This window comes from Equus przewalskii, chromosome 25 (assembly GCF_037783145.1).
Source record: "Equus przewalskii isolate Varuska chromosome 25, EquPr2, whole genome shotgun sequence".
NCBI classification, from domain to species: domain Eukaryota; kingdom Metazoa; phylum Chordata; class Mammalia; order Perissodactyla; family Equidae; genus Equus; species Equus przewalskii.
In genome coordinates, this window is record NC_091855.1 from 42,686,627 (window position 1) to 42,758,715 (window position 72,089).

General features: G+C 46.8%; 2 long non-coding RNA genes across 2 annotated transcripts; both read right to left on the reverse strand.

Moving 5' to 3' along the window:
- Positions 1 to 9,278: 9,278 nt before the first annotated feature.
- On the reverse strand, positions 9,279 to 11,012 carry LOC139079269 (uncharacterized). The gene is made up of 3 exons (XR_011532730.1): positions 10,754 to 11,012; positions 10,149 to 10,575; positions 9,279 to 9,541 (listed from the first exon to the last, which is right to left on the reverse strand). It is a non-coding gene; the product is annotated as an uncharacterized lncRNA (long non-coding RNA).
- Positions 11,013 to 39,034: 28,022 nt separating this feature from the next.
- Positions 39,035 to 57,862, reverse strand: LOC139079221 (uncharacterized). Its single transcript, XR_011532599.1, has 5 exons — positions 57,394 to 57,862; positions 51,208 to 51,524; positions 46,683 to 46,769; positions 41,937 to 44,666; positions 39,035 to 40,814 (listed from the first exon to the last, which is right to left on the reverse strand). It is a non-coding gene; the product is annotated as an uncharacterized lncRNA (long non-coding RNA).
- Between the last annotated feature and the right edge of the window lie 14,227 nt (positions 57,863 to 72,089).

Sequence of the window (72,089 nt, forward strand, 5' to 3'; positions counted from 1 at the left end):
CTACATGAACCTCTTTGTCGAGAATCAACTGCCAGTCTCTTCCTTCAGCTGTCCATCACACCAGGTCATTCTTTCTAAGATGGAACTAAGAACATGTTACGCTCATAATTACAAAACAAAATAAGAAGGGAAAACCCAGCAAGTTGCCCCCTTGCCTACCAGATAAAGTCCAAACCCCTTAGTTAAGCATTCAAGGCCCACCATAACCAAGCCCCATCTTGTCTACCCCATTTCACCTGCTGCCACTTCTCCAGAACCGCACACAGGGCAATCTTGTTTCCCTAAATAAACCACATACTCTCACACTGCAACCATTTTGCTGAGGACCCTTTTCATTGCTCTGCTTTCTAGAGAACTCAAGAGCTCATTCTATGCCTCCAAGAAGGACCACAAGCAGTCAGCGCACACCTGCCGCTCAGCCACTGCCGCACTGATCCACGTAGACTGGTTTCCTGTCCGTCTCAAGGAGAATGTGTTCTAGAGGGCAGGAGCCAGGTCTTCTCAATGTGTGGATCCTCAGCCTCCAGCCAGGCGTAAAGCAGGTGCTCATGGAATATGGAAGGAAAAGGCAAAAGCAGAAGTGCTGTGGATTGAGTGTTACCCCAATCCGTATGTTGAAGCCCCAACCCCCAGTGTGATGGCATTTGGAAGTGGGGACTCTGGGAGGTGATCAGGGTTAGATGAGACATGAAGGTGGAGCCTCCATGGTGGGATTGGCACCCTGATAAGGGGATGAAAAGACCAGAGCTCTCTCTCCATCACGTGAGGACACAGCAAGAAAGTGACCATCTGCAAACCCGGAAGGGGACCGCACCAGAATCAAATCTGCTGGCGCTTTGATCTTAGACTTCCAGCCTCCAGAACTATGAGAAATAAATGTTTGTTTTTAAGCCCCCTAGTCTATGGCGTTTTGTCACAGCAGCCCGAGCTGACTAAGACAGGAAGAAGATGTCGTCCAGCGCGCTGAGCTGCCATGAACACCTGTCAGGAGACAGGAGATGGAGCACATCCAAGCGTTCAACTCCCAGCTTCTCAGGAGCAACACAACAGCCCACTGGCTCGTCTTTCATCATGCCCTACATTCACCAGATATTAATTGGATCCCATTATATACAAGACTGGTTTCACAGAGACAATTTTTCTCCATTGCCCCGGCTCAGTTCTCTGCCCACTACCTGTGTAGGAATCCTCAGTCCGTGCAGCCTCAGAAATTCCTGCTCTCAGCAACTTGAAATGAATCCAAGAGCAGAACAGACAACGGTTGGCAGCTTCAGAGACCAGGCTCTGAAGCGAGACATGGCATTAAATAAGCGTATCCAGAAAAAAAAAATTATATAATACATGGAAATTAGTCCAAGAAACAGCCTATAGTCTTCGCACCATGAGATCCAAGGAACAGCACGAGCCTGGGAACTACCAAATCTGTCCATCGCAGGCGCTGGAATTTAGCTAAAAGGTAAACTGGTATTTGTCAGGGATTTCAGTTGTCACTTTAAACAATTAGCTCCTAGTAAAAATGAGTTTCATCTCCCATTTCACTCCATCTTTCTTATTATCACTCCATATTTCTTATTTCTCCATCTTTCATCTTTCTTATTTGAGGGTCTAGCTTTATCTTTAAATATCAAGCATCTTAAATACTGAAATGATTTAAATACTCATGGTGAGATTAGACCGATAAAGTAATCAAAGTCCTAAGGGAGACAGTCTTCTCTCAGGGCCCCTTTAGCATGTGATCAGTTCCGGACAAGGCTTTGTAGACAGGTGAGACCTGGTTTGGTGGGAGGAAATGGGGAGGATTTTCCAAACGTCAGAAGATCCACAAACACTGAATTCCTGAATTAGAAAGAAACTTGGAAAGAAAAGCATCCCAACCTCTCATTTTAAAGCCTCAGGACTCAGAGATGGAGAGATGCTTAATAAATGTGTGAGGACAGGAGGGCATTCTCGGACACGGGTACCAATGAAAAGACGGACGATTTCATCACTCTCTAAAGCTCTCTGCCCTTGAGCCCACTGGGATCCTGCCGAATTGTCCCCATCTTAACAGCTCCTCTTAAAAGGAAAAGAATGGGCATGTCCCATTTGGCTAAAATGTGGCATGGGATGACTTGCCATCAGGTAACGCCAGAAACAGGACAAAATTTTCTAAAAGGATGTAGCCAAGGACCTTGGCCCGTTGAGGACACGTTATAAGTGGAAAGAAGTGCTTCTGCCTGCTTTTTTAGTTCATATTTAGTTTCAGTAGACATTTTGTATTGTTTTAACATGTTTTTTGAAAGAGTGTAAAAGAGAAACTTACATAAGCCTTTGGATGAGTTCCCTAAGGAAAGAAGAAACCTTAAATGTCAACTTGCAGTTAATAAAGAGCAGATACTTCTTCAACAGGACGGCCCTTCACAGGCTGGACCCCGGAGGGCTACCACCGAGCGGCGAGCTGGCTGTTCACGAGAAGAGGTGCTTGTCTCCCCAGGGTACTATGTCAACTTTTTGAGAATCAGATTTCAACCATTTTGACTTTAAGAGTATCCGTTGATTACCAGGAAGAGTTATGCCTCAGGTGAACCAAACCAGGATTTTCCACAAGCTATGTTAAATATTCTTGACTTAAGTCTCAGCCTACACTGTCTATTTTTGCAACTTCTCGTGAGTCAAATTACTTCAAAACAAAAAACACGTATACTTGAAAAGATTGGTTATGTTATCCCTATCTTTTCCAATATGGATATCAAGTATCATGGAAGGCAAGGGGCTTGCTCAAGGTACTGACAGTGTATTAGTCAGGATAAGCTTGACTTTGCTGCAGAAAGACAATCCCCCAACTCAGTGACTTGCAACAACCCAGTTATTTTCCCTCACTCTGTGGGGCCATCGTGGGTGGGCTGGGAGCTCTGTTTTGAGTCGTATCATCTTTAGTCTGGAGAACTGACTGAGAACCCCATCTTGGTCATGGGCAGCCCGCATCTAGAGTACTGCGGGTGACTGGTGGTACCCTGGTACAGAGGGAGCATGGCCAATGGTGCTCTGGCTCACAGTCCACCCTGACGTCACGGCCGCTCACAGTCCACTGGCACAGTCGTCTAACTAATATTGGGTGGAAAAAGGCAATCCTACCATGTGCCAAGAGAGAGCCAGGACACCACATTATATAGCAGGTGTCTTAGAGCCAGAAATGGGACCTCTGTCTATCTGATCACACAGTCTGTGTCATTTCCACTATACCACGCAAACTCTGCAGTTGCGCTATTGTTTTTAATTAAAAAGTTTCAATATTATATACTTCATCCTCTCCTGTAAGAGACTTATAAATTGAGAAGATTGAGGCATAAAACCTGAGTATCTCTTAATCCACACCTGGCTTTAATTCATGTCTCCAGAGCCCCTCAGAGAAGAGCTGGCAGATAATACACTAGATACTCAGTTAAATTTGAATAGCAGATAAACAACAAAAAAATTTTAGTATGAGTATGTACCAAATAGCATCAGACCTACTTATACTAAAAAAATTATTCGTTGCTTATCTAAAATTCAAATTTAACCAGGCATCTTCCTGGCGGGAGGGTATTATTTTTACTTTGTTTTGTTTTGTTCTGTTTGCTAAATCTGTCAACCTTACCTCAGAGGTAGGGCCACCGTCCTACCAAACAATGCATGAAAGGATAAGAATTAAAAAGCTAAAACCATTGGAAAATATGTGAGGCCAAGGGAGGGCTGATACCTGCTGGGGAGCCAGGAGCATTCCCCAGATAATCCCACAGACCTGGAGGAATTCCCACTGGAACAATATCTGTGTCCCCACCGCTCCTGGCTCACCATAAACCCTCAAAGAACGCTGCCTGCTGGGTCTGCTGAGACCACTTCCGAATCAAGCATCAGCTTTGATGGACACCTCCATTCCACATCGTGTGGCCTTTCGGAACCCAAAGAGTTGGGCCTAGTTTTACTTGACTCGGTATTTCCCAACAACCAGCACATGACCTGGTACAATGAAGACCTTGTGAATGTTCACTGAATAGGATTGAAATGGAAGGAAAGATGGAAGGAAGGAAGGAAGGAAGGAGATAGCATGGGATCCCATTCTGATTGAACATTTCAGAAAACCCCTATATGCCCACCAGGGCCCTCAAGACGGCGCTCAATGAATGCTGATCGAACCGACGCATGCTGCTTCCCTCGGAGCCGCTGTTAGCCCTTATAGCACCTGCATGGGATCAGTAAGTGGCATCCCCTTCGGGCAGACACAGCGCCCAGATAAAGGGGTCAATGAGAGACACAAGCTTTGACTTGCGCCAACGGGGCCAGAACACGCCCCCCATCCTCCTTGGATAGCCGCAGGGTGCCAGGGCCCACAGCCTGGCTGATAGCATGAGGGGTGGGGGTTTCAGCCTCTATTCACTTCTCAGCCAGGCATCTGTGTGCACCGCACATCTGCACGCGGGTCAGACATCCCTCCCGTCTCTCTAGGTCAGTCTCCGGTTTCTGGTGGAAACACTGGAAGGTGCCCTCAGATGTGGACTTTCACCCTTTGAAGGACATTGTTTCTGCTCATGTTTTCCACACTCACCAAACGAGACTCGGAATTGAGAGAGAAAGAGCAAAACAACCACACACACACACACACACACACACACAGAGTAATTGCTGGGTGTGAATTGTATGTAAGGTAACAATTCCACTGGAGTGGTGTCTGAATGGAGCTAATCCAATTAAATATTTTCCAGATGGAGCTAATGGAGTATACATTCTCCTCACTTATTTTCACTTTTTTACTGTCTTCTTGGTGTTTTTGGTGCTGCTTAAAAATGATTTAATGAAACAAAAAAAGACATTACAGGGTTGAGTATAACAAAATGAGGAGGATTGCAGCTAAGGCTGACACTGACTCTTCAGTTAATTCAGTTGCACCTAATTATCTTGTTGCTTTGCAATCCAGCCCTTCTCTCCACCAACACCAGCTTCGGGAACACCCCTGATAATTGCAGAGCAGCCGCAAGCCGATATCTTAAAGATAAGATGAGTAATCCTCAGCACTCTAATTTTTCTGCCATGTCCCTGAATGCCTGTAAGTGTGTGGAAGAGAAAACTTCAGAACCCAGCCTTTTTCTCTTAGGTTTGTGAGAAATCTGTGACTGCATTTCCCATCATGCATCTCCATAAATAAACAGTGGACGCTCTTTGTCCACTTAGGAGGTGACGGCCAGTTTTAGAGGAACCACTCTGATAACTGGACAGAGATGAGAAGAGCCATCTTAGAATAACTAACCCCAAAATCTCCACAGAAAAGAATATACACCGAGACGCCTACCAGCCTTGAGCAACTCTTGGTTTGGGGAAAGTGATTTGATTGTTTGATTTCTCTGGCCAGTTAGTCCAGGTTTTTACAAATTTTCCTCTGTGCCTATGCTGCTTTCTGTAACTAGAAATGTTTTGAAACACTCCGAAACTCCTCTAAACTTCAAAATTATACCCTAAAGTCAAATATGCAAGAAAAGCGGGACTTCTTTGTTTTACCTTCACTGCAGTTTGGTTTGGGAAAACGTGGTTTTCAGCCATAGCAAAGAAAATTATCTTCAGAACTCGAGCTGTCTTTGGTGAAATGTTTTTCTTTCACCAAATATGTTTCCATGAAATGTTTTCTAGCAGCTGGCGGAGTCAGCCGGCTCAGCTCTGAGTTTGAACACACCCAAGTCTAGAGTGAATTCCTGGGACCCTCACTTCTGGGTCTTAAGAGTGATCTGGTCCTGAGCTGTCAGAGGGACCGGTGCAAACTGCCCAGTGAGCAAATAGAGGGAAGAGTGGAGGTTTTTTTTCCAGACAGCAGCGTATGAGCAGAGCCATAAAATGGCAAAGGACAAGAACCCTCTAGGAGAGGCACATGCGGTACCAAGGAAAGAGAAGAAGAAAAAAGGTACCTAACCCAGGAGATTTAAAATTAGACTGAATAGAACAGAAAGCTGAGCTGGGATGTTTTGAAGTAGTACGAATATGTATTTACCCTCCTCTCTCTGACTTCACAAATCCAGAATTTTCTGTTATTGGATACAAGAGTGGATCAAAATAGAGGGAAGTTATGGAAGGATGAAGCTCTCAGCCTTTCGCCCACCTGACGTAAGGCTTGATGATGCAAACCCACTATGGCTGATGCACTGGCATGAGGAGCGTGGCTCCCAAGCCAGATGGCCTGCATTTGGATTCTGGCTCTGCCGCTTAAAAACTGTGTGACACTGAGCAACTCCTTAACCGTTCTGTGCCTCAGTTTCTTCATCTGTAAAATGGAGCTAATAAGGACATCCTACTTACTCTCCGTTGTGAGAACCAAATGAGTTACTACCTGTAACGTGCTGGGAGTGGCCGGTGTGTAGAAAACCTTCATTTAGATTCAAGTATCCATACACCTTTAGGTCACGTCCCAATGTAAATCGTTCATTAGTAGGATCTCGCTTCTTTCATCGACCTAGAATCATGCAGTATTAAGATAAATGAGACTGGAGTTCTTGGAGCCAGGCATAAATGCCCCTGGTAGTGGGAGTGTCCCGGCACGGTTAACCATTGTGAGCACGTGTTGAGTCCTTTACACACAAGTCTATGAAGTAGGGTTATTCTTCTCATGTCACAGAAAAGCCAATGGAGGCACAAGGATGTTCAGTAATTTGCCTACACAGCCAGAGTCACAGAGCCAAGGTTCAAATGCTTACTGGTCCAGAGCCTGCTGTCTCTACTGCACGCTCTCCTGGTTGCAGCTGGACACATCTGCTCTGGGAGGGCGCTGAGCACACGGAACACCGTGATTTATCAGACAAGAGGGATTTGCAGAGGTTTTGAAAGAACGGAGGTCTGTGAACAAGAGCAGTGATTTGCACAAATAATGGAGCCATGTGCATTCTGAATATTCCTCTTAGAGAAGCCCCGGGGCTGAAACCAAGCAGCAGCCCTTCTGCGCCCTGGCTGGAGCAGGGGGCACGGGCCCTGAGCTCACCCTCAAGGGACCCGAGGCGAAAGCCCCGGGGACAGCGAATCCGCGTGGGCGCCTGGGACACAGGGCCAATCTTCTCATTCTGGGGATGACACAGTGGGGCCCGGAGAGAGCAGAGGCTGAGATCCCAAGGGGCGCCCTTCCAGCTGATGCAGAAGGAAAGAAAAGCAAAGTCGCTGAGCCGGGGACACGGGGAGGTCTGTGTTGCCCGAGAAGAAGGACTGTGATGGGAATGGAAAGGGCGGAGACTGGGAAATTCTTGCGAGGGGTTCAAGACCTCTCCTGCCAGACCTGAGAAGGAACATTCCATGATGCTCTAAACAGAGCAGAAGGGGAGCAGAAAGCAGGGAGGTGCTCTCTGCTCTGTTATCTTTCCAGCACATTGCATTTAAACTATCAAGTGTTTCAGCCGATCTGCAGAAAATAAATTCTTTTTGCAGGGGGTGAAAGCCAGCTCTTTCTTTGCAGAAGGCCCTCCCTGCAGCTTCCATGGTTCCCACAGAAAACGCACGGGAGCTTTCTGCAGCCTCCCTTCCCCTCACCCTGGAGCTGGAATTTACATAATCACAGGCAAATAAAATGATAAAAGCATACTCTTTCATAACAGACATATTGTTACTATTATTAATCTGAAGGCAAATTAGCTTCTGATTATAGGCATTAGTCAAAACCATGATTCTGTTGATTGTGAGGTAGGACTGATTTGTTTTTTTTTTTTTTTTTAACAAGGAGAAGAGCTGTTGTTTCAATGTCGGAAAATTACATAAAATGGCACTGGGAGGGAAATAAAGTTTGTGAAAGTCATGTAATCCTCAGTTCTCTCGGAAGATCTCAGGCATTCCAGCCTCTCATTGCTGTCTGTCTGTCAAATAGTTTATCCTAAAATTGATGACGCTTTTTTACTGCAGATCAACCTCTTCCTTTAAAAAGTATCTCCAACTGAAAAACATCCTTTACTTTAGACATTCGTGTGTGTCGTCGGGGTTTCTCCATCGTGTGAGTGAGGCATGCCTCCTTAGACAGCTCATTTGAGTCCACTGGCTTTGAACCGGAGAGATGCCCCTCCTTCACGGGGGCTCTGGATGGGGAGACAACCAGGAAGGAGACGCCTCCTCACCTGGTAGATGGAGAAACTGGAGCTCAAGACTGTTAAGAGCCCCGTGCAAGGCCCAACCACACGGACCCGCCTGAGTGCAGAGCGGAGCAGGGCAGAGGGTCTCGGGGGCCCCCGCAGCACCAGGCCTTGGAGGCACGTGCAGAGGCCTCTCATTTGGGGAGCAGCATCCACATGGCTTCTCCCTAGACTGATTCTGCAGTTCTCAACTGGGGCTGATATGGCCCCTGAGGGGACATTTGGCAGTGTCTGGAGACAGTCTGGGGTGCCATGACTTGGGTTGGGGGCAGTGTTTACCACTGGCATCTGGTGGGTAGAAGCCAGGCATGTTGCTCAATGTCCTACAGTGAATGCACAGGACGATTACGCCCAAAAGAATTATCCGGCCCCAAACGTCAGAGGTGCCGCCGTTGAGAAAACTTGGTCTCAGTGAGCAGAAACCCTGTGCCAATTTCTAGTGGCCGCCACAGGCAGTGGAGGGGGTCTGTTTGCATCCTGTCCGGGCCTGAATGCCCAGGAGGAGCTCAGCGCAGGCGGGACCTGTTTCCTTCTGTTTCTCAGGATGCTCTGCGTTCATGATATCATTTTGGGTAGAATTACACGAGAACAAGGCAAAAACTGTACAATTGATTATAGCTATATGTTTGAATTTAGAAAGAATTCCCAAACAAAAAGGTCCCTCCCTCAAAACCTATACATAGAAACTTTTAGGGATGCAGATAAAATCACCAAATGTGTATCGATATGATTATTTCACACACTGGCCCATATCCCAGCTGTGAGGTCAGGAGAAATTTGATGGAATAATTCACTGTCTTTTTTTTATACCTTCTCTTAGGTTTCGCTAATATACTGATAGGAAATCATTAAAATACTAGTAATTACTGTACGAGACGATATTTCATGAGACTATTTCATGACTACTAGAGAGCACGTTAACAGTAAATAAGCTTTCCTTCCTTCAGCACTCTGGAATTAAAAAACAAAAAACTAATTATGTGCCCCAATCCTCAAAGAATTAAACATTTCAGCATCTCTTACAACAGGATATTGGCAAGGTTTTCTGCAAAGGGTCAGATAGTAAATATTTTTGGCTTCTCGGGTCACATGGTCTCTGTCGCAACTCCTGGACTCTGCTGCGGGAGCTCAGAGTAGCCAAAGGCGACGTGGAAATGAATGGGGCTGGGTGTATGCCAATAAAACTTTATTTACAAGAACAGGCCCTGGGAGGGACTTGGCCCCAGGACTATAGTTGCCAACTTCCGTCTTACAACATAGATTTCCAGAAAATAATACATTTAGGCAAAAAGAATAGGGGAAAGTTCAGAGTAAGCAATCGAAAACATGGGCAATAGTTCTCACTGTCTTATAAAAAGCAGCTGCTGTACAACTTCCTTCCAGTCCAAGGGGACCCAGAGGTGCGCTGGACCGGCGTTTAAAGGGTGGACAGAAATCTGGAGGGAAAGAGGAACCACGGCCACGCTAGTTAACAATCTAGCATCGTTACTTTCGTTTCTTTACTAAGTTTCCCTTTCAGTTTAAAGCATTACTTTTAATTCAGAAACCACCCTTCTCTCTTCACAGACCAATACATGGGGAGGGGTCAGGTAGCAGTGCAGAGGCCCAGAGGCCTGGGTGACACCCTGTGACGGGGCCGTGGGCAGTCACCCATGTGGTTTGCAGGTCAAGAGGCTGTTCCATCTGCAGAGATGCGTTTGGGATCATTAGCCTAGAGATAGGACACGACTAAGAACAGACGCGCCTCTCCCAGGCGTACCAGGGGCCACGTGCATACCAGTTGCCTTACAGTAACCAGACGCTCACGCCACGCGGTAGGCCCCATAAAAGGCATCTTTTACGGACGAGAAAACAGAGGGCCTGGGAGGTGGCAAGGTTTACTGGGATCAGGAAGCCAGGGCATGGACTCGGGCCGTGGCTCCTGCCTGTGCCCCTCACTGCCTCCGAGAGGATGCTGCTCTTCTCCTTCTCTCTCATCCCCCCACGCCTAATCGTTAAGGCTTTTTGTTTTATTATGGAGCATATACAAAACATCAAATTTACCATTTTAACCATTTTTAAGAATTGTCCCATCAACTCTCAACCTTCGGTGGCAGAAGGCCCCTCCTGGGTGTTAACTTCCATGGCCAGAAAACATTCTCACATAGAAAGACCCATAGGGCTGTCACTGTGCCCAGCAGGGGACCACTGGGGTGGACCGGAAGGATACAGGCAAGGTGCTGGCAGCATCCGCCAGGACCGTAAAGGCACCAGCCACACAGGTGGGTTTGCGGTTTGTCGTTCATGGGGTTTGCCTCTCCCGCAGGGCTCTGAGCTCCTGGAAGGCAGGGCCCACCACTCATTTATCTCCTATCCCTGAGTCCCTGGCAGGTTGGGGCTGTCCAGAAAGTGTAGCAGACGAGTGCAGGAATGGCTCCGTGGGAATGAGACACAGGCTGGGTCTTTGAAGGAGAGGAGGCGAGAGGGGACTCTGGAAAAGCAGGGGAAGACAGTGGCAGGGGTGAGGTGGGAGTGGCCAGCATGGTGGTCCTGCCTCCCATCCTTCACTGTGGCCTCTGCATGGATCCCCTCCCACGCCCGCCTGGCCCTCCGCCAGCCAGCCTCCCCATCCTCTCTCATGCTGGTCTCTGCGGGAAATCACGCCTTACCTAGCAACAGCTGCTACGGTGAGAGCTGATTTTCCTGATATTCCAACGACAAAGCACAGGGCGGCTACAACTCCCAGATAGTATTGAAGGGAAAAGCAGTTTTACTTCAAGGCCAGGCTGCGAGAGGACCCGGGTTTTCAAAATTGGAGCTGTGGTGCATTAAATGGCCAGCCCAGCAACACAGTGAGCAGTTCATGCCGATGGCGTCGTCAAGAAAAGGAGCAAATTCACACTCTCCAGTCCATCATGGTCCTTGTTCATAAGATTCCTGTTGCTCCCTGTTCCCATTCAGCTGGGTCAACATGTGCCTGTAAATTCCTCCCAAAAGGGAGATCATAACAGCATCAGCAGCCCCAGAAATGACAAACAACTCAAGTATGGAAGGGCAGCTGCCAAGCATTCAGCAGTGCTCATGTTGCACCAGAAAAAAATCAGATAAGAAAAATAAACCGAGTTGTGTGCATATTTCCTTAAATATGTATCCCATTTTGTGGTTCCTTCCAGTCTTTGGTGTAATGAATATATCCATTTGTCAAGGGTCACAGAGCAGCAGTCCTGCAAAGCCGCCTCGGGTTGGTGAACTGCGCTGTCCATTCTCTCCCTCCTCCAGAGCACAGGGTGGTGTAAAGTTCAGAACAGAGAGCCACTGAGGTTCATTTTCCTCCTGGCCTCCTCGCTAAATTACTCCACAGCTGCGGCCAACCCATTTGCCTGTATCTTAGTCTCTCTATTGCATTTTATTGAGTTGGCAATACATATTTGCAGAATGCTTTGTCATCCTCAAGTGGAAGATCCTGGGTGACTTTTGCACAGCAGATGGTCCACGAGCTGGAGGGCTGTCACAGTCGCCTATCCTCCTTTGTTGGCGCAGCTCAACTCCACAGGTAAATAGCAGTGGAATCAGAAGATGGGGTCAGCTAGGGAAGCCATGAGCCAAGATCCGTGGAACGGATGACGTGCAGACGGCTCATGCGAGGCTGAAGAAGCCACGCTTTGCTCAACAACACAGAGCTGGCCAGGGAAACAGGGCCTCCGCCAGCCTCCGGAGGCCACTCTTGGCCTGGCCGTAAAAGCCACAGCCGCAAACACTGACAAGGCAAGAAAAGAAGATGGTGAGAAAACAGCTCGCCTTTGCTTCTCAGCTTCCTCAGAAGATTCTGGAAGGGCGTTTTCCTATTCCCTGGAATGAGAGGCCAGATTCTTCTCTTGTTCGTCAGGAACCCATGACTGAGCATCTATTCAGGGCCAGCACTTGTGCCTAAAACCTGGCCCCTGTCTTCAAGGCGCTCACACTCCGATGACTTAAACCCAAAATGATGACACAGGGTGACCCACACATGACACTCTGCAGTCAAGATGATCTAGTCAAGGGCAATGGGACCCAGAGGAAGAGGCTCTGAATCCAACCAAGATAAACACCGGGAACAGCAGGGCCTCGCCAAAGAGAAAGCCAGCTGCTCGCATCACATTTTTCCTTTTTTCTGCACAGTGTGCTTTCCAGGAGGAGAGAGAACGATGCTTAGATACTGATCTGCGACGGCAGGTACCCAAATTCTTAATATGCTGTGGACCATCAAGAGTCAAAAATTATATTCCTGCCGCTGAGGATAACATCAGGCACCGTTTCTGCTTAAAGAGGAATAAATTTCCCGTATCTGAAACCTACTCGGGAGACACGAGGGGAGTCTGCCAGCCTGGAGCCCCTGCAGAGGCCAGGAGAGAGGGCAGACCGGGTCCCAGCCCAGGCTGGCCACCAGAGGCAGTATCTTCTGCTCAATGGCAGAACAAACATCGCCGGGGAGCAGCAACTCCACAATTCCCCAGCAGGAAGAACGCGGAGCTGTGAGAACCCCATGAGTCAATGGCGAGGTCACAGCGACTCTGGGTGGGGTTGCTCTTTCTCGCCCCTGCAACAGCATCCACGAAGTGGATGAATTTCTCCATTGTCTTGTTATTAACTTTGCGTTCTGGCCTCATTTATTTCTAATTGTTTTCTAAGCCTCTAAAAGGAAATACTGTTTTCTTTTTAGACCTGCTTACATTTAAATCCACTTAACTTTCTGTCTGCAGCCCGCTTCTCCTTGAAACAGCCCCATGCTCCCTGTGGAACTAGCACACCTGTTATCAAGTTGGGAGGCACTGGGGCCGTCTCGAAAGACTTGCCCCTCGTTGTTCAGGCAGGCTGTTTGTGGGAACTTATTTTTGTGGGTCTGTTTCTTCTTTGTTCAGCTGGCTGCTTTCTTATCCAATTGGTTGAGTATACGAGAGAATATCTCCAGAATCTGCACAGGATATTTTGGGCCAAATAAGGACAGGCGTTCAGGGTAGTTGACGGTTTGCTGGTAACAGTGGGAAAGATCACCCTTTATGAAGCACATGCCCAGAACCCCACGTGTCAGCCCATTTCATAATGCTCAAGGCTCCGCTGGGTATGCGTTATCACCCCACTTTATAGAGTAGGAAACTGAGGCCCAGAGACATAAGGTAACTTGTTCAAGTCACAAGCAACGACAAAACTAGGGTTCAAACTCAGGCCTCAGCCCCCGGGAAAGCCTCACGCAGTCAGCACTTCTCACCTCACCTCTCTGATTCCCATAACCATCCCAACGCCATCTGTTGGATTCTAGGACGTGAGTCCTTCTTTAAAAATGCAGATATTTTCATAAGGAAACAAAAAATTACACAAATACCTTTTTCTGCAATTTTTTAAAACTACATATTACGTTGACTGATTATTTCTTTATGGAATGAATGAGTATTCATTCCATGACTTCTGGGGCCAGAGAAAGAGACCTCTCTGCAACCCTGGCAGGATGCCGTTCTTAAACACATAAGCAATTTGAAACTCCACAATAAGTTGAGGCTTATTAGGTGGTTGTGGTTACTCTTACAAACGCACGTTAAACAGAGAGCTGGACAGCATCAAGAAGAGGCTTTCAGTCCACGACAACAGCGTCTCCACGCTCCCAGAGCAAATAGCCACCAAATTCCTTGTCAGGTCCAAGTTCATAAATGGATAAACCAATGCTTGTACTTCTGTAGCATCACCTAGCAGACCGCTTGTTTGCAATAACACCTGTTGAGCCTTTTAGGATTTGAGTCTGTGGCACTTACTGAAGCATAGATTGCTGACTTTCCTTGAATTTTGCCTAAGGACTTGGCCGAATACAAGTGTAACATCTTTAAGGAAGGCTGAATTGAGACAGAAAGGCCAGGATTTTTCTCCAGGTGGAAATGGAGATTTACCATTTAAGCAATTGCCTAAATGTTGCTGTTGAGGTTTTATAAAGACTCACAGGGTTAAAAAAAAAAAAAAAAAAAAGCTAGTCCATGGATTCTGTACCAGTTATTATGTTTATCTTGGGTAAATTACCAACCCGTGAGTCATGCGTCTACATCGCCCTGCCCAGGGTCAAGAGAAGCATCACTCATAAGATGGATCTGGAAGAAGCTTTTCATGGTGCTCATATGCCAGGGGGGCGGGGGGAATTCCAATGATAAACTCAGTGGGAAATTCGCCTTCTTACAACCAAATCCTTTCTGTTATTTCTAAAACGAAAACCATGATTCTGTCAAAATGTCATATAGCCTGACTAGCAAGATCAACCCAAGATAGAAATAATTGGGTCGCTGGTCTTCTCAACAGAAAGCAAAAGAATCTATGGAAACAAGGATGCTATTGGTTGGAGGTGACTATTTCCAAGTTGGGGGCAGGGAATAATATACAATTTTGACCTGTAACTGTCTTTTAAGGAGTCAGATTGTCAGGTTTTCAATGACTGTACTTTCAAATTGTTATCAAGGTTCCATCATAGAAAAAGGAAGGAAATGTTTGAATAAAATGATGGTCTCAAAACGAAACTCCAAATTTTGGTTGCTTCAATGTGTCACATCTCATGAACGGTATTTGGAAAGACGGTGGATGGCTCTTTAATGCCTTACAAAGGGCTATAAATTTCTTCCATCAGCTTACAGTAAAAGGAAGATCAGAATTGGTTTTCCTTCAAAAATTCCCCATTAAGAACAACCTATCTTTTCCACAGATTTTTGTGCACACTCACACACAACTGGGACAAACAAGCTGAGCCTTCGGGCACTGCTGTATTCCTGAATATGCCAAAGGGACCCACAGACAAAAAGGGTGCCAGCATATACGGGTCTTTCCGTAATTTAGTGATGCACCTAGTAGGATTGGACGTTTTCGCCGGGGGGAGCAGGTTGTATTTAAAACGTTTTAGGATATCTTTTAAACAAATTAGACAGGGGCCGGCCCCGCTGCCAAGTGGTTAAGTTCTCGCGCTCTGGTTCGGTGGCCCAGGGTTTCGCCGGTTTGGATCCTGGGCGCAGCCATGGCACCGCTCATCAGGCCATGTTGAGGCAGCGTCCCACACAGCAGATCCAGAAGGACCTACAACTAGAATACACAACTATGTACTGGGGGTCTTTGGGGAGAAGACAGAAAAAAAAAAAGAAGAAGATTGGCAACAGGTGTCAGCTTAGGCACCAATTTAAAAAAAAAAAAAATTAGGTCCAAAAGCCATAGAATTTCATTTTTGCCATCCCTAGAGACTCTTACATTCTTAACAGTGTAATGTTAATTAATATTCTATTTGTACTGGGTTGAATAATGTCCCCCCAAAATTCACTTTTATCTGGACCTTCAAAACGTGTCCTTGTTTGGAAGTGGGGTCTTTGCAGATGTGACTAGCTGAGACGAGGTTCCATTGGATTCGACTGGGTCCTTCTAAACAGATGCGTGAGTGGGAAACTCAGCTCTCCTCCTGTGCGTCTCTCCCTTCCTCTCGCACCACTACCACACTCACAATACTTCTGACGCCAGGTGTGTAGGGTTTTTCCCACACCAAGCAATTCTCTGAGACACTAGCCGGGTGTCCTACAATTCAATTCAATTCTGACACTAACCAGGGATAGCACAGACCCTCCAGGTTAAAGGCTCAGTCCCACGAGAGTGTCCCCCACTTCAGATGCCAATCGAAAGTAGCGGGTCTCCAGGTTGCCCACAACTCCTGTCCAACTTGGCTACAAATCAGAGGTTCCGACAGCCCCTCCTTGGAGTCGATTATTTGCTAGAACAGCTCTCAGAACTCAAGGAAACTTACGTACATTTACCAATTTATTATATACTAAAGGAGGTGATAAAGGATACAGACGAACAGCCAGATGAAGAGACACAGAGGCCGAGGGCGGGGAGGGCACCGAGCGCAGGAGCTTCTCTTCCCATGGAGTTGGGGTGCGTCATCTTCCCGGTATGTGGATGTGATCATGCCTACGTGAGGAAGCCTCCATAAAAATCCCAGTAATATGGGGTTTGGAGAGCTTCCAGGTTGGAGAAACAGCCCCGTCCTCGAGCCCACCCAGAGTCGCCTCATTAGAACAAAAGACATTCCTATCACTCAGGAAATTCCAAGGCATTTAGGAGCTCAGCGTCAGACCTAGGGTCAAAGACAAAACATTAGAACAAAAGATGCTCCTACTGTGCCCTTATCGCTTAGGAAATTCCAAGGGTTTTAGGAGCTCTGTGCCGGGAACCAGGGGCAGAGACCAATATACATATTTTCTGTTATCTCTCAAGGAGACAGACACAGAAACACAAAGGGAAGAGGCCACATGAAGACCGAGGCCGAGCCTGGAGGATGAGAAACTATAAGCAGAGGAATGCCAAGCATTGCTGGAAACCACCAGAACCTGGGAAAAGGCAGGAGGGATCCTCTCCTCGAGCCTTCAGAGGGAACACGGCCCTGCTGGCACGTTAACGTCAGACTGCTGGCCTCCAGAACCGTAAGAGAATAAATTTCTGTTCTTCTAAGCTACCCGGTTTGTGGTCGTTGGTCCCAGCAGCCATAGGAAACTAAGACACTGTTGAAACATGTCTTTTAGTGAGGGGACTTACCCCATTCCCATATTTGGAGAAAGAAACGGAATAGTATGGGATGACCAAAACCATCTGAAGCTTTGGCAGTGGGTGGCATCTTTGGTTGCATATTAGAATCTCCTGGGAACTTAAAAAAATCCCACTGCCCAAGCTGTACCCCAGTCCAGTTACATTAGGAACTCTGGAGGTGGGACCGAAACCTCAGCATTTGTTAAGGCTCCCTGGGTAATGCCAACGTGCAGCTACGGTCACAAGAGGCACTGATGTACCGGGTGTTGCAGCAGCGCAGTTTCTAGCAAAGCCACAGGCTTCAGAGTTAGTCTGTCTTGTTTAATTTCTCGCTTTGCTGCCTACCAGCTGTGTCCTCAGGCAAGTCATTTAATTTACCTGATATTTACTTTTTCAAGTTGAAAACGGGATTGTGAAGATTAATCATTCTAAGTATGTAAAATATCAAAAAACACCCGGCTCAGGGTAGACATCTAATAAACGACATGTTCCTGTCATTCTCCCAACATAGAGAGGGAGGGAATTTAGTAGGATGCGTAGGAATCCAGGCTCTGGACCAAGACTGTGGGCAATCAAATTCTGACTCCACCGCTTCTCGCTGTAAAACCGAGGGCACTTCTTCATGCCCAGTTTCCTTATCTATGAAATGGGCCTCGGAGAGTCATTATGGAGTTTACGTGGGATAATAAGATAATTTGATCCAGCTAAAGCGCTTAAAACGGTACCTGGCACATTTCAGCATTCAGTAAATGTTAGCTCATATTATCTGATAACACGCTGCACACCTCCCTCTGGATAGTATGGAAGCTGTCAATCTGAAGCCATGTGATACGTCTGAACGAGCTGGGTTAGACCAGGAGTCAAGAGACTTGAGCCCTGGGCTCAGCTGAGACTCCACGAAACTTCAGGACCCAAGACAAGTCACTTTTCCCTGTTCTCCATTCCAGGGCTCAATTTGTAAAAGGAAGGATTTAATAAGCTGATCCCCATGGGACCTTCTAGCGTGAAAGATTCTGATCATCTGAATATTATGAAGCGATACATGGAATTTGGGGTGGTTTTGGCAAACAATCCCAATGTTGCTATGGCATTTTGAGGTCAGGATTCACAACAATCTGGCACTGATAGAAAAAGGATCAAATTCCATTTTATTGTAGCAAAAACATTTTTCAAGATGTTTCAGGCCACAGGCTCTCAAGTCCATCATGCGACTGCTGATCAGAGCTGGAGAGAAGGCATCAGCCTCACTGCACTAAAGTTTAAACCCTAAGAAATAGCCTTACGTGGGAACAGAAATCCATACAGTCTCTCTAGTGGGTAACACGTACCAGGAATCTAAAAAATACCCAGCAGTTACATTTCTAGGAACCTGTCCTCAGGAAACACAATTAGAGTCTGCTTTTCTCACGCCTTTAGGATCGACTGGACAATCTGGTCAGCTCATTGAAAACTCAGTGAAATAGGAAAATCACAAACAGTGGTAAAAGTAAACTATAAAGGCTTTATTATGTTCTAATATAAAATGCAAATTCATCCATCAATCTTACCACAAAGGACCAAGGCCTTTCTCAGAGTTTTGATCCCTGATTAGAAGTCTGTGACACCTTTCTCGCACAAACCACACCTACATAACTCATGTTCTTAATTCTGAGGTGGGGCACAAACTTAAGGAGATTTGGGTATCAGGATGAAAATAAAGTCTTTCTATAGGTTTACAATTCTTTTTCTCGAATTGTTAACTGTTGTCTTGCCCATAACCCTACTTTATAGCAATCTTATTATCACTTCACTTCATTGAGTCTCCTCAAAGCATTCAAGTTCATTTTCATCATTTTTACAGAAACAACCACCTTTTTTCTTTTTTCACTCATATTTCATAGGTTAGTAGTCCAATCAACTAAGTCACAATAGCAAGTACCACAAACAGGTTTGGGAACACAACTAGCTCTTGGTAAGCGTTCATCCCAAAAAGTGGGAGCAGAAGAAAAGGGAAAGTTCCCCACACAGGCAGCATGCAGAAGGTATAGAAAACATCGGTTAATCCAGCCAATCAATTAAGTAGAGGCGTGGTTGGAGATGTCTCCTATGCTCAGATATATACCAGAGATTTATGTACAAAGTTGTTTATTGGAATAGTAACCGATACAGGCAAAAAATATGGAAATGAAATCTATCCATATGATGAATATATATATATATACATATATACACACAATACATATATGGATATAGATACACATATAGTGAAATGATATATAGATATTAAAACTATATTTTAAAACTATTTTTTCATATGTAAAATGCCCATGGCATTATCATAATACTTGTTCACTCAATAAAGACTTAATAAGAAATAGAACATTTTCTAAATTTTGAAGCAAAATTTATACTCAGTACCTTTCTTATAAAATTAAAAGTAGGCCAGGACTGAGATAAATGAGACTGATGTCATCTTGAGTTCTTCTTTTATTTTGACCTTGATTTATTTGGAGCGTAGGTGTTGTTTTTAAGAACAATCATATGTCTTGTAGGTTGTCTAAAAATAAAATGCATTTCACCTCAATAAAAGGGGGAGAGCTTTTTCTTTGTAGTATGGCCAAGGAGGTTTCCCCTAGACCCAACCCTCCTGCAGACAATAACTATCAACTCTGAATGAAAAGATGATACAACACTTTTGTTCACTGGAGAAAGAACAAAAGGCAGGCAAACTCTAGAGGAAGTCGACATTTGGAAGGAAAACAAATGGCATGAAATTAAATTCCCATTTTTAGAGCTTTTAGCCTGAAGGCAATTCACAACTGTCACCACAGAAGAGGCTAAATCTCTGAAAGAAACCCCAGTTTTTCTGGCCCGAAGAACAAAAGGACAGAGTTCAGGGCAACCAGAGTCACTGGAGAGCGAGGGGCTGATTCTGAGAAAGACAGAACTGGACAAGGGGCACCCCAAATTCTCTAGGTGACACCTGAACCAGATATGTGGTGAGAGGCGGATGCAAAGCAGCTTAGTGAAAGATGAAGAACTGAACCAAAATGTGAGCTGTTCTAAGAGAAAGAGTTCGCAGTTTAAGTGCAATCAAGTTAATAGTCTGCTTTTTAAAGAAAATCAACATTCTTCAGAGAAATATAACAGAATCCAGATGACATTCACAAAGTCCAGGATACAATCCAAAATTATGCAACCCAGAAGAAACAAGAAAATGTGACCTATCTTCAAAAGAAAAAATACTAGATGGAGATCAATTCCAAAACAACCTAAATGTTGAAATTATAAGACAAGGATTTAAAAGCAAGGACAGAATAAAAATAGTCTCTCCGTGCATGTAAAGACAGGAAATGTCAGCAGATCAATAGAAGCGATAAAACATAATTAAACGGAAATTCTGGAGCATCAAAGACAATACATGAAATAAAAATTCCCTATATATGCTCAACAGCATAATGGATATGAGAGAGAGAAGAGTCAGTGAGCTTGAAATAGGCCAATAGAAATTATCCAGTCTGAGAAATATAAAGAAAAAAGATTAGAAAAAAATAAACAGAGCCTCAGGAGCCTGTGGGACAATACAAAGAAGTCGACCATAAATGTAACTGGTGGAATGAGGAGGAAGGGAGATTAGGACAGAAAACATTTAAAAAAATAATAGCCAAAATATTCCCGAATTTGATGAAAGATGTAAATTTACAGATAAGAAGATCAGAGAACCTCAAGCAGAAAAACCACAGAGAAAAGCACACACAGGCACCCATAGTCAAGTAGTTCCAAACCAGAGATAAGGAGAAAATCATGAAAACAACCACAGAAAAATTAAACACTACATGCAGAAGGACAACAATTCAAATGACCTTTAGTTTATTATTATAGAAGGCCAGAATACACTAGAACAACATCTTTAAAGTTCTAAATAAAAAAATATAAAAACATGGTAACTCAGAATTCTATGTCCAGTGAGTATATCCTCCAAGAATAAAGACAAGATAAAAACTATTTCAGATAAAATATAACTGAAAATTCACTGACAGCAGATCTGCGCTAAGAAATGCTAAAGGAAGTTCTTCATTCTGAAGGAAAATGATACCCTGCGGAAATTCACATCTTCTGGGAAAATAAAACTATTGGAAATGATTATGTGAACTATCTGGATAACTATAAAAAAACTATTTTCTTAATTTGTTTAAAAATACTTACAACTATTTAAGTGAAAATTATAGCATCGTCTGGATGGATTTATAATGCAGATTTAATACATATAATAACTATAGCATCAAGGGAAGGGGCGGTAAATGAATTAATGCAGTTGCAAAGCTTCTGCAATTTACATGAGCCGCAACACTAAGCAGACTACGATAAGTTAAGTTATTAACAATAATGTACATCGTAATATTTAGAGAAACCACTAAAAATGCAAAAATGAACAAAAAACATATGGGACAAGTAAAAAACAAACAGTAAAATGGTAAACCTAAATCCAATTATATAAAAAAATACATTAAATGTTAATTGACTAAATACTCTGATTAAAGGCATAGATCATAAGAATGGCTTCAAAAACAAAAAAGGTGGACCCAACTATATACTGTCTAAAAGAGAGGTACATTTTTAAACGTAAATATACAGATAAGTTAAATGCAAATGAGTATAAAAATATATACATCACGAAAACAGTAACCACAAGAAGGCTGGAGTGACTATACTAATATTAGATAAGAACTGCAAGAGTGGAGTATTGACAGCGATAAGGAGGGATATTTCATAATGATAAAAGTACAAATTCATCATAACAGCACAGTAATCCATAAATGTGTATACACCTACCAGCAGATTTTCAAGTATATAAGGCAAATATTGACAGAATAAAAGAAAGAAATAGACAATTCCACAATCATAGTTGGAGATTTTAACACTCCTCACTCAACTACCAATAAAACAACTAAACAAAAAAAAAAATTAGTTAAGATGTAGATGATTTGAACAATACTATCAACTACGTTGACCTAACGGATGTTTATAGAATGCTACACCCCAAACTGGGAGCATATACTTTCCTTTCAAATGCACATGATACATTCATCAAGATATAAAACAAGTCTCGCTAGAATCATACAAAGTATGATCTCTGACCACAACGGAAATCGATAACAAGGAAATATCTAGAAAATCCCAAATATTTGAAAATTAAACAGCACATTTCTAAATAACGCATGGGTCAAAGAACAAGTCACAAGAAAATTAGAAAACATTTAAACTGAATGATAATGGAAATACACATCAAAATTTGTGGAATTGACCTACTCCAGGGCTTAGAGGTAATTTAATAGTTTGCATACTTATGTTTGAAATAAGAAAGATCTAAAATCAGTGATCCAAGGTTCCAGCTTTAGACACTAGGAAAAAGGGAGTAAATGAAACCCAAAGTAAGTAGACAGAAGGAAATAGTAAATGCAAGAACAGAAATCAAGGCAATACGAAGCAAAAAGGACAGAAAAGTCAATGTAACCAAAAGCTTGTTCTTTGAAAGATAAATATGATCACTACACCTCTAGTTATTCTGATCAAGAAAACAAGGAGAGAAGGCACAAATTAAACAGTGTCAAGAACGAGACAGGGGACATCACTAAAGATCCTACAGATATTAAAGACTATGACAACTTTAAATGAACAAATTTGACAGTTCAGGTGAAATGAAAAAATTCTTTAGAACAGAATATCTCAAGTCTCATATCTATGAAAGAAATTAATTCCTTTTAATCAAAAACATGCCCACGAAGAAAATTGCAGACCCAGATAGTTTCACTAGTTCACTCCACCAACGTTTCCTGAAGTAATAGTACCAACCACATGTAACTCTTTCTGATAATTAAAAAGGAAGAAACACTTTCCAGCTTGTTTTATGAGGCTACTGAAACTCTAAAATCAAAATCTGACAGAGACATTACAAAATAAAATTATGGACCAGTATCACTCATCAATGTACATGCAAAGTTCCCTAACAAAATATTAGGGAAAATAAATAGAATACAGCAAGATATAAAAAGGATAGTATATCATAATCACGTAGGGGTTATTCCAGAAATTCAAGGCTAAATTAACATTCAAAAATCAACCAGGGCACCGGCCCCAGGGCTGAGTGGTTAAGTTCACGGGCTCCACTTTGGTGGTCCAGGGTTCACCAGTTCAGATCTTACACACAGACCTACATACTGCTCATCAAGCCATGCTGTGGCGGCATCCCATACAGAAGAACTAGAACAACCTACAATTGGGATCTACAACTGTGTCCTGGGGATTTGGGGAGGAAAAAAAAGATGAAGATTGGTAACAGATGTGAGCTCAGGGCCAATCTTCCTCACCAAAAAGCGTACTTTAAAAAAATATATCAATCAATGCAATTCATAGTATTAACAGACTAAAAGAGATAAGCCAAATGATCATTTCAATAAATGCCTAAAAAGCATTTAACAACACTCAAATCTTATTCACAATAAAAACTGGAAATAATATCTTACGTACAGCTAATATTGTATTTAATAATGAAGAACTGAAATTTTTCCCACTAAGTTTGGGAACAAAGCAAGGATGCCCATTATCACCATTCTTATTCAACAGACTGAAGGTTCCAGCCAGTACAATAAGCCAATAAAAATAAAGAAAGAATTAAATAAATAAATGTCATCCAGATTGGAAAGGAAGAAGTAAAACTCTCTATTTTCAGATGACACGATTATTTACACAGAAAATCTGAAGAATGAAGAAAACAACTACTAGAACTAATTAGTGAATTTAGCAGGGCCAGGGGATAGAAGGTAAAGTACGCAAAAGTAATTGCAGCCAACAATTGAAAAATACTTTAAAAAATAATACCACTTACAATACCATCAAAAAAACATAGAATACATAAGAATAAATCTAGTAAAATATATGCAAGACCAGTACACGAAAACTACAAAATATTTTGAGAGAAATTAAAGAAGCAACACATAAGTGGAGAGATAGACCACAATACTTGATCAGATGGCTAACCATTACTAAAATGTCACTTGTGCCCAAATCACTCTCTAGATTCATTGCAATGTCAGTTATAATGGTAGTGCCTTTTTTGGTAGAAATTGACCAGCTTATTCTAAAATTTATATGGAAACGCAAAGGACCTACAACTGCACTGCACATTACATGGCTACTTAAATTTATATTTATATTAATTAAAATTAAATAGGGGCCGGCCCCGTGGCCGAGTGGTTAAGTTCACGCTCTCTGCTTCAGTGGCCCGGGGTTTGCTGGTTCAGATCCTGGGCACGGACATGGCACCGCTCGTCACGCCATGCTGAGGCGGCATCCTGCACGGCACAACCAGAAGGACCCACAACTAAAATATACAACTATGTACAGGGGCCTTCAGGGAGAAAAGAAGATTGAAAAAAGAAGATTGGCAACAGTTGTTAGCGCAGGTGCCAGTCTTTAACAACAACAACAAAAAATTAAATAAAGTTGAAAATTCAGTTCCTCAGTCGCCCTAACCACATTTCAAGGGCTAAATAGTCACATGTTACCAGTGGTTACTTTTCTTAAACAGCCCAGATACCTATTTTTATCACTGCAGAAAGTTCTATTAAATAGCACTGACCTTGAATATCCAAAGCAGCCTTGAAAAAAAAGAATGAAATTAGAGACCTTACACTACCTGACTTCAAAACTTAATATAAAGCTGCAATAATCCAGAAATTGTGGGGGGCAGCCTGGTGGTGCAGTGGTTAATTAAGTTCATGCGCTCCGCTTTGGTGGCCTGGGGTTCACTGGTTCAGATCCTGGGTGCGGACATGGCACCACTCATCAAGCCATCCTGTGGCAGGCGTCCCACATATAAAGTAGAGGAAGATGGGCACAGATGTTAGCTCAGGGCCAGTCTTCCTCAGCAAAAAGAGGAGGATTGGAGGCAGAAGTTAGCTCAGAGCTAATCTTCCTCAAAAAAAAAAAATAATAATCCAGAAATTGTGGTATTCACATAGGAAAACATAGGCAAATACGTTCATGACTTGAGGATAGGCAAAAGTTTCTTTAACAAGTGACATAAAGCAATAACCATAAAAGAAAACATTGAAAAATTAGACTTCATGAAAATTAAATGTTTCGCTCATCAAAAGACATCACAAGGGAGGTCAGCCCAGTGGCATAGCAGTTAAGTTCACACAGTCTGCTTCGGCGCCCAGGGTTTGCAAATTCAGATCCTAGGCGTGGACATACACACCTCTCATCAAGCCATGCTATGGCGGCATCCCATATACAAAATAGAGGAAGATTGGCACAGATGTTAGCTCAGGGCCAATCTTCCTCACACACACACAAAAGACATCATAAGGAAAATTAATAGGCAAGCCACCGTATGAGAGAAAATATTTGCAAAACAAATGTCTTGCACAGGACTGGTATCCATAATATGTAAAGAACTCCTATAACTCAACAATTATAATAAAAGCATAAACAACCTCTTTCCTCAAAAGAGAGGGGGCGGGGCAAAGCTTTTAAGAAGAGACTTTCCAAAAGAAGACAGGCAAATGTCCAGTAAGCATAAGAAAGTACTCAGCATCATGAGAAATCAGGAAAATGCAAATTAAAACTACAATGATAGACCGCTACATATCTATTAGAATAGCCAAAATTAAAAAGAAGGAAAACTTCAAATATTGGTGAGGACACAGCTGGAACTCTCATCCATTGCTGGTGATGTGCGATGGGACAGCCACTTTGGGAAAATACCTGGAAGTTTCTTATAAAACTAATCATACACCTATCCTATGACTCAGCAATTCCACAACTAGGTATTTACCTAAGGGAAATGAAAACACATATTTGTTCACAAAAGACTTATGCAAAAGAATGTTTACAGCAGGTTTATTCATAATAGCCTAAACTAGAAACCGGCCCTGTGTTCCATTAACAGAAAAATAGCTCAACCGACTGTGATGTACTCATGTCACAGAGTAACAGTCCACAACAAAAAGGACCAACTCCTGGGATCTACAACAAGAGGAGACGAACTGCAAAAATATTATGCTGAGTGAAAGAAGCCAAACAAACAAGCAAAGGAGTACACACAGTAGACTTCCATTTATATGAAATTGTGGAACAGGCATAACTAATCTATAGTGTGGAAACTCCCGGGTTCTGGTTTGATTGAGAGGGTCTGTGAGGTATGTCCTCTCGAAAGATCCTTTTGTTTGACTGGATAATCTGACCTTTTGATCTTTCAGGTTTTAGTAAAAGGTTGTACAGTCACCCCCTCAGATTTTTCTCTAGACCCCACTGTCTTAATTCGAGCACCTGTTGTCACCCGGAAAAGCTTAGAATTTTCAAAACGGCCCAATCCTACTTCCTCTTTGTTCGAGTTCCTCCATCAATTCCTCTCTCTCTTCTCACATTTTACTGTAAACAGCCAGAAGAAACCAGGGGATACCTTCAATACTTTGCTTGCAATTTTCGTTGGCTATGTAACCAAGTTTGTCACCTACAAGTCCTGCTTCCGCATCACCACGGGAGACACCTCTTAACTTTCTGCCACTGCCTGTGCAGGACCCTCCCTCCCTCCACTTTCCAAATACACATTTCTCACCAGCAGTGTCTCTAAGTCCAGGCTTATGTTAACAACAGTCTTGTCAGGAAGTCTTAGGTTTTCCCTATCATCCTTCTCTGCTCACTGAGGACTTCCAAAGCCACTCACATTTTTAGGAATCTGTTACAGCAGCACCCCACTTCCAGGTACCAATATCTGCATTAGTTTTCCATTGCTGTATGACAAACTTCCACAAACTTAGCAACTTAAAACAGCTACACTTATTATCTCACAGTTTCCGCAGCTCAGAAGTCTGAGCGTGACTTACCTGGAGCCTCTGTTCGGAGTCCAGCGAGACTGGGTTCTCACCTGGATGCTCCGCTGAGGAAGCAGCTACTTCTGAGTTCTTTCTCACTGTTCTTTCGAGAATTATTTCCTCGCAGCAGTGTGGCTGAGGGCCCAAGCTTTTTGCTAGCTCTTAGACGGAGCCCATCCTCAGATCCTAGATGCCACCCACAGTTCCTTACCACATGGCCTTCTCCACTATGATCACATTTCATCAAGCCCACAAGAAGTCTCTAGTTTCCATCTCCTGACAGGATGGAGTCTTAAATAACAAAGTCGTGGGAGTGATATCCTATCATCTTTGACAAATGCTGTTGGTTATAAGCAAGTTACACGGGATTCTGCAGGATGCCAACACCAGGTGAGCATTGTTGGGGGTCACCTAGTGTATATCCTCCACGCTCAGGGAAAAAGCATTTAAAGTTTGGGCTTTTTACATCAAAATGAAAAGTAGACTGAATCCTAAATATGTGTGCTGAATTGTTGAAATGCGTCAATGAAATAAGTTGAGCAAGTATAGGAAAATGTTCATGGCAAAATCTAGGTTTGGTTATTACCTGTTCAGAGTGTTCAGTGAAAAATTATTTCAATTTTGCTGTAATTTGAAATTTTTCATAATAAAATATTAGAAAAATAAATGCCTACTTATTAAAAAGAGCATAGACATAGCAGTTATGATGGAGTAATAAGAACGAGTCATATCTATTTCTTTATACTTCTCAGCATTTTCTAACTTTACTACAATAAGTATGAATTTCATGTATAATCACGAGTTCAGAAAATTTATTTAGTTTATAAAGTAGCCAATGTATCAAGCCAAAGATCTTTCCAGCTCAGCACTGGGTCTCTAAAGGCGTCACTGTCTTCCCAGGCATCAGTTTCCAAGAGATCCGGAAGTGACCCCCAAACATTCTTGAATTTCCCCAATAGCCGGCTCTGGATTGATCATTCGTGAATTCGTCTAAACCCTCTGCATTCTCATGTTTTTAGAGCACACCATCTCTTGGGCACGGCAGTTGCGTGATAGCACCACAAGCTGGGTACCACTGTTCTTCTTGTTATAGGTGCTAAAACTATCTCGGTCCTCCTCTCTGGTTCTAATATTTCTGAATTTGGTAAATAAGTCTGAGTCCACGCTAATCTTAGTGATTCAGATTCTACCCTAAAAACACGTACTCTGTAAAACGGGAGTGCCTGAGGCGAAAGAAACCACGTATCCAGTAGCGCCTATTAGTGCCACGCTTTTGTAGGTCAATTAATTAGTCAGTACTATTTAAGCCATGTCAGACCACAGCCAATAAAAACAGCAGATGTTTCTGGAATGAAGTAACTGGTGTATACAGGCCTAGACATCATCTTTTTCATTTCTTTTTTTACAAGAGGAAACGGTTCTGTCCAGCCAAGCGCATTGTTAAGGCATTCATATTTAATAAGTGGGGCTGGCATGTGGAAGGACGTTCTGAGGCTACTTATTGGCTGGTAATGGATTATCTATGCTCCCGCCAAAATCATTGGATTTATAAGCATCAGTCACTTCCTCTGCGATAAGTCTGTGCTAGAGGCAAGGATTTAGAAAAGGAGAGAGAACAAATCCACAAAACCATTAGCAAGTGATACAATACAGTATACAACACGCTAAAACGACTAACCATTTAATTCAGCATTTGCTAAACTCGACACAGAACGCAAAAGTAAGATGTTACTCCTGCCGTAAAGACCTCACGCTGCCAAGCAGAACGGAGCTGAGAGAGCGGCCCTCGCTGTTTGCTCAACTGAGTCAGACTTAGAAACGTCGGTGGGTTTACAGAGACGGTAAGAATCATGGGGAAAGAAAGCTAAGATCCTTAAATGACAGGTTGGGTTTGCATTGGCAGAAGTAAAACAAAAGAATAGCCTTAACTATCATCTTTAATTTGAGGGTAAAACAGTAGCAACAACAATGATAATGTTTGAGGTTTTAACAATAACCTGGCTGCCCCTGGGCTGGAGAACAAACTCACTCTATAGCATGGGGTTTGGGGGCTATTGTCTCTTGGGGTATGGCAAATATGATGAGGATAAAGGATAAACAAGTAAACCGTCAACAATGATTTCCGGACTTTCAACAGTGTTCTCAGTGAAAGTTTTATGGGCATTGTGGAAAACTGGGGGGAACTATTTCAATGACAATTTTGCAAACAATTTTGTTTGGGAGGTGCTATTTGAATTTTTAACAACCCTATTGACATGAAATGGACATACAATAAACTGCATACATTTAAACTCTACAATTTGTTAAGTTTTGAGAGAGAGATATATACACATACCTGTGAAGCCATCACCACAATCAGGATAATAAAAATATTCATTACTCCCACCAGCAGAAGTTTCCTTGCATCCCTTTGTAACACCTCTGTGCCACCACCCCTCTCCCACCATCCTCAGGCGACCACTGATCTGTTTTCTGTCACTATAGAGTAGTTTGTGTTTTCTAGAATTTCATATGAATGAACTCATACTGTATGTTTCTATTAATCTGGCTTCTTTCACACATCTGAAATTCATCCATGTCATAGCACATGTCAATAGTCCATTTCTCTTAATTGAGGAGTAGTACTCCATTGTATGGATACACCACAGTTTATCCATTCACCTGCAGATAGACATTTGGGTTGTTCCCAAATATTGGCAAATACAAATAAAGCTGCTATGAACCTGTGTATACAAGTATTTGTATGGACATATGTCCATGCATATGCCATTTCTCTTGAGGGGAGTGAAATGGCTGTCAAGCTGTTTTCTTTCCAAAGTGGCTTCCTCATTTTACAATTGCACTTGCAGTGGACAAGAGTTCCAGCTGCCCCACATCCTTGTCAACACTTGCTATGGTCAGTCTTTTTAATTTATCCATTCCGATGGGTATGCAGTGGGAGCTCATTATGTTTTTAATTTACGATTCCCTAAGGACTAATGGTATTGGGCATCTTTTCATGCCCTTATTTGCCATCTGTTATGTCTTCTTTGGTAAAGTATCTTTTCAAAGTGTTTGCCTAATATTTAATTAGATTATTGTGTTCTTATCACTGAGTTTTTAAAGCTCTTTACATATTCTGGATGCATCTTTTATCAGATACGTGATTTACAAATATTTTCTCCAGCCCTCTGATTCCCCTAAGAATGTGTTTTGAAGAGCAGAAGTTTGTAATTTTGATAAAGTCCAATTTATCATTTTGTTCTTTTATGGATCACCCTTTTGTTGTTGTAGCTAAGAAAGCTTTCCCTAATCCAATGTCACAAAACTTTCTCCTATCTTTCTCCTACAAGTTCTGCAGCTTTAGTTTTATGATGAGGACTGGGAGCCACTTTGAGCTAATTTTTTGTCAATGTTTGTATCAAAGTCCTAGCACCAATTGTTTAAAAAATTATCCTCTCTCTGCTGACTTGACTTTGAACATCTGTGGAGTTGTCCATAAATGTGTGGGTTTATTTCTAAACTTTATTCTGTTCTGCTGATGTATTTGTCTATTTTTAAGCCAATACTGCACTGCCTTCATTAATGTCATTTTATGATGGCTTGAAATCAAATAACGTTAATCTTCATTTTCAAAGCTGTTTGGGCTATGCTAGGCCCTTTATATTTCTATAAAAATTTTAGAATCAGTTTGTCAACTGCTACAAAAGAACCTGCTGAGATTTTTTTAATGAGATTGTGTTAAATCCATAAGGCCACTTTGGGAGAACTCACAAGTGAACAATGATGACTCTCCTGACCCATGGACAGTGTATGTCTCCATTTCTTTAGCTTTCCCTTGACGTCGCTCAGCAATGTTTGTAGTTTTCAGTGTACAGAACCTGCACATCTTTTGTCAAATTTATCTTTAACATATTTCATATTTTTGATGCTATTATAAAAGATATTTATAAATTTTTATTTATGATTTTGCATTGTTAATACATAGAAATATGGTTGACTATTGTGTATGTATGTTGTATCCCATAGCCTTGCTGAACTAGCTTATTCTGGTAGCTTTTTTGTAGACCCCATCAGATTTTTAACATAGACAATCACCTCACTTATCAATAAGGTCTGTGTTACTTCTTCTTTTCAAAACCAGTTGCCTTTTATTTCTTTTTCCTGCCTGATTGCCCTGGCCAGCACCCCCAGTACAAGAATAGAAGTGGTGAGAGGACACATCCTTGTTTCATCCCTGATTCGAGAGTAAAAGCTTTCAGTCTTTGACATTAGCTGAAGGTTTTTTGCAGATGCCTTATGTCACCTTGAGGAAACCCCTGTAATTCCTAGTTTGCTGAGAGTTTTTATTAAGAATGGATGTTGGATTTTGTTAAATGCTTTTTGATGGGAGAGGAGGAGGGCATCCACTGAGGTGACTGCGCATTTTTTCTTTTTCATTTTGTTAATATAGTGTATTGCATTGGTTGATTTTCTAATGCAAAATCAACGATGCATCCCTGGGATAGACCACACACGATCATGATCTATTTTCCTTTTTGCATGTTGTTCGAACAATGTGCTAAACTTTTGTTTAGAATTTTTGCATCTATGTTCATGAAGGGTGTTGGTCTACAATTCTTTTTTTTTGTAATGTCTTTGTCTTGTTTTCGTATCTGGGTAATACCAGCTTCAGAAAATTAGTTGGGAAGGATTCCCTCCTTTTTAATCTTTTAAGAGATGTTTTTATAAAATTGTTATTATTTCTTCCTTACATCTTTGGTAGAATTCACCAGGAAAGCCACTTCTGCTTGATTTTCTTTTTGGGAAGTACAAATTCAACTTCTGTAATAGACATAGGGCCGTTCAGGTTATTGGATCTCAAATAAGTGAGCATTGGCAATTCACGTCTTTCAAGGTATTTGTTCATTTCATCTAAGTTGTAAATTTATTGGCATAAAGTTTTTCACCTTATTCCCTTATTATATTATAAACAACTGTGCAATCTATCGTACACTTGCTTATGGTACACCTCGTCCATTTCTGATCTTCGTAACTTGTTCCTTCTCTCTTTTTTTCCATGTCAGTCTGTATAGAGGTTTATCAGTTTTATTGATTTATTTAAGGAATCAGCTTTTGGTTTCATTGATTTTCTCTACCGCCTTTTTGGTTTTTTCTTTTTCATTGATTTCTACTCTGATCTTTTTTATTTCCTTTCTTCCACTTAATTTGAGTTCACTTTTCCCTTCTTTTTCATGTTAAGGTGCATTTTGTTTTGTTTTATTTTTTGTAGGCAGTATATAGACGAATACTGCTTTTTTTAATCTACTCTAACAATCTCTGCCTTTTATCTGGGGTATTTTCACCATTTACATTTAATGTGAATATTGGTATGATTAGGTTTAAATCTATAAACTTGCTATTTGTTTTCTATTCATTTCATCTGTTCTTTGCTCTTTTTTCTTCTTTTTTCTCATCTTTTGAATTAATTGTATATTTTTTGTAGTTCTATTTTATCTCTTTTGTTAGCTTATGAGCAATATGTCTTTGTTTTGATATTTTAGCAGTGACTTTAGGATTTATAGTATACATTTTTAACTTATCACTGTCTACCTTCAACAGATGCTTTATCACTTTGCATAAAGGATCTGAACCTTAAAATAGCACACTTCCATTTTTTCACTGCTGATATTTATGCTATTGTTGTCATGTGTTTTACTTTTATATTTGTTATAAAACTCACACTACATTATTATTTTTTAAAATACTCAACTATCTTTCATAGGGAGCTAAATAATAAGAAAGATGTCTTAAACACTTGCCCACATAGTCATCATTTCTGGAGCTATTCATTCCCATGTGTAATCCATATCTTCATAGAACATCAATGTCCTTCTGTCTGAAAGACTTCCTGTAACCTTTCTTACAGCGCAGGTCTACTGGTGATGAATTCTTTCAGCTTTTTAAAGAGTTTATATGTCTCTGTGTCTAGCATGTGACTCCATTCTATGCATAAACGCAAAGAGTTTGGGGAGATGCAGTTTTAATATAAAATTAATTCTCTAGGAATCAGACTGCTATATCAATGGAGGTAAAATATTAATTTTTTGTTTGTTTTTCTGAACTCAACCAAAACTGATCACCATTTCAGAAAGTCACATCATTGATATCCATACCTCTCATGGTGTCTTACTTTCCATCAAGGTAACAGTCTGCACTTGAAGCAGGTGAGTTCCTGGTGATTCTGGGTACATTCTCCTGCTTCATTGTGACTTCAAGTGTAGTGCTCTCGCAGTGCCATATTATTTATTATAAATTACTTTCCTATTATTTCCTTTTGTGTTATAATTAAGGTATTATATTTTTCTTTTTAATTATATGTGTGGTAGTTTATGTAACATGATTTTCAAAGAAAACAAAGAGTGTCAGTTTACTGTTGGTGCGTAACAAACTACCCCAAACTTAGTGGCTTAAAACAATAAGCCCTTCTTTGCTCACACTTCTGTGGGTTGGCAATCTGAGCAGAGCTCAGCTGGGGGGCTCACCCTGCTCCATGGCCGCTGGCTGAGTGCACTTTGCCTTTGGGATTAGTTAGCAGATCAGCCCGGAACTGGCTGGTCCCAGACGGCCACGTGTCTGGTTCTCCTTCATGTGGCCTTCCAGGTGGCTAGCTCAGGTGTCCTCACACGGTGACTTGGTTCCAAGAGGGAGAAGGTAGTAGCTGCAAAGCCTTTTGAGGCCTTTGCTCTGAAGTCAGGTGACATCACTTTCTATTGGGCACAGTTAATGACAAGGCCAGCCCTGACTCAAGACTGTACTTCCTGATGACAGAAGCAGCAACATCCCATTGCACAGGGAGTGTGTACAGAGATGGGGGGAGTCTGTCGCCATATTTTGTAACTTATCACAGGGCATTACAAAATACGTCTTATAAAAAGGGACATCAGGTCTGATAGGATTGAGAACCACTGCCGTAAACAGTATTTTCCCATTTCACCCTTCTCCTAGCCGAAAGGACACACATCCTTTCTCAATCCTTCATGCAAAGAAATAAGAAAGAATCCCCTATGTACCCAAAAGAGCTTCACTTCCACAGACTGACGAGAACGGTCTGCTCTCCAGTCTGCTGAGTGACGGGACTGCGTTTGTCTGCAACAGTCACTGTTCTTCACTGAGCACTTCTTAAACCGGCAAAAAGAAACAATTACCTTTTTCTTGCTTTATTTTGTTTCTCTAGAAATGGGCAAACCAGGACACTGATAGCCTATAGCGATTTTTCACGTAAGGGGTCTTCATTATTGGATGACCAGAAAATTAATTAGATAACGGACAAATTAATTAGATAAACGACACTTCTGTTGCACTAGGTGCTATAGAGGCTTGACCCTGACCTTCAACCGGCCGTGTCTCCCACGTCCCTCCTCTGGCATTAGAGACGGCAAGAGCCCGGCGCCCAGGACACGGCAGAGCCTGGTCAATGAACAGGATGCACGGTCCAGTGGTGGAATCAACCAGTCTGGCCCGGGAAAGCTTTGGACAGTGTGTGCTGTGCTCTGAACAGCTGTAGAACTTTGAACTTCTCCAAAAGGACAAACTGTCTGGACTCAGATTTTCCTGATACTCTTTCCTCACAACCACAGGTTACAGGACACAGAGCAAGAGTGGGTACAGATCACAGGGAAAGCCAGCAGATGTTTACGTGGAGGGCACGGAGCCTTGGCCATTTTAACTATGTCCAGGGTGGGAGGCCAGGCACGCCCAGAGTCAAGGGATTCTCTTCCCATTCAGGAGCGTTGCTCCCCAGGTGCTCTAACGTCAACAGTCATTTCTGTGCACATTCCCTTTCTAGTAGAAACCTCTCCTCGAATGCTTCTGCCTCCCATTAGGTCCTAGAGAGGCAAAACGACCTCAAACGCACAGAGCCTGCAAAATATTTAACAAAGGCGAGTTCATGATCTGCAGTAACCTTAATGTTCCTGGCAACACTGCTGGCCAAGGGTGCATGCCAACCAACCAGAGGCCCAGAGACAGCTGTCTTCATCACCACGGGGATGTACCAAGAGACAGCCATCCCATTTTGGCTAAATTAGGGCTCAATCTATTCCAAGAAATGGGTCTGAAATCCCATCAAGCAACAGACAACAACTATGCTTTCTTGCCAGATTCCACATAAAAGGTGACATTTATGTGGGACTCATGTCACTTATGGCCTATTGAAAGTTGAAACAGTGGCAGCATATAATTATTTAAAAAGAAATAGGGAGACCCTGCTCCTCCCCACCCCCCAAGGAAACATACTCCAAATGCTTGGATCTTCCATTGGAATTAGCTTAGGGAACAATTAGGCCTCATTTCATACCCCAGGAGAGCTGGGACTTTTGTTATGAAATCGAGTTCCACACAGTGGGCATTGCTGGTGACCCGCCAGGACCCATTCCCCGGGTCAGGGAAACAGTCTCCCAGCTGCTGTGAGCGTGAGGTGCTCCTGGATGCCTCCTTCAGAGGGTTTCCTCCTGCCTTCACACAGGAGCCACGCCCCTCCCCCAGGCAGTCCAAAGATGGCCAACGCTGGGAGTCAGGAGCCCTCCCACTTGTTTCGAGTGAGACCAACTTTGAGGTGCAATTCATGCTCACCTGTGGCAGGTGCTCCCCCGGGTGTTAAACAGAGTCATGCACCTGCCCCTAGTGCTGCTGGGTTTTCATGGACATACAGTGAACACGTTTACACTCCACTCAACCACAAGCGCTCTGGTGTCGAATGTTTGCTGACCATTCCCTACCACAGAGACTTTCCAGTTTTTTGACAATGATCCAAAATAAGAAATAAGCACCCTATACATTGTGATGTAGTACACACAGGCGTGTGTGTGCGTGTGTACACATCTGAGACACACATTTCATGATATAATATTTACCTTTACTACTAATGTTTTCTATTTCATTTTTAAAATGTTGGTCATGACTCACTAAATTAATTTTACTCACCCACTAACGTGTGTGACACACAGTTTGGAAAACACTGCCCCGCCCTGCAACTCCTAGCAAAGTGCCTCACGTGTTAGAGGCACTCAATAAATATTGGACGAACCATTAAATGATTGACTGGTTGTGAGAACATCCAAGTAGCAGCCCGGAAGGGCCCCGATCTTCGGCTCTGGGTCTTTGGACCTTTCCAGTTGCTTAGACTTAATGGCAAATTACATGATTTACTTTCACAAATACCAAGGTCCCTCAAAGGAGCCCTGGCAGGGGGGAGAATCGATGCAAAGGTGCTCTTGGCATGTTTCCCCAAGCCCTTGGGCTCCCAAACAAATCCTGTAATTTTAGAAATATTTAAATGATTGACAACTTCAAGAGAACCAGCAATGACCGGAGATTAGCTCAAAGTGTCACCCCCAGAAAACAACTGCCAAGAAAGGCTAGAAATAATAAAACAGGAAACATGAATGACAGCAGAAAAATGAAAAATAATAAAACTTTAAAACAACAAAGAAGGGTTTTTTTTAATATGTTTTATTTTATTTATTTATTTATTTATTTTAAAGATTGGCACCTGAGCTAACAACTGTTGCCAATCTTTTTTTTTTCTGCTTTATCTCCCCAAACCCCCCCGTACATAGTTGTATATCATTAGTTGCAGGTCCTTCTGGTTGTGGGATGTGGGATGCCTCCTCAACATGGCCTGACGAGCAGTGCCACGTCCACGCCCAGGATCCGAACCCTGGGCCTCCGCAGTGGAGCGCTCGAACTTAACCTCAGCAAAAAGAGGAGGATTGGCAGCAGATGTTAGCTCAGGGTTAATCTTCCTAAAAAAAAAAAAAAAAAAAAAAAATTTATGAGCCAGCCCTGATGGCCTAGTGGTTAAAGTTCGGTGCGCTCACCACTTCCACAGCCCAGGTTCAGTTGCCAGCTGCGGAGCCTCACTACTCGTCTGTCCGTTGCCATGCTGTGGCAGTGCCCCACAGAGAAGAACTAGAAGCACTTACAACTAGAATATACAACTAGGCACTGGGGCTTTGGGGAGGGGGGAAAAAAAAGAAGATTGGTAACAGATGTTAGCTCAGGGCAAAGCTTTCCCAGCAAAAAAATAAAATAACAGTTACACTCATCAGTACTTCAAAATTATGGTAGTGGTTAGATTTACCAGTAGATCTTATTTAAAATACCAATAAGGAAGCATTTATATTACTTTATCACAAGTTTGGCTTTTAATTGTAACTTAATTTCAATAGAACAGGTTTCCTTTGTAAGCCCATGTATTGTAGTTTATTCATTTAAAAACATCAGTCTGAGAAAGGTCCATAGGCTTCACCAGATGCAGACCACCAAACCAGGCCATGGCACAGACAAGAGGAATTTGATGAAGGCCTCTGTATACTGAGCAGTTTGCGACACATTTCTTCTCATGTTCAACCACTTTATTTTTTAATTTTTAAAAATACTTACTTACCTACAGTCTTGTATTACAAAAATAATTTAATCCCATCATAAAAAGTGAAACAATGCAAGGAAAGATTATACAACGGCAGATATAATCCCCTCCATGCCCCCGACTACTTCCCCCTGAAGAAACCCACCACATCCTTCTTGCTTCTGTAAACACTCAAGAGAGTTGATTTATTGCTTGCTTATACCAAAACAGAATCATTCTACACACATTATTCTGTCGTTTATATTTGTCACTTGACAATTGACGCTGTAACATAGACATTCCTACAAATCTTACAACACATTTTTCTAGTTTCTTTAGGCACATTTACATAAAATTTATGTGAATGAAATCATATCATGCACATCACGGTTTTTTACTGCAGCCTTTTTCTTTTTGTCTGCTGTCTCACCTCCCTGGCTCACGTTAATTATCACTATGTAACAAAATGACTCAGAATTTAGCAGCTTAAAACAACCATAAACTTTATTATCTTGGAGCTTCTGTTGGTCAGGAACTCGGGAGCACTTGGCTGGGTGGTTCTGGGTGGAGGGTTTCTCATAAGATCACAGTTGAGAGGTTGGGTGGGGCTGCCATTATCTGAAGGCCTGACCGGGGCTGGAAGTGCTGGTTCCAAGATGGCGCCTTCCGTGGCTGGCAAGCTGGTGATGGCTGCCGGCAGGAGGCCTGTGTTCCTCACTCTGTGGACGTTTCTATATGAACACCAGGGGGCAAGGCTCACTGGAGGCCTTCCTGGAGGTTGGCTATGACAGTTCTCAACCACCTCCTCCTACAGAGGCCACCTCTCCCAGATAACCCATGTTAACAACCTGGTGTGTGCCCTTCTGCATCTTGTTCCATGCTTATATGAACATATGCAAGGAGATCCATACAAGTACCTATGCAGACTACCATTGCCTCATGAGACAGATATTATTAGAATTAAAATTTTAAATATTTAATACAAATCTTCATAAAAACAATAAAATTTAAAATAAATATTTTTAAATATTTAAAAATAAAGAAACTGAAACTCTGATTCAAGATCATGTGCTAAAAAGTGGAGCTGCTGGGATTCGGACCCAAGGCCATCAGACTCCGAAGCCCACACTCTTCTCGCGACACTGAGCCCCGGACATCTCACTGTCTTGTCAGCATCCGTCTTGGTGACAGCCTTGAGTCCCCCTCCAGAGCACTGTCACTCATTCTGATTGCTCACGGAAGTGAAAGTGGTTAAGCGTTCTCCTCCGAGCCCTGTGCTCTCTGTTCCAAGCCCTTTGTGAACACCGGATGCCGCTGCCCACTCAACCTTGCCAGTGAACTTAATTTGCATCTGCTCTGAGCCTCAGTCCATCAGATTATTTCTTTTCCTAATTTTACAACGAAAATTTTTCTTTATGCTTTTGCTCTTGCAAACGCGAGAGAGATAAAGAGTCCACCAAAGCTATCTGCTTTCCACGGAGGAAATGGAATGCAGGAAGAGGGAGTGATTGAGCTGGAGTCATTCTGCCAATCTTTGTTTCCATTGTCTCCCCTGCTTCTCAAACTTCTGTTTCTAACCTTCATCACTGTTAGCAGGTCCAAAGTGTGCCAAAGTCCTTCAGGGATGCACCATGGGACAAGTGTTTGACAAACAGTAATAGAATACCAGGCACACTGGGGATGCAAAGATGAGACAGGAAAAGTGTCTGTCCTCAAAGAGGGTGCAGTCAGTCCTGAAAGCTGCATACACACATCACGACAGAGTGTACAACACCACCGACGTGGATAAAGCACTATGGAGCAAGCACAGAGGAGAGAGAGCAGATCAGTTGCTAGTGGGTGGCGTTTCCATCGTGGGTGAAGTCAGTAGTATTTCCCATAAGATGTTAGCAGGTGCCTAAGAAAAAGGATTCCGTGGTCGCAGGGGATGAGAAAGTGCTGGGTGAAACTGAGGCAAGCAGCATTCTTGAGCTGGCCATGAAATCTTTCTCTCCTCCTCCCCAAGAAATATCTTATATTCCCTGGAACATGGTTTGGGAGTTGCTGAAACAGGGTAATCTAAGTTTTGTCCTGACCTCAGCAATTTGAAACATGCAACCAACAATGGCTGCATCTTGTTTTCTTCTCCTTAGGTCAGTAACGAGATACGAGACTTTTGTGTCTTGCCAGAATTCTTTATTTATTTACATTAAAAAAGAAAAAAAAATAGTATAACCACCAACAAAGGTTTCCCTCTCTTTTGTACTAATATACTTGAGACTCAGCTTTTACCTTGCTGGAGGGAGAGCTTAATTACTTACAGGTTTTTCTAGAACAGTCCTCAGTTCAACCCTACCACAGTTTACACTGCAACCCACATTACAGAACTCCACTGGCATTTGGCTCCTCGGTGTCCTTCTTTAGAGTGGTAACGCTGTGCTTTCAACGATATACACAGAAAAGTTTAGGAAATACCAACCATCTGAGACTGCATGGATCCGGCCATCGGCCCTTCTGCTCTGAAAATCGCAGGATGGATTTCACCCTCTCCCCAGCCCCGAAAGATGTCAGGAGTTCAGATTCCCACTCAAACGAATTGTGTGTGTGCTCACTCGGAAATCAGTGGCCAAAAGGTGGACACTCGTAAGCGAATTCCCTTGGAAAACGGTGGCCTCTGGAAGAGGCCTTGGGAATGTGAAAGAAACTGGAAAAAACAGATTCTCACTCCCACAAGGAAACTTCAGGAAACAGAACATTTCTTTCCCAAATTGCTTTGAAATGATTAGCCAACAAATTCCAGTTTGTTCGTAGTCTGTAAATGATCTCGCAGAGTCCAGAAAAGACAGACTTCTCTGGGCAACCTTTGCCCGTGCACAAACAATCAGGACCTGAAGCCTACCCGTGCTTAAGAAAGCCGCTCTGCAATGGCGCATGCGCAGTTGACATTACCATGGTCCCAAGGGTGATGTCTTCAAGAGGGATGATCAGTTTAAAGAGGATTACATCCTGGCTCTCCCTCAACCTGCTCCCTCCCTCTCTATCAGGGAATCAGGACAGTCTGAGCCCTGTGGAGACATTCTCCACCCCCAACCAGAGCCCCATCAGGGCCAGGCTATCTTCTCAAAAGGGATGATGACCTTCCTCCTTGCGTCTGGATGAGCCTCAGAACCAGCGTTTCTAAAGAATACAAGAAATGACGGCGCCTCCCCCGCAATAAAAACAATTTTATGGGTGACTAATCAGCAATAATGTTGCAAATGACCTGCCTGCGAAATCGGCAGTGCCTGGAGATCTAAATTACTCTAATTTTTCTCCCCCCAAAATTAGGTATCATATTATAATTTCAAGTAATGCAAGAGCAATTTCTCCCTTCATTGGATACCAAGCTCAAGATGTTACAGGAAAAAGAAATAGCTTTTCCTGCTGATATGAGAAATTTAAAAGAGAGACAAGTGTGAGCAAACAAAAGCTGTCACATCAAATCCTGTGGGGAAAAAAATCTAGAAAAAATGCCAGAAACGCTCAAGTCTAAATAAAGTCATTTATTTGTTATTTTAACCCCTTCGCTGGCAGAGTTACTGGCAGAGGCCAGTTAATCCTCCACGGTTGGGATTTACTGAAGACAGCTCTCTTGTGCTCATAATAACTGTCGTCTTGTCATGTTTCTCCTGGTCTCTGGTCTCCTAAAGGGTTTCCCAACTCAGAGAGCTGTTGGTACTCTTCTGGTCCTAACTTCTCCGTGGGTATCATTTCTGCAGAAAATTCAAGCTTATCCACTTTCCACCAGAGTAAGCAAAGAAAGCAGACTGTGAGTTCCCAAAGGGCAGCAGCCACACACCGTTCATGTGCTTCTGGTGGATGGTAGGTATTCAGTAGAATGTGGTGGAAATCGTTTCTTGAATTTAGTTCCCCAGGCAGCTAACAGGCAACCCGAAGATACGACTCCAAGGCCAACTAGAAAAGTGGAGAAACAAATTGGATCTAGGGTTCGTCCCTTCTCCTCCTTGGTCAAATTCATAAGACTGTTTCCTATGTCAAGATTATGTGCTTTTATAAAAATTGCATAAGATAAGGTTGGTGAAAGAGCATTGCTAATGACGGTCTGTGGACATAGAGGGAAATAGTCCCAAGTAAAATATATCGACTGGGCGCTCACTCTGTGCACTACAGTGGACCCTGAGATGAGTAAGTCACAGCCTCTGTCCTCGAGAATCTACCCCCATCCGCCTCCTGCGCAATCCTCTGTCAACACAGTAAGGCTTCTGTCTCCAATAAATCACTTTGGCCATGGCTACCAGAACCTGTCAACTGAGAGAGTCCCACAGACTCAGCTCTCCCCGACGCTCCGAGGACTCGACATTCTCATTCTCCGCCTTTCTCCCGAGTCCCCATCCTACAGGTCCCTTCACCTTTCCCCAGTAGGAGTCCCACTGCCGTGAGCTGCCATGTACCTGTGGCTCCAAGAGGGGAGCCTGGGAGCTGTTCTGGGTCCTCGCCTCTTGCCCACGGCCAGTCCCAACTTCTCAGCATGGCCTACAAAGCCCCCGATGGTCATGAGGTCCCCCCACCTCTGCAGCCCTACACCCTTGAGCCCCTATGCGTCAAACATGCTCCTCATCTCTGCTCAGGCTGCTCCTTCCGGTGCTGGGCTCACAGCCACTGCACACGCCAGGGCACACCCTGTCTCCTGCTTCCGGGTGTCCCACACCTGCATTTCTCTCCTGGGCTCCTCAGCGCCATGCACCGCACTCATACAGGTTTGTGCACCTGATCACCCTATAGTGACAAGTGCCTTGAGGCGGGGTAGGTCCTTAAAATGGGACTGAGTGAGTGATGCTTAATCTGTCCACCAAAGGCAACTCCCTTGGGTTTTTAACAGGTAATATCAGCTTTCAAAAGGAGTCTGCTTAAATGAGGTGCCGGGCTCCTCCAAGTTCTTCACCGTCAGGATGAATGTGCAGAGGTTCCATCCAGAACCACACACTCCTTGGCCTCATTTGACCGTTTCTCCATATTCCCCGCTTTCCCCCCATCCCTCTGCACCTTTATTTTAGGACTTTCTCGGTTGTTCCTCACCTCGTACGGATTGACTGTGAGTGGGAGAGAAGGTGCCTCATGGTGACCACCTGCTTCTCCAACGTGCTGCGTTCTCAGCATCGCAAGTGGCCCCAGACTCCTTCAAGTCAGTGCCGGAAGGAGCCAGCCCGCGAGCGCTCCCCCTGTGTGGGGCTCCAAGGTACGCGAGGGGAGTGCAGCCGTGTGTTCTCAGCCCAGACATTTTGATGTGGGTTCTGTGTGGGAGAGTAAAAGATGCACACACTCTCCACGAGTCTAGAATTTGTGGTCTGTGTTATCTCACAACTTCAGATTTGGAAGAGGTATTTTAATTTCTTATGAGTTGTGAATAATTATGTAATTCTGGCACCTTCTTAAAACTAAGATATTTCAAACTGACTCCCATAGCCTGGAGCTGACATCCTTCTGGGAACTTTGTTTTTCTCCTTTGGGTTTTGAGCCGAGGGTCTGCCAAACAAATTCTCTAGGCCGTTAAAACCGTTCACGATGGGGAGCCATCGTGTAGCCAACAGTAAAGGAAAATCTTTCTCCCCTCTCAATATTAATTCTCAAAAATGGCTCCTGAAACACAATTGCTGCTTGCTCTCACCAGCGCGCCCACTTTCCGATTTGTTTCCAAACCACTGCAGCCTTTAGGGCTGTGGAATCTCTCAAACGTGCTATTTTGGTCTTGTTTGTAAACTAGTCATGTGTTCTTTGAAATTCCTCCTTGGGTCTTTCTGATTCTTTTTCAGTTGTTTAAGAACCTAGGGGAAGGTTCGAGGAGATCACATCATCAAATGCCACTATGTTCTAAGTTCTCAATGGCCTATCAATGTGTTTGATTGATTGATTGATTGATTGATTGATTTTTCTAAGATTGGCCCTGAGCTAACATCTGTTGCCCATCTTTCTCTCTCTCTCTCTCTTTTTTTTTTCTCCCCAAAGCCCCAGTACATAGTTGTGTATCCTAGTTGTAAGTCATTCTAGTTCTTCTATGTGGGATGCCGCCACAGCACGGCTTAATGAGCGGCGCATAGGTCCGTGCCCAGGATCCAAACCAGTGAACCCCGGGCCGAGAAGCAAAGCACGCTAACTTAACCACTGGGTCACGGGCCAGCCCCTACCAGTGTACTTTAAATTGTTTACCACAAGGTACTGCTCTATGAAATGCCTTCCATTCTGGATTCATCCTGTCAATCATTAAGTCAGTTGGTCATCAATATTTCTGAGCACGTACAACATCCCAGACTCTGTTCGGAGCACTGGGAATGCAGGGGGAACGGGCAGGTGAAGTCACGGATCCACGAGTGAGGTTTACACTCTAATATCACCCTTAGCTGACTTCATGACATTCACATGAGGAGGTGATCATTTCGTAAATACAGACAAGAGACTGTCAGTAGTTAGGTTATGCTTATCTTTTTTCTCAGGGCCTAAGTTTTTTTTTCTCATATGTGTTTCAGATTCCTAGCTGGAGGAATATCAAAAGAATCTGAATATCACCATCTGGAAGTTATGCCATGGACTCCAGTGGGCAGGATTAGAGCTGGGTTTCTCTTCTCCTCTAAAAGTATATTTCTTCTGCTTCGAAATGAGCACAAACACATCTGAGTTCCTAATGAGACTGATCCAGAGTCTAAAAGTCACTTATTCCTCACCTTCTCCCCTCCGCCTGCCCGGGTCCTTGGGGCTGTCTAGTGTCGAGGGACTTGGGTGGGGGGACGGGGCTCCCTTCGAGGATATTTGATCACCGCTGACTTCACTCAACCAGCAAATCAGACGTGCTGACATCCACGAATGTCAGAAATGCAGTACCCTGCCCCTCGCTAAGCAGTCTGTTGATCTGTCTGGGTCCCAGTTGTTTAATAAAGCTCCAGGGAGACATTCCAGCTTCAATGGCATGCAGCCACCAAGCAGAATCTCACTACTGTTACTGCCCTTTACCAGCATTCCCATGTTGATGTTCAACTGGTTACTTTTGAAACTACTCGTTTTCTTAAGAAACGGAAGATTGTTATTTAAAAACGCTGACTCTTTACACCCCCAGTATATCACTTTTATATTTATCAGTCTCTTCATGTCCACCCAGAAATTTTCTTCTCTCTCAGTGTGGTTCTCTCTCCTCCTTGCAGCCCGTGAGCTCCTGAGAGAAGACTCTCTCAGTACCCGGTACTTGAGAGATACTCAGTAAACACAGAACGACCTTTAAAATTAAAATTGCATTAGCTATTAGTTAACAGTTTTCCTTGTACGTGGAATCCATATTTATAACATAATATCAATTCTTTCTTAAAGTTTCACAGGACAGATTCAATTTGGAAACATCCTCGGGTTATCACGCTGTGGTGATTTTGTTCAAACTGGGTAAACGTTTCTAAATTCCTACGAGAGGCAGCCGATGACACAGGTCTGTTTCAAGCCGAATTCGAAACCCTTGCCACCGTGAAATTTGCCCAACGGGTCCTGTTCATACCCATTCGTATTTATGATTATATAGCTTGAATATAATAAGCTGTCACTGAAGACGACAGGTCCCCAGATGCCTCCTTCCTACCGCGAGGTAGCATCACACAGTCACGAAGACGCGGGCTCTGGAAGTCTGACGCCGGGTGTGACTCTTCGCTGGACGTTGGGTGAGGCATTTAGCCCCACTGAGCTGCAATTTCCTCACCTGCAAGATGCAGATGATAAGAGTATCCATCTCTCCGGACTGATATTGGGAATAAATGCATCAGCACAGGCAAAGCCCTGAGAACAGAACCAGAGCCAGTCAGCAAGTGACTCAGGCGGGCTCAGTAAACCCCTGTAGCTACAAGACCACGTAACTGAAGACACAGGACCGCACAGGAGTTTAGGGCGAGGTCCTCTTTGGGGGAAAAAATATAAGCGGTTTTGGTACATTTTATAATAATGTATTACCCAATCCTTACTCAGAACTTCAAGGGAAAATGTCATTTCATAAACAAGACACATCTAGCCTCTGTCTACACACGCAAACCAGTCTTCAACATCAGCCACATGCACTCAAACAACTGATCATTAACCATATTCTATACAAATAGGTTTACATTCGTGGACCCGATCCTCCCTATTTTTTACCAAGTCACCTTAAATATGTCATCAGAAAGGTTTGTAGTGGACAGATTTGAACCTAATTTTATAGCTTGAAAGTAAATTAATAGTATTTTTGTATTCACATTCTAAAATACTAGATATGTAAGGTATTTTAGTGCTGGGCCTATTCCAGTGTCGATAAACAAAGTTCCCTCAACATTTACAATGTGATCCGGCTCTGGTATCCAGAATGAACTGGGTAGGGAATCATCTGGATTTTTTAAAAGTTTCTCAGGCCCTTATTAAGATAAGAAGTTGGCAGGGCCTTTATGTGGGGAAGCAATTCATGGAGTAAGTGGGCTCTCTCTTCTCTCCAACACAGAGACACGACGAGGTGGGAAAGCTCTTTGTGAAAAACAGTGTGCTCAGCAGAACAGATCTGGAGAGGGCAGGACTGGACAAAATCCGTTGGCTCACGTTACCACTGACTTATCTCACAGGTCCTATTGTGATTGCTGCCTCCAGCTTGTATAAAAGTAAACTGCTTCAGAAAGCAATTGCTTCTTTTTCAGCTGGGATGGTGTTATTATACCAAGTGGCATCTATCACGCCCCCCCATGTTGTAAATGGGCTCCTGCAGCTACTCTTGGTGACATTAGCTAATCTTCACACAGCAGAAGGAATGTGAGGTTCTGGAAGGTTCCACAGCTTGCCCAAGGCCCAGGGCTGAGCCAGATCTGCCCAAGGCCATCTTCTGCAGTCCATGTCCTTTTCCTTCCACCTTGCTCAGGCCTCCCTCTGTGACGGACCAGCCTGGACACCACCTTCTGGGAGCACCTGGGGAACTGGCCAACTCTGGGGCTCTGGCTGCCCTTTTCCACAAGGAGGAAGAGGAAGGAAGACTTCCTCCTACATCCCCAGTGGTGTCAGGGGAGACAGCCTCTGAGGTCGCCATTGCCCAAGCCCTTCCTCTCTCCTGCTCTCCTGTAGGCGACAAACAGGCACACACTCACACACACACACTCACACACACTCATACACAAGAGCTGCTGATTCCAAGCTAAAGTTGGCTGTAGGGACCCTCCTTGGCTCCAGAGCAGACAAGGGGCTGATACCAGCCCTGCTGCTGTCATCTGACAGCTTGCAAAATATATAAAATGGCCAGACACATTTAATACACACAGACACACACACACACACACACACACACACACCCAACAACCTAATAACTTCCATGGGTAACAAATTTATAAATCTTTGTAAGACTCAGATATTGAGAAGGGACATAATCATATTAACAGATGATAGGCTAATACTCTTAATATGTGGTTTGAGAAAAACACATGACTCATAAGACAAATATGCAACCACGCTAATTTTTCTAACTTTGTTTCTGTAAGATCCTGTTTTCTCCTTAACGATTAATTACATCATTATGCTCCGTGCTCAGTACCTTACCTGGGTTCTCAGGTTAGTCCCTACGGCAGCTCTCTGTTGAAGACACCGACACTCACATCCTTTGCAGACGAGGAAACGGGTGTAGAGATACCCAGGAACTCGCACGCAGTCCCAGCAGAAGACCTGGAGCTGGCCCTGAGGCAGTCGGCTTCTGGAGGCCAGACGCCCAACCCCTAAGCTATGTTTGTATTTTCACTGAGCATCTTTCTCCTTAAAAGTTCCAACAACTTAGCCACCTATTAGTCAACTCACCTTCTCCACCGTGCTGAAGAGTAGAAACGAGCCGATACTTTCACAGAAGGAAGGTGCCTTTCCCCGTCCATCCCGATCTATAGGGAACTACACAAAATATCCATATAAATGATACGTTAGTAATGCGCACACATAAGACGGTTAACTTGAAAGTGATTTCAAACAATAGTGGAACTACTTTCCATCCGCTGTAGATTCAATCATTGTTTGGTTGAGGTTTACTATTGGGCGATACAAGCGTTGGACTCTGGGAACAAGAATAAAAAGTACAGGGTTCTTCTTGTCCCCAGAAATCAAAATTGCGTTGTACAGATAAGCTGCATATTCTAGAAAGTTCTGATTTTCATCTTTCATGAAGATAAATTGATTCAGCACTAGCAGCTCACTTATCAAAAATGGAGGAAGGAAGGATGAAAGGATTTCCTAGGGAGGAAAAAAAAAAAACCCCGCGCTTTGCATACCCTAAGAATGGTCCCTCTTCCATGGCCAAAAAAAAGGCCACCGTTATCCAGGCCGTGTAGCAGATTCCCTGCTCCCGGGAATCAATGGGAGCTTGACTGAGCCACAGAGCAGATGCAACTTTGCATGAAGCTAGTAATATTGCTCATGCTTTCCTATTTTTAATATGCTACAAAACTGTTTCATCGTTTCAAAAAGTTTTTCACAGATTAAATTACACTGCTTTAACTTAAAACCAGTGGGGTAGATATTTCTCTTTTTCTTTTGGGGGGGTAGGTTTTGGAATCATTTTTTAAAAATCAAAGCCTGATTCCCCCACCATCACGGCTGCTGACTTGGGTACTTGTCTTCCAGAGTGATGAGCTCCGTGCTGAATACTGATTTGAAGTGCGGTTCAGCGTGGAGACTTAAATTGTCCTTCCCACAACTTTATCTGAGAAGCCTGACAATAGTGACAATCACAGGACTAGTTTTATTGGGTAAAACTATTCTATCTGCAATTTACTCTGACAGGCTCCACAATTTTTAAGTGCAATTAAATCCTAAGAATTTGCCCAGAAAAAAAAATTCTATCACATTTTTTAAAAAATTTTTTAAGAGGAGAAAAAACAGTTGACTTGAACAACTAATTACTAACTGGTTGCTCTTTAAAAAAAAAAAAATGGAAAAAGAAAAGAAAAAAGTATTTGGCTGAGCCCAAAATCAATTTCATCGCACAGACAAGCAGCTTCCTGGGCCTGAGAGAGAGGCCTGCCTGGAAGTTGTCGGCATTCTGACCAGTGCTTCAAGCCACTGCTGCATCCACAGCTACAAAGTGAAGGCTTTACCACATTCTGGGAAGAAAATGTGAAACGTGCAGAAGACATTCTTAGAAATTGCTCTCACCTGATTCCCCTCAGCAAGCGCAGAACAGCTGGCTCCAGAACAGGTGGGAGCTCTTGCTTCTGTGCTGCGGTCCACACCCCCGCCTCCCTCATAAGCCCGGAAAAGGAATGCAAGATACAGCTCAAGCGAGCCAGACCGAGCCTCCCCATCAGACCAGACACGGGGCCGGCGGGGGGTGAAGCCTGTCTCTGTAACGGTCTGGGGATACGTTCATAAACGTAATTGGTCTAACTGCTTGGCTTCTGCGAGACTTGAGTTGCCTTTCTAATCCACAGGGAGGTCACTGTCGTCCCAGAAACGGCCTTGAGTCCCCACCACTTCTTGGCATCACGCTCTTGAAATCTTTATTCAACAGGAAGCTAATCTGACATTGAAACAGCAACCCAGGTTACATTTGGGAAATCAAATTTTTCTTTAAGCAATGTCAAATGATCCCTAATGTTGTGGAACATTTTATATAAAATATCAACTTAATTCAGTAGAACATCTTCGATGGGACACCTTCAACCTCTGTAATGCTTGGTATCTAGGAGCAGGTAGCTCACAACCACAGACGAGCCTGAGAGAAGCCGTCTCCCGCCACCTGGCCCCTGCCCTCACCACTGCCATCAAAGCCTCTCCTCCAGCCCCAAATAGGGCTTATTGTCCTTCAGAGACGCTAAGTTGTTTGGTGGTCTTCCCTCCTCCCGGCATACCTCATGCACAGCACTGACCACCCCCTACATGGCAAAAGCTCCCTGGGCCACACGTCGTTGTCATCGTTAAAAGTCTTCCTCTGTGAGTGAAGGACCTATATAATGAAAATTACAAGGCCTTTCTGAGAGAATTGGATGACGACATAAGGAGATGGAAAGACATTCCATGTACATGGATTGGAAGAATAAACATAGTTAAAATGTCCATTCTACCTAAAGCAATCTACAGATTCAACGCCATCCCAATCAGAATCCCAATGACATTCTTTACAGAATTAGAACAAAGAATCCTAAAATTCATATGGGGCAACAAAAGACCCCGAATTGCTAAAGCAATCCTGAGAAAAAAGAACAAAACGGGAGGCATCACAATTCCTGACTTCAAAACATACTACAAAGCTACAGTAATCAAAACAGCATGGTACTGGTACAAAAACAGGTGCACAGATCCATGGAACAGAATTGAAAGCCCAGAAATAAAACCACACATCTATGGACAGCTTATCTTTGACAAAGGAGCTGAGGGCATACAATGGAGAAAAGAAAGCCTTTTCAACAAATGGTGCTGGGAAAACTGGAAAGCCACATGTAAAAGAATGAAAATTGACCATTCTTTTTCACCATTCACCAAAATAAACTCAAAACGGATTAAAGACCTAAAGGTGAGACCTGAAACCATAAGGCTTCTGGAAGAAAACGTAGGCAGTACACTCTTTGACATCAGTATTAAAAGGATCTTTTCAGACACCATGCCTTCTCAGAGAAGGGAAACAATAGAAAGAATAAACAAATGGGACTTCATCAGATTAAAGAGCTTTTTCAAGGCAAATGAAAACAGGATTGAAACAAAAAACAACCCACTAACTGGGAAAAAATATTTGCAAGTCATATATCTGACAAAGGCTTAATATCCTTAATATATAAAGAACTCTCGCAACTGAATCACAAAACATCAAACAACCCAATCAAAAAATGGGCTGGAGACATGAACAGACATTTCTCCAAAGAAGATATACTGATGGCCAATAGGCACATGAAAAGATGCTCATCATTGCTGATCACCAGGGAAATGCAAATCAAAACTACACTAAGATATCACCTTACACCCGTTAGAATGACAAAAATATCTAAAACTAATAGCAACAAATGTTGGAGAGGTTGCAGAGAAAAAGGAACCCTCATACACTGCTGGTGGGAATGCAAACTGGTACAGCCACTATGGAAAACAGTATGGAGATTCCTCAAAAAACTAAAAATAGAACTACCATACGATCCAGCCATCCCACTACTGGGTATTTATCCAAAGAGCCTGAAGTCAGCAATCCCAAAAGTCCTGTGCACCCCAATGTTTATTGCAGCACTGTTTACAATAGCCAAGACGTGGAAGCAACCTAAGTGTCCAGCAACAGACGAATGGATAAAGAAGATGTGGTAAATATATACAATGGAATACTACTCAGCTGCAAAACAGAACAAAATCATTCCATTTGCAATAACATGGATGGACCTTGAGAGAATTATGTTAAGTGAAATAAGCCAGCGAGAGAAAGATAATCTGTGTATGACTCCACTCATATGAGGAATTTAAAACTATGGACCAAGAACAGTTTAGTGGATACCAGGGGAAAGGTGGGGTGGGGGGTGGGCACAAAGGGTGAAGTGGTGCACCTACAACATGACTGACAAAGATTAATGTACAATTGAAATTTCACAAGATTGTAACCTATCAATAACTCAATAAAAAAAAAAAAAAAGTCTTCCTCTGCGGACTGTAGGCCCCACGAGGGCAGAAACCGCACCCACCTACCGTTGTACCTCAGTGCTTGGGCCAGCACTCTGGACCCATCAGACACTCCATAAATGCCTACTGAACACACGGATTAACGACAATCCTGACACAGAGACCTGGGTATAAGCCAAAAAGGTCTATGAATCCAAACCCTCAAACATCTGTGTATAGAGGACATTGGAAAAATTGTCCATCAGTGTTTCTCTTTCCTGACCTATTGACATCCGCAGGCCTTGAACTTCCCTGCTGCGATCCAGCACAGCGTTGGGCAGATAGAGCTGGAGGGAAAGAGACCACCCCGTCCTCTGGCCGTGGAGAAGCGGGGCTGAGGAACGGAGGCCTCATGATGGAGAGGGGACCCCAGGGCCCCCGGCCCTCCCTTCTCGGGCTGTTTGTTCCTTTTTCCCGGATGAGCCTGTTCTGTGCATCAACCATGCCAGCCCCTCGCCTTGATCAATGCCAGCCCCTCGCCTTGATCAATGCCAGTTCACCCTAGGACTCAATGCAGGAACCACCTCTCCAAGGACGTGTTACTGGACCCCTTCTTGCCCGGCTGGATGACAGGTCCCCCATAAATGCACCCTGTTGATGCATCTGACACAACCCCTCTCCCCTGTGACCAGCTCTCTGCGGCTCTCTCTGGGCGCTGGGTCAAGGCAGGGCCCTTTTTTTCAGAGCAGTGACTTAACCCCCTCACCTCGGGCCATTTCCGGATTCACTGTCATCCGTCCCTCCGACTCTCTTCTCTCCCGCCTACACTTTCCCCTGCTTCTCCTGATTTTAATCACGTAAAATTCAACAGATGCTTCCTACTGAAAGAGCTCTGTGCCACATCTCAAGATCTTCAGGTGCAAAGACGCGAGCAGGAGAAACGTCAGGAGGCACCTGAGACGAAAGCACGCCCCGCGGCAGGCGCGGCTCTGGGTCCCACGGCAGCTGGACGTTCAAACCCTTCGAGCTCAGGCATCCCACCAGCATGTCTTAAGTGCACGTGTCAGGTCACAGATGTTGGGCCTGTGGGAGAGAGAGGAGGCGAAGGCCACCATGTCAATCACCTTTTTAAGGCCATCCTGCTACTTCTGGCAACTCTAAAATAGGCACCCAGAGGCCCCTTTCAGAGTTTTCTCCCAAGAGCCACCTGCTGCACCCCCGCCCATTCCCTCCCAGCCCTTTCCACTCGGGGAGCACTGGCCTTCAAACCCTCCCCCCTTTTATTCTTGTGAGCTGCCATCTCCGTGAAGCTGGTACCTCTGGAATGCACACTTACGGAACCACAAGTTATTGTCAAGACCCGCTAAAAATGTGCAAGACTGAAGCAGGACCCTTCAGCTCTGAGCACAGGGTGGATTCCCGAACAGTCGAGTCCTAAACCAAATGCTCTCGGAGCCGTCGTCTTTGCTCACGACTTCCACTTTAATTTCAGAAGTGCGGTCCCACGGGTCGCACACTTGTGCCCTGCACCTTATAAAGTCTAATGAAGAATTCTGACATTTCCTGAGAGTGCACGCAGCCCGTGTGCATTTAATTTGCTCCCATGGGCCCTATGAAAAAGCTCAATCAAATTCACAAACAACTCGTGACCTTTCTTATAAAATGAAAAAGTACTAATTAAAATACACATCACATTCCCATTGAAATCGGAATGCTCACTATTTCTGCGCAAAATCTTTCTACCTCTTGAAATAGCTGATGTTTATTACAACTTAATATAGGTCACGGAGACTCGCTGAGACAAGACGGGATGGGACGGCAGAGTTTATGTAACCCAACCTCCCACCCCCCACAGGAATCCCGTCAACAGGCTGGTGGCTAAGTTTTGTCATTTTAAGGCCCTCTTAGGACCTCAGGTTCTATTACCCATGTGCAGTTTATTTTTGTTCAAAAGGTCAGAGGCAATTGAAGACAGTTGCAGCTTTTTTGACCATGGGAGAGCTTCCTAGCGGGGAGGGGGGGGCGTGGCCGTCAAAGGTCCACCGCTGTCCTTGGTGCTGTGGCCAGCCAGCGGGATGCCTCCTGCAGTCGCTCGGGTACCTAGAGGAGGACATGGGGAAATGAGCCTCGGAAATGTTAGCAAGAGTACTTTTAATATGCTGAAGTGTGGTCCTTGGTCCACAACTTTTTGTGAATTATCTGAAGATAATTCACATTCTGTAAACACCAGTGCTACAATTAAAACTGACCAATGGTCAAGGAGCTTGAAGGACCCTGGAGCTGGTATCTTTTTTTTTTTTTTAAGGAAAAGAGGCGAGCTCCTGCAATCCAGGACCACACTCCCTTACACAAAAGGCCCAGACTCCAAAAACCCAAAAGTTGTTTCATAAATTTAGCACACTACACCGAAGTGAGGCCTATTTATGCCACTGAGAGCGACTGACTATTAGTATGTTCACGTGCAAACGCCCGTGGGTTTGCTAAGGGAGGGCTTGCTCCCAGCCTGCAGAATTGCATCATTTACAGTTCCTACACTGTATTCCCTTTCTAAAATCTGAAACAAATAATTGCGAATTCTGAAAAACAGCCAACCCCAAAGGTTTGTGGACCGGTATCGTCACAGTCTGATATGAGAAGGGGCCTGGCGTCTAATTAACCTAAGAAGCATCTCACCCAGCAGCCACGTTCAGGATTAAAACCGAAAGCCTGGGCTTGACCCAAAGCCGTCCTTGCAAATACACGGACACGCAGCTCCCGCTCACCAGCGTTGGCCCGAACCCCGGTGGCAAGTCTGTGTTGGACCGTACGTCTGAAGTAGGTGTTTTTGTTTTGCTTTGTTTCTCTCTTTTTGTTCCCCCTGAAGGACAACTAGTGAACCAATTTAAACTGAACCTGAACTTACATATTTTATTAAACTGTTGAACTGGAGCAAACTCAGAACATCCAGATATACTCCAAAAATAAGGTGAACAGAATCAGCGTTTCATCTGGGGAGTCCCTGGTTGGAGGACAATGATTTCACGGATGGCAAAGGTTTAGACTGCCCGTCCATTGGTTAAAACTTCCTCAGGGAGAAAGCGAGGAAGCTTTTCAAGTTCTTAAAACAGCTTGAAAATAACGCGTGGACATTGTAAGCTGGCGGTGCCCCAAACCCGGCTCTGTGTTTCAGATACCTGCTTTTCCTTTCAATTGTCTTACTGGTAGCTGCAAAGATGAGCTGAGATCTGAAGCTCCAGAAGGAAGTTCAGTTTTCAGGTGAAGATGGAAAGTCTGGTGATGGCCCCCTTCACCCCCTTCAGACCCCCAATACATATTTAAATGCTAATACTCCTGATCTGGTTAATTTGATTAAGTGGTGAGAAATGAGACCTTGCTCGCAAATAGATCGTTAACACGTTTTCACTGAATTCTAAATGCTAAATGTTCCTCCTTCAAATTCCCGAGAGAGTTATTTTCATCATTTCCGCGTCTTCCGCGTCTTCCGTACCACAGCAACTGCTAATCTCTTTGTTCCCTGAGGAGTTTTAAAAGTGGCTTTGTTCACGTCGTTTTTATCTCGTTACTTTCATCTCATCATGAGCTATTGACCAGAGTGGAGTTTGTCATCCTCTTCAGGGCGAGGTCCTGTCGCCAGTTCTTGGGCAGGATCCAGAGCCCGGCTCCCCTGAGGAAAGGGCGTGTCTTCTGTCCCTCCAGGGCTGTGGGGATGCCACTGGAATGGCACTTTTTCAGAACCACCCAGGACCTGCAGTGGGGTTGGGCCACCTCCAGGATGAGGGGCCCGTGAGCACAGCATGCAGGTAACTGGCCAGAGGCACCGTTTCCACGAGCCTTCGCCAAGCCATGACGGCACTGTTAGAATTTCTTGCTTGTTTCTCAGGAACCTGCTCCTTTTCTTGGGCAAACCCAGAATACCCAAAGCGGACTGAACTGTTTGGATGTCTGGGTTTGCTTGTGTTTGTTTTCCTCCACTTTCTACTGCAGCCTGACCGTGTCATATTCATCTTTTAAACAATTTAAGATTCCGTTTAATTTAAATAATTGTATGTTGTTTGAGAAAGTCCAGTGACAGGTTCTAGGAGTTCAACAAAGAAGCATGCCCGCTTCTCGTGCCTCTGGGGAATGGCTGCATTTGTAACTGTTTTCCTCCTTCCTGCTCGCTGAGAGGGGAGTCTGATTTATTAAATCAACGTGCAGTTGACTGAGGGATGCCCTGCTTTCTGGGTGCCCCGTGCTGACCCAGCCCCAAGACGTGTGTAAAATGATACCTGCCCTCAAGAAGCCTCTGATGTTTTCTCCTCAACCAGAAATATTCCCAAAGTCAGGCTACAGCGTGAGAAAGAAGCACAGGGCAATGAAATACAGGTGGTGGCACCAGGCTCTCCACGACCACCGAGGGGTGGAGACCGTTCCCAGGGAGTCCGAGACGGGCCAGGTCAATGTGGGTCTGAGGGAGACAGGTGCTGCGCCTGAGAGGCACAATCTGGACAGGTGGAGAGGAAGGCAGAAGGGGTTTCATGGAGGCAGAGGGTGTGATGCAAGTCTAGAGGCAGGAAAAGTTTGTGAAAGAGTCAGTGAAGGAACCAACGTGGCTGAGGCAGAATGTCGAAGGCAGGGCTGGAGAGTGCCCAGGTAGGATTTAGAGGTCCTGAAGCCTGAAACCCTTTTCCACGCAGGCTCCAAGAGGCTGGGCGCATCTCAGCAAAGAAAATGGAGAAAGACAGTTGACTGGCTGAGGGCGCCATGTGCAGAGCAAGAGGTCAGAGGCCCAGGAGCTGGCTGACGCTGGCCCCAGGGCTGGGGGCGGGGGAATGAAAGGAGGGAAAAGGGGACAAATTTGAGAAAAATTTCGAAATAATTGATGACTAATACAAGCTATTCAAAAATTAAACACTATTTTTGCACACTCATTTTTAATTACCCCATTATAGATTTAGTAAACAGCCTGTTTCCCCCATAACTCATGCTCCTTTCATCACCATCTAAATTATAATTCCTTAGCCATGAGCTGATCACCTACTCTCCATTCCTAAAATTAATCCTGAAACTGCCAGATACAAACTTCTATTTAACAAAATGAACATCTGTGATGACACACCAGGAGCAAAATCCTAATGGTTCTAAACCTGGCACTTTGCTTTGACAACCAAATACCTATTTTTTTTGTTGTTGTTAAATACATCATTTCTTTAAAACACCTGCCTTCTTTACATATTGTCTTCGAAAAGAAGTGACTAATTTTTATTGGCAAGAACAGAAGTTACTCTCTAAAATAACGAAGGAAAAGCTATGCTCTGTAGAAGATTCGTCTGCAACATTCAATAAGGCACAAGAATATTAAGCAAAAAACCACAAATAGAACAGGGGCCAATCCCCAGTTTTCCCACGGAAAAGCCACAGCCTGATAACCTCACTCCTCTGGAATTAGGCTACTGGTGGCCGATGCAGTTCTCATGACACGGTGCAGCCGACCTGCCACAGCTCAGGGCGGCTGGATTTCCATTACAACTGCCCCCCTTCCTTCACGGCTTTTCCTCCACCCCCTTCGCCAAAGCGCAGTTACCCAGTGAGTTATAATTTGGCACTAAAATTCAATTAAGCTGAAACTTTGGTCATACGTGGTCTTCTCAGCGAAGCATAATTTCTTTGACCCATTTTCCAAATGTTAGCCAATCGATTTTAAAGCAGAGGGAGGTAAAAAGTCTGTTTCAATCGAGCTCGCATTTCTAGAAACTGGCTGGAATTTTTTAAATATTCAAACAAATAGGATGTGGGGTGACTGTATTGAAGTGCTCGAAGTTTTCATCGCACTTGTCAAACAGAGACCTCGGAGCGCTCTGCAGACGTTAATTAACGTTCACTGGGGCCTGCAAGCCGTTTCACCCCTGTGAGTTCCGAGGAGAAAGGACGCAGCCCGGGTTCAAGGCCGCGCTGTTGTCCGTCAGCTGCGGACCCAGCGATTGAAACCCTGCGGTTCCCAATGAGCCGGCGAAAGTCTGTCGAAGTATTGAGGACCCCTATTGAGAACTGTGGGAGTCTGGGCGGCTTAATGGGATTGTGTTCGGTGCTTCAGGCTCTCCTTTAAAAGATTCCATGGCACCAACGAAACTCCAATAAAAGGGCCTCTCTAATTGCTTTCTGACTTTCTATGAAACTTTCTAAGCTATGCTGACATCCTCGAGTCCAACTATGGCATTGCACAGTGGAGAAAGGCGAGACTAAGTGGGTGTGCAGGGAGAAAGCGGTTCTCAGCGAAGCGTGTGTGCGGTGGGGGGTCACTGGGGGAGGGGGGATGGGGCGGGTGTGAAATCTGTGCCGGGGAAAGAAAAATATGAGTGTTCCCTTTTGTGTGCGGACAAACAGCCGAGCGCGGGGAGGTCGGGCCCGGGGTCACGCGGCTCCGGGCTGCAGCTGCCGCCGTGGGGCGGGGGTCCCGGGCGGCCCCCGGGAGTCTCGGGCGGCGGCGGCATCAGCATTCCGGCGGCGCAAGCGGCCGCTGTCCTGGCACGACCCCGGCCCGGCCGGAGCGCGCCCCCGATCCGACCCTCGGGGCGCCCGCGCGCGGGGCCAAGGGAGCGCGGTCCGGGCGCCAGAGCAAGGTAAGCACCGCGGGGGAGCCCGCGCGCAAGGCGGCCCTCACCCCTCGACAGGGCGCACGGGCCCGCCTTCCGCCGCGCGGGGCTGGCGAGCCGACGGGAGGCTCCAGGCCCGCCCCGTGTTCCCCGCGCGCCTGGGGCCCGACGCCGCAGCCGGGACCCCCGGGAGACCCGCCAGCACGGCGCCGGGCTGGGCCTGGGCCTGGCCCCGGGGCGCGTTGGGTCTTCCTCCGGGCCCAGGAGGACGGACTGTCTCGCTCCTCTCCCGAGCCCAGGAGAGCACGAGTGACCTGCCCAGGCAGCCCATGGCGGGGGGTCACCCTCCCTCTGAACTACTACATAGGCAGCGACCTTACCAGGGTCCCGGCCGGGTGGGCGCTCGGCGTCAGCAGAGGAGGCGGCGAGTCCCCCCGGGCCCTCTGCGAGCCCCCCGCCGCCCCCTCGAGCGCTCCTCGTGCGCACGCGGGCGGATAGGGCCAGGCCTCGGCTGGGGGTGCGGGCGCGCGCATGGACCGGGGCCTCAGACGCTGCCCTGCGTCCCCACCCGGTCACCCGAGGGCGATGGCACATTGGGGGATGGAGGGGCACAGAGATGGCGGCGTCGGCAGGGCCCAGGCGCCGGCAATCAAAGGCTGGGGAGGGCGGCCCGCCGCGTTGCCCATGGCCAGGCCCAGGGCATGAAAGGATCTTTATCCTCGGGTGACACGGCTGGCGGTTTCCTCCTGCCTCCCCCTCCCGCGGCCCTAATTGGGGCCGGCTGCTAATGTGATTAAAGGCCAGTTAAATGTTTCTCGGGGCAGACGGTGGGAAGAGGCCGAGACCCCTGCCCCCTCCCTGGGTCACGCCAGGCCCCTGGTCAGGGGGTCGGTGATGGTGCCAGCGCCAGGACGGCCTGGCCAGGCGCCCGCCGAGTCTTCACCCCGAGGCAGGGAGGCCGCGGCGGGCGGGAGGGCTCCTGGGGCTTTATGTAAGCCGGTGGGCTTCGGGCCCGGCCGGATTTGGGGATTCTTTTCGCACAATTTCCATTTTCTGGCCTCTGGAACAGCGCCCTGAGCCCTCGGGGCCCTCCCCCTCCGGTGCCCAGAGCCTGCGGGGCCCAGCCGCAGAGGCAGGCCTGGGGGTGAGGGACCCTGGGGGTGCAGGCTCGGAGCAGGTCAGGTTGGGGTCTCTCCACGGAGGACAGTGGCTCAAGATAGTGATGCCAGGATGGGGCGCGGTGGCCATGCAGAGCCCCCGACCCCGCAGCGCCCCCAGGCCTCCTCCATGGCGAGGTTCCCACGCTGCGGCGGCGTGGGTGGTCTCGCTCTCCCCGGAGGGCTCGGCGTCGTGGCGGCCGGGGGCGCGGGGCCTGGGAGCCAGTGCCTGCGCTGCGCTGCCCGCCACGCCCGCTTCCAGTGTCGCCCGCGGGCTCGTGCCCCGCGCCTAGAAGCCCTGGGGACCCCTCCTCAAGCCTGCCCGACCTGGTGGAGGCTGTGTGGCCCCCGGACAGCTGCCCTGCGTCCCGCACGGGGAAGGCCGAGCCAGTGCCTGGGGCAGCGGGCTCCGAGCTCCGATTCCGGCCCCAGCGCCCGGCTCCCGGCCCGTGACCCTGTCCCGCCGCAGCCCCGGCTCGCGGGGGTAGTTGCTCGGCGTCCAAGAGGGGCCGAGAGCGCGGCCCAGCCAATTCCCTGCGCCTCTAAAGTTGCAAATCTGGAACCACTTAGGATGGGGGAGGCGGATAAAACCCAAATGGGAGCCCAAGACGTTCTGTCAGGTGGCCCGGGCCCTGCGTTGGGGCGGCGGCGGCTCTGGGCGCGCGGGCCGGGCGGAGCAGGTGGCCTCTCCACGGCCTCTGCGCGCTGCGGGAAAGAAAATGCGCGCGCCCGGGCAGGCCGCGCGGGACGCCCAGGGCTGCGGGCCGAGCCGGGCCTCCGGCGGGCGGGCGAGGGGAGACCCGCCGCGCCCCGGCCGCGCTGCCCTCCGAGAACCGGGACCCGCCGCCACAGCCGCCCCGCGGTGCCCACGGGCGACACTTGTCATTTCACGCACGACTCTGTTTTAAAAATTAACAACTAAGCAAGCGTGCTTCCGTGGAAATTGTGCGTGTTGGTTGTTTACTTTTTTCCAAATATTTTCTGAAATAGTCTGCAGAACTTTTTCACATCTAACAAACGTCAGATTGAACAGATGAGAAAGATATGAAATGAAAAGAATGGCATTTTAATTTAAGTGGAGTGAAAGCAGACGGTATTTTTTAATAATATTTTTGTCAAAAGGTATTGTGGTTCTAAAATTTCGTCATGTTCCAAATCTATAATTTTTTGATATTTAAAATACACATTTTTGTACATTTTTCAACCAAAAAAAAAGGAAAAAAAATTTAAAAAGCAAAAGCCAGAAACCGAGAAAATGGGCGGTGAGGAAGCAAAACCTGTCTTTCTCCTGCTCTCCTGTGGTTTTCTTGCTCTCCCTGTAGCCTGGAGGAAAATAGTGAAAATACAATAATTTCATATTAAACCAACACATAGATGTAATTAATTTCTTTCCAGATGGGTGTCAGGGACCCGGCTGCTTTAGCGTGCTGAGGGACTGCTGGATTCGAGGTGATTTTCTTTCCTTTGGCTGCTCAGAGAATTGTGGGGGAAAGTAACAGCTCCTGCCTCATGAATTTTTTTTTTTAATCTGCTTATTGAACACAGACAAAATTAGAATTGTCTTCCACTTGAGCTATAAACTGCACAGGGAAAGTCACCAATGTTTTTAAAGAATATCTGTTTTTGTTTTGTATCAAATAGTAATATTTAACTAATATGTAACAAACTGGGTGGCCTTGCGTTTGTTTAAACTACCGTGACTCTAACGTCAGGAACCCCTATGGTTGTTAAAAAAAAAAAATCGGTTTTTAAACTATTCTTCCATTTATTCTGAGGTGGCTTTTCCAGCAATCTTGTGTCAATAAGCAAGTCGTATAGCGGAAAACAAATAGTTTATGTGTTCCTGGTAAGTAATTTTCTCAGGCTCAAAAACTCAGAAATACAGTGACTGCTGCTTTTTAGGAATAACCTTTAAACTGGATGGGAAAGGGGAAAATACATTTTTGTTGACACTTGGAAAGGGGAGGAGAGCCGAGGCGCCGTTGGTTTCATTGTATTAGGGGAAAAGCTGCTGAAAATGGAGGACTCATTGGAAGGCCAGGCTCCAGGTGTTTGTTTATCTCCACGCAGACACAGCTCGGACCCCTGACAATTATGGCATGAGTGTGATGTCACGGAAGGAAGCCAGGCAGGTGGGTTGTGCAGGGGGAGCCCAGGAGGTACCCCGGGCATGCAGACAGGACCCAGTCCAGCCTGGCAGCCTGGGCAGCTCCATCCCGCTACCCTCATCCATGTTGGGTCCTCTCTGGAGGACCTTCTCTATTTTACGATGTTTGCTCTTCTTTAAAACCTCCGCAGTGGCCCACTCAGCAGCATTATTGGGGGTCTGTTGGTCATTGTCACAGACAAGAAAAGTGACCATAGTGGGACCAAAACTTGAGATCCAAGACGTTTCTGCACTCCCTTGTCACGTCAAGAGTCCACAGTGTGAAGGGTGAGCCAACCATGGGACATCTTTGTTCACGTCCCACAAAGGCTGGGCCACCGTGCGTGCAGCCTCAGTCCTGATTATTGACGCTGCTGCCTTCGTGTGTGTGTGAGAGCCAGTGGGATTCGTTTCGGTTTTTGTTTTGTTCTGCTTTTTGGGAAAACAAAGATCCCTTTGGCGGCACCTGGGCAGCCAGAGCCACCAACGGAGAGCCCGCGGGGCAGGAGGAGCATGGGGCTTGATGCCGGAAGGCCAGTTGGCTTTGTGCTTGTTTTTTACAACTGAAGGCTGCTCAGTGCTGAGATCCTCCCGGGTCAGGGGCCCTGCCCGGCCGCCCTGAGAGGCCCCTGCGCGGCCGGGGCTGAGGTTCTTCCCAGCGGTCCTCCCCGAGATCGGCCCCAAGGCCCTCCAAGGATCAGAAGAGCCAACTCACGTGTCTGAATATCCAGAACATTCAACCATGCTTAGAAAACCAGGCAGCTGGCCTCTGGTCTGGAAGACTGAAAACAGGTGTCAGTAATAAACAAAAGAAGCGACAGTGTCTGTGGTCTCCTAGAGCAGGGGAGGGGAAGAAGAACGCCCCGCAAAGGTAAGGAGGCTACTCCTGAAAATGTACGTGCTGGGGTTCGTGCCCCACAGCCGGGTCTCCCAGCACTAGCCCCAGCTTCCTGTGGTTGGAGCAGGTCCATGTGGAGAAAGCCAGACAAAGAGATAGGTGGGGCCAGCCCCACATTCTGGCCAGAGTTAGTTAACTGATTGAAAAGCAAATCTGATCTCCCCAAAACCTCCCTCCAGCTACCTGCTGTGGGCAAGCGGGGGCTCAGACTCCTACCCCACAGGCCTCCACCAGCCTGGCGTTTCTTGGCCCCTGACCTCCCATCACCCCGACATCCTTTACTCCCCAAGACACACTCCTCTGCCGCCAACACTGGCCCGGAGACAGCAGAGGCTCTTGTTATGCCTGTTGCCCGTGACCACATGGGTCAGCGCCTCTTGGAGAAGGCCAGCCTGCTGGAGCAGCTTTGGGGCTTTGCTTTGGGGATCTTGGGAGCATCCCTGACCCACAGGTGAGGAAGCCTGCAGAGCTCACAAGGAGAGGAAGGTATTGCCCAGTGTCAGGAACTCGGGACTCCCCTTGCAGCTGCCCCCGTGCTGCAGTCAAACACTGACACCCCGAGTTCTCGGACCCCACACGGCGGTGCCGCCACCTTGCCGAGCCAGCCGTGCTGGCGTGCAGGCAGGGGCACACTGCAGAAACCCTCCAGCACGTCCTGGCTCCTGTCCTGTGCCCAGCACTGGTGTTCTTGTTCAGAGAACAAAGGCCCGGAGGCCCCTGCAGAACAGAGAAAGGCTGAAAGCAGTGGCTTTCAAAGCTGGCTGGCCGTGGCCGGGGTGAGAAATACGTTGTACGTCCCAACCCAGCACAGGCATGATGGCCACATATAAAACAAGCAGTGAACTATTTATACGTGGACAACTGAAACAACGTTTTCAGAAAAGAATACTTATCTTGCTGTGCATCATGAACTCTGTCATTTGTCACCCTATTTATTTTCTTTGCAGTGATGGCCACCACCTGCTAAAATGATCCCATGACCCTAATGGGTCCAGCTCAGAGTTTGCAGACCACTGTTTTCAGAGCTGAGGGTGCTAGGGGTGACGGAGCTCAGAGCCTGGTCTGGGGTACCCGTAGTCCTTGCCTGCTGCATTTGTTTCTCCCCGTTCCAGCCCTGGAGTCAGACCATCCCGCTGGATTCTGGCCACCACTTCCTAGCGCCGTGACACTGGGGAAGTCACCTCCCTTCACTGAGCTTCTTCCTCTTAGAATGGGGATGACAGCTCCGACTCCTGGGGTCATGCTGAGGGTCAAATGAGATCATGCCTCAGACAACGGCTGGACTCAAAGTGCCCAAGTACCCGTCCCTTTCATTCCTGGACCTCCCTGCCACACCTCTAGTCCTGCCCAAGATGCCTGCTCTGGGATCAGCCTCTCAGTATCATCCTTCTCCCCCTGCTAGCTCAGCTCCAGGCTTCCCTTCGGGCCACCTCCTGGGTTCCACTGCGGATTTCAGAGCTCTTGGATCTGTGTGGTCCAGCGCAGCATCACAGAGCTCAGATTGTCATTCTGCCCCAGTGGAACCCCTACACTACCTCCCACGCCAGCATCCGTGGACAATCGGCTGTTTGCTAGCTGCTTCGGCACCAACCCTAGCAACAGCACGGTGGACGCTCATCTCCCCGTGTTGAGACCTGGGGCCCAGAGGGCTGTAGTCACGTGACTGTGGGTTGCACAGTTAGTAAGTGGCAGAGCTGGGGTTAGGCCAGCTCTCTTGGCCTGGGAAGACTGTGACACTCTGCCTGACCGGCAGCCCCTAGGGTCCATGGCCAGCCTGCTCCCTCTGCGGAAGGGACGATGAGCTCCTGTCTTCTGTGGAGAGGCCCCAGGCAACAGGGAGAAGAGCTATTCTCCCCACTGCCTTCACCTCGTGGGCCCTGGGAGAGGGAATTCGTTTTCCTCTGACTGTTTCTGAATGGCCCTCCTTGGCGGCAGGACCACAGCCTTCCTGCACCACCCTCACCCCGCTCTCTCTCCAGGGATTAAGCCACAGATGCGACCAGGAATGGCTGCCCCTGCGTTCTCTGTACACACGCAGGCGTGTGCACACATACACATGCACTCGTGCACACACATACATGCACACACTCGAGCACACGCTCGCATACGCACGCAGACACATGCCTTGCGCATTTTGGTTGGCAAATTGCTTTCCCACTCTTTAACCATTCTAGCCTTCCATAACCAATAAATAAAAGTTAGGAAATGGAGGAGCCGGCCTGGTGGCGCAGCGATTAAGTTCATGCACTCTGCTTCGGTGGCCTAGGATTCACCGGTTCTGTTCCCGGGTGCGGACTTAGGCACTGTTGGTCAAGCCATGCTGTGGCAGGCATCCCACATATAAAGTAGAGGAAGATGGGCTTGAATGTTAGCTCAGGGCCAGTCTTCCTCAGAAAAAAAAAAAAAAAGGAGAATTGGCAGCAGATGTTAGCTCAGGGCTAATCTCCCTACCCCCCGAAAAAGTTAGGAAATGGATAAGCTAACTTACTCTGTGTCAGGTAATAGAATGTTTTGGAAACATGGAATCTGATGGAAGTTGTCTGTAAATGGCTCTTTCCCCTCCAGTCTATTTCGGGCTTTGTGAGTCTTCAGTGGCCTTGAGGTGGAAGGATGCTGTGCAGGGAACCGCCGTGCCTGCCAGACCTGGACGGGGATGTGCTGTGGGCCCGGGTCCCTGCCCATGGAGCCAGATGTCTAATGGGACCCGGATAGGCAGTGCAGAGTATGCAGCAGGGACGGACCACGTCTGGCCTCCGGATCAGGTGGTCAGGGAAGGTGATGCTGAAGAGGAAGTGCCAGTGAAGCCCTGGAGGAATGTTCTGGCCCCTATATGTGCAAAGGCCCTGCCAGGAGCTGGCGGGGTACCAGAGGAGCAGGAAGGAGGCTGATGTGGCTTCGGCAAGGGGTAAGGGCAAAGAAATGGAAAAGAATAGTGGGATCTTTCTGCCTCCAGCCCTGGACATCCCATCTCCTCCACCCAGAGCCCAGGGGCACTGCCAGGCCCCTCCCAGAGCACCCGCTAAGCCACGGACCTGCTCTGTGCAGCCAACTCTTCTGTGTGGCTTTGGTGACCTGTCCTCCTGAGTCCGTTTTCCCTTTTACTGGGTCTTGTTTATCTGAAAGCTTTTTATCACTTGGAAGCTGCTCTTACGTGATCCAGCTGTTCCGGCCTGCTGCTTTCCTCCCTCTCGACCCCTTTCAGGGGAGACTGGGAGCAGTGGACATCCCCCCCACCCACTGCTGCCTTTCTCGGCCGTCACTGCCCGCCGGCCTGTCCAGCAGAGCCCCAGGGCCCTGGAGGTACAAGAGAAGCACTGACAGGTTCTCAGAGTCCTTCTCTGGGCTTCCTCCAGCCAGAGGCTTTGAACCGCACAGTGGGGAGACCCCTGGGCCCCCGTTCCCCATGCACACACACAGGCACATGCATGCACATGCACACACGTACACCTGTTGTCCCTTGAAGAAAACTGTCCACGTAAAGGAGTGAGTTACCCGGCACCGACTGACCTGCTGTTCCCCTGGGAGCGGCCTAGGGCTGGTGCAGGGTGCCCTCTGAAGCTTGTCCTCGCCCTGGGGCCTGGGCACTGGCATTTTCTTTGGATCTGTCCACCTGGCAAATGGGTGCCACAGACTTGGGCTTCCAGCCCCTGTGATGGCTCGCTCACCTCCAGCATCCGTGACTGCAGCCTCCATCCAGCCTCGTCATCTGGGCTGTGCTTCTGCTGGGCAGTTCCTCACCTGTGCAAGCAAGAGTTCTAGAAAATGCTTTGAGCTCCCCTTGCTCCCGGGCAATCAGAGACAATGAAGCTGACCTTGCAGGGGGACAGGCAGGTGCACAGAGGAAGGCAGGCCCCTCTGCGGAGTGGGGACCCCGCCCTCCCCAGCCTCTGCGGGCCAGTTTGCTCTCGCAGATGTCCTGCTCACCTCTCGCTTCTCTCCTGCTGTCTGACCCCTGCCTACTGGACTTTGGATTTGTTTTATTTTCTTTCCCTTCCCACCTCCCTGTCACCTCGGTCATGGCCCTTCACCCTGTGCCTCCCCAGCGTAAACCTTCTCCAGTGCCGTGGTGGCGGCTTCCGTCCCTTCGTGGTTTTGCCTCAGTGTGTATTAATATTCAGACTCTTTTAGGGGCACAAAGACCCCAAAGCAGAAGAGTGCCTTGGGGGGTTGGTGTGCAGGTGAAAGTTGGACCCTGCAGGCTGCTCAGCCTGTTCTCACTGCCCACAGCCTGCCGAACTGCAACTCCACGTGAGACACTCCGAGTGCCCCTGAAACCTCCCCGCAAAGCCCTCTAATTTGGAGTCTGTTCAAGTCGTAGGCCCACGGAAGCAGAAAATCCCTCGGGAGGTGTCTAGCCCAAGCCCCTTGTTTTAAGAGGAGATCACGGTGGCCCAGACAGGGAAAGGACTGGCCTGACATGACAAAGCAAGTTGACAAGTGTGCTGAGACCAGGTGGAAGGGGGAGAGGGCAGGGGCTCTGCCCCACTGGCTGGTTAAGCATTGGCAAGCATTTGATCCAAGCCGTGTCTTCAGCTGCAAACTGGAGACAGTAACCCGACCACCCCTAGCCTAGAGGGTTGTCAGGAAATGGAAATGGCATAATTTATATAGCGTCCTGAGCGCAAGCTTAGTGGAGCCAGCATTCACTATATGTTAGTGTCACTGGGAGCCTAGAACCCCCAGGCTCTCCAAAGAGAGGAGAGGAGGCCCCGGGACACCTCGAGGGGTCACAATCATGTGAAGACAAACTTTGCTTCTTGACCGAGGTGGGCTGGACAGAAGCCACTGGGGGCAGAAGGCTGGCCAGGGGTGCTCACACTGCCTCTGTTGTGTCCAGTCGGGGACAGCGATGGTGGAGGGGTCAGCCAGCCTCCATGGGGAAATCGAGGACCTGTGGAAGAAACGAATGGGTGGGAGGATGGAGAGAAGCAGAAACCGGGCCCCAGGGACAGAGCAGATGTCAGCCTGTCCTCCTGTCCCCGGGTGTGTGGCCTGACTGCCCGCAGGCCAGCCACCCCTCCACAGCCCTCTTCTACTGCGGGGCGTGGGAGACACCCGTGGTTCGGTTGACCCCGGTGTCCAAGGGTTTCGCTCCCTGCTACAGTCCTTACAGTTTGGGTGGAGCTGAAGGAACAGGGTTCCCGGTGGGACACGTAACCCCTGCCCAGCCAGCAGCATGTCCCCTCCCTCTGGACACTGTGATCGTCCTCTCAGGAGTGGACATGAGGACGGAGGCCAAATCAGAGTGAAATGGGGGCCTGAGTGGGAGCTGAGATTGCTGAACGGTAGAACGAACCACAGAGCTCACGGCCACCTTGCCACCCTGTGGGGGAAGCCCACTGGACAGTGAAGACGACCTGGAGGAAAGCTGAGCTCACACAGACAGACAGACTTGGGGACATCATTTGAGCCACTGGATCCAGCTGAACCTGGAATTCCATGATCAGAAGAACCAGTAAATTCACCTCTAAGCCAGTTTGAGTTGGGAGTCTATGCTGACTGGCCGCCCCAGTGCCCCCTGCCAGCCCAGCCACCTGCGTTTCACAGAAAGTGTGTCAGAGTTCAGAGCCGAGTCTATGCACAAGGCCCTGTCCACACTCCAGTGGGGCATCCCCATGAGGTTCACGGACATGCCCCAGGACAGAGAGGCCAGAGACCACGTCCCAAATGAGACCAGGAGGAGACATGCTCCAGGCTCCAGCACAGATGACGAAGACCAAGCCTGTGCTCCAGACCCGGGGCCACCAGACCAGTCCCACGATCACTCTGTGGACAGGCTGGGCTGTGCCCCTACTCCTGAGGGAATCTTGGCCCCTCGGTAATGGAGCATTGCGGCCCCCCTGCCCCTTCATCTGAGGCCTCCTTTGTAAGGTGGCAGCTAGGAGGCCAGGTTCAGGGACATAAAGACTGGAATTTGGGGGCCCATGTCAAGGCAAAAGACCCCCTTTTGCAGTGGACAGACCTCGTGAATGAAGGAAGCCCTCGATGGGGAAGGGGCAGTATTGATGGTCTGAGTCCCGCCGTCTCTGGGAGTGAGGGGCCTGCCCTGTGACACAGGCCCATGGGCTAGAGCCAGGACTTGTGGGGCTGCTGGCCAGGCTCTGCTGCCCTCACAACCCCTCAGCAGCCTATTTCCTCCTCTGTAAACTGGAGACCCTTCACACTGACTTTGTAGGGGTTTAAAAATCAAGGTCACTGACCAGTAAGAGGCCTGGGGCTGAAGCCCACCATTTCCCGAGGGGCCCATCAGGAGACTGGCCAGACAAAGGGCGAGCTGGTCTCCATGGAGACAGGCCCAGGGCCTCTGGTCCATCCTTCCTCTCACCTGAAACAGGAGCAAGGCCAAGTGCGGGCATCTGCTGCGGTCTTAGAGGCCTGAGGACATCCAGGCCACTCCCATTGTTTTCGAGACGGGGAATCTGAGGCCCAGGGAGAGGGGGCCTCTCACAAGGTCACGGAGCTAGTCGGGGGCAGCGCTAGACACCTGCCACACCAGGCTCCGCCATCGCCCGTGGAAACCTGGCCTTGTTAGGGCCTGAAGTGGACTTCCTGCTCCCAGCTGCCAGGATACCTGCGGTCACCAATGGCAACATCACCCTCTCAACAGCCACTCGAGTCACAGAGCAGCAACCACGAGCTCAAGTGAGCACTGGATTCAGAGACGGGATGAGACAAGCAAGGTAGTCGTTGGGGGCCGGACCTACGGGAGGTATTTCTGTCCCGGGCGGTCTCTGATCTCTGTCCCAGACTAAGTATAGTTCCTTGAGCATTTTTGTCTTGGTTATCAAGCAACCGTGGCACAGAAATAGTTGGTCTCCTCTTTTCCAGGTTCTAGTTCAGGGCAGCAGGGCAGGCTGAGTGGGGGCCCGGAGGCCCGGCCTGGGTGCCTGATGGACCCCGAGTGACACCTAGAACAAATTAGCCCCCTCCTTGGCCTCACTTTGCCCACCCATGAAATGAAGACGCGGACCAGAAAGTGTTCAGGGCTCTTCCACCTCCCTGCTTCTGGAAATCATGGGAAATAGAGCTGGCTGCTGTAAGCAAGTGCCGGGGGGCCCCCACCGGGGCTAGGGGGATCTTTCTGGAGTTCTGGTTTTTTCCTCAATTCTCTTCCTAGAGACCCAATATTTTCTCTCTTAAGGGGTGAGTTTTTTAAATGACATGACTGTATTTTTCTTTTTAATATGAAAAAACATAATAAAGGAATTAAAGTCTTATTACCCCTCCAGATAACTCCTGTTGACATTTTATAAACTAAAGTCACACGTGCCCCTGGGAAGAAGATTCAGAGGACACAGAAAGGCAAACCACAGAAGCTGAAAGCCCCCAGCCCCACCCCGCCAGCCCTCGTCCCCACAGAGCCTGGGGCATCGTCGCCAGCAGCCAGCGGTCAGGCACTGGGCTCGCATCCCTGCACCTCCACACACCACCCGCATGACCCAGACGGACCCTTCACCTCCCGGGGCCTCAGTTTCTTCATCTGCAAGGTGGGTAGATGGAATATGCCCTCCCGAGGGCTCTGAAGGACTCAGCGAGTTGAGGGTGTACGGGGCGCTGGAAGCGAGCTCAACTTTCAGTGCCTGCGGTCCCGGTCTTCACAGCCAGTGTGAACTGGTCCTGGCATTCTTCCAGAGCAGATACCACCATCGAGTTCTTCATCTTTTTTTTAACTCAAAACTGGATCATTCTTTGTTTGGCATCTTGTTTCTTCACCTTGTTTATTTTAGAAGTCCACGGTCTGCACACACTCCCTGCTCTCTCTTAGGAGCCCTCGACCCACAGCCCCTCTTTCACTGTTGCCGACACTGGGAAGTTAGATTCCTGGAAGCAATGATTCTGGCCCGGACTACGTGCACTTTCAGTTCAGCTGCATTTACTTCCATCAACGAGACTGAGCATCCCACCTCTGCACGCCCCTGCCAGCCCTGTGTGTCTGGCCCCAGGCGCCCAGGCAGGGTCACCTTGTGATGCAGCGCTGCCACCATGAAGGCCCTAGTGATGCATAGAGACGCAGAGACGGGGAGCTGGCTGCAGGGCCCAGGGACGTCTCAGGGGCCCTGGGAGGAAGGGCCGAGCCTCGGCCTGCAGCCAGCTCCCGGGTGCCTGTCAGGCCCTGCCCCACATCCATCTCTCAGGGTGTTTTATAGAATGAAGTGCCTGCCTTTGGGCCAGGGAAGTTAGCTGGGACACTATCAACCAACTTCATCTAGGCCTCTCCTGAGGCAGCCCTCTGCCGCCCGGGGCTGCCTGGGAAGGCCGCGGTGAGCCCTTTGGGGGCGGCCTTCGGAGACAGCCCGTGGTGTAACCTCCTCAGCAGGTTCCGCTCCAAGCTCAGATAGCCGGCGACTTGTGCAAACAGCCAGATGCCATTCTGAGCCAAGCCCAGCGGGGACGCTGCTGGGGCCAGCCTAGGTCACCCATCTGAGTGACCACAGAACAAGGACACGTGTCTGCCACAGTACCATTACTTGCTTAGAGAAAATTCCAGAAGAGAGCCTCCAAACCTGTTTCCAGTAATGGTGGCATCACTGGGTAAGGAGGCAGCTTCCAGGGTGACAAGGGGACTCACTGGGAGAGATCACAGTTTTGCACATTGGTTAAAATAGTCACATGCTGGGTCCAGTGCCTGCCTCAGCAAGCTCAGCCGACGTCTGTGGCTTTGCAAATACTCTTCCCCTTGCTTGGCCTGCTGTCTCTGCCCCACCTGGCCTTCCATAGCCCCTTGCTCCCTGCTACGGCCCACTGAGCCACCGACTCATTATGTGGCCCCTTTTTGTCTCCTTGTCCATCCGCCATCCCAACACCCAGACTGAGCTTCTAGAGGTCAAAGGTCATGGCTTTCCACTTCTGCATCTCCATCACTCAAAGCAGTGAAAGGGACTTAGTGACTCAGGGATGGAGGAAGAGAGGCGTGTGGAAACACCCCTGGAGGATGGCATCTGAGGACCTGGTGTTGGGTCCTGGGCAACTGAGAGCTTGCCCCGCAGTTTCCTAACCTGTTGGAATGACAGATATCGAACGTTCCTCCCAAGTCTGTTATTTGTGGGTTTTCTCATGGCAGGAGCAAGAAGGTGGGACAGGCCAGGGGAGCCTGAGAAAGCCCCCGGCTGGGTGCCCGGTACCCCCAGGACAGTGCTAGGACTGCTCAGTGTCCCAGGGAAGGAGCAGAGGTGGACAGAAGGGCATGAGAGGACACGCTTTCACTGACCCTCCAGCCCGGCAAAGCTAGAAACCGTCAAAAAGTAAAAATTCCATTTGTAAACAAGATCAAATTATTTGATTGTGAAACCAGGGTCCATGGAATTTAAAATAATTTAATATGGAACAATATCATTTGAAATGCTGGCCAGCCAAGGACCTGGGAGTGGGGGCGGCTCTAACCTCCTGTGGCCAGACACGTGGAACCCGGCCTCAGGGAATAATAACAAGTCACCATTCCAAAAGCATGGCTGAGAGTCAGCTACGTGGCAAGCGAGGCCCGGCGAGGGGCAGCCAGCCTGTGGCTCCTGTCGTCCTGCAGGACAGGAGGACAGGATGGGCACGTGAGAGGACGACAACTAAAGAGCAGTGCCAGAGAGCAGGAGAGGAGGGGCTGGGGGCGTATCATCCAAGCCGAAAGGGAGGCCCAGATGGAGCCAGGGGAGCACACTGGGGCCTGGCGGGCATTGTCAGGGAGATTCCGGGAGCTCCAGTCCTCCTGGGGAGAAACCGAGGGCCCATGCAGTCAAGAAGGCAACGCCCTCAGGGGAGCGGGCATCGGAAGAGGAATTTCAGAATCGGAAAGGCCATGGTTTCCAACCGCAGCTTTGTCTTGTATGACCCATGTGACCTTGCAAGCAAGTCACTCCCAAGCCTCAGTTTTGTCATCTACAGAATGGGAATGAGCCCAGTCCCTGCCCCCAGCTGCAGCGAGAGTCAGGAATCATTGACAGGTACCACCCTGGAAGCTGACCTCGCTGGCGCACGGAGGCGCTCCAGGTGGAGGGTGTGTGAGGCAGTAGATGCCGTCTGCAGACACCTGCAGGGTAGAGGCAGTGGGCAGGTGCCCTGGAGGCCCGGCTGGGGCCCACACCTCTGCAGCCGGCTCTGTGCTCGGCTGGCTCGGGATCCCAGCCATGGCACCCGTTGGTGCTTTTTGGGAGGCTGGAGGAGGCAGGGCCCGCAGATCCTGGTACAGCAGCTCTGCCTCCATGTATAAACACCTTCGGGAATATTTCAGGATTGTAAGAGCAAGAAAAACAAACCCAGGGAATGCAGACAAAGAGCAAATGCTAACTTTCATGTCACATCCAGAAACCACATGTTCATCAAGCCACCTGCAGGCTTGTAGCTCCATAGGGAGGTGCAGGATTGTTGTGTTTAGAAAACCAAACTAGCCATACAGCTGCGGGGGAGGTCCGGTCGCCACCTCCCTCCACCCTCCCAAACAGGGGTCCCACTGCAGAGCAACGCTTGAGGCTGCCCGGGGATTTTGTGGGGGGCACCCGTGCCCCTGGGTTTGCAGCCACCTGGAAGGCAGTAGGGCTGAGTGGGGATTTCTCATCACTGTGGTGCCTCCTTGGGCACGTCTCCGTGCACAGTGGGGTCTGGAAAATGTCCCAGGTCACCTGGCCAGTGAGTGGCAGACTTAGAACTCAAACCAGACCCCTGACTCCCCAGTCTCGCTCTCTCCCCACTGTCCCTAGTTGAGTTCAACTACCGAGGGCGGGCAGGACTTGGCCGACCACCAGGAGGGGAGAGAATAGGGGACAAGCACAGCCGTGGGTTCCGCACGTACAAACCAATACCTGTGGGCTCGGGGAGGGCTCCAGATCCCTCCTACCCCTTGAGACACGATGCTGAGAAGCGTTATTTTTGTTCCTCCCAAGCCTTGCC